The following is a 54,413-nucleotide window of genomic DNA, read 5'->3' on the forward strand; positions in this document are numbered from 1 at the left end:
TCTGGGATGTGGATGTTACTGACTAGGTCATCATTTATCGCCCATCCATAATTGCCCAGAGGAGTTAAGAGTCAACTACATTGTTTTGGCTAAGGAGTCACAAGTAGACCAGACCACGTAAGGATGGCAGATTTCCTTCCCAAAAGGACTTTGCTAAGCCAGATGGAATTTTATAATGGTTGTTAGGCTCACTTTTTGTTCCAGGCTTTTATGCAATTCAAATTTCACAATTTGCTAGGGTGGAATTTGAACTCATGTTCCTGGAACATTAGCCAGGAGCTTTGGATTACAGGTCCATTGATGTTACTACTATCCCACCCACTGCCTCTCCATTTGAGAGAAGAAATCCCTGTTTGCCTCTACCAAAATAGAAAAATATGGATAAACACCAGCTGAGTTATGGAACAGATCTGCTAAAAATCACAAAGAAATAGTATAGCCATTTATAGTAGCTCACAGCAAATATATATTCTGGCCCAAATTTATGGGCCCTAATCCTAAACTAGGATAGCTAACTTGAATCTGTTTCTCTTTGCACAGATGTTGCCTAACCTGAGTATTTTCTGGCATTTTCTGTTTCTCTTCCAAATTTCAAATATTTGCAATCAAAACTGTTCTGCTGTTGACAAAATATATAGCAGACCCAAACATATTAATATTGGATCAGCAATAACATCTCTTAATTTTACGTTTGTTCGTTAGTAGATGATGCATTCGGGGATGGCAGCCAAGGCCATGGAATGCACAAGAAATGAGAGTTTGCCAGGTAGTGTGGAGGGATCTTGAACTGCATATTCATTCACAGATCCTTCAAGTTAGTAGGAAAAGTGGATAAGGTGGCCAACAGGAAAAATTAGTTGTAATATCTATCTTTATTAGCCAAAACATTATTTAAGAATTTATGCAAGAACAGTTTAAATGCTTTTTGGGTCCCAGCCAGAATACCATACAAGGTTGTGGACACCACATTACAGATAAGATGTGATCTCACTAGAAAAGGAACAGAGTAAATTTGCAAACATGTTGCCAGCAATAAAGAATTTTAACTTGGAGGAATGATTGTATCAGCTGGTTTGTTTACTTTGTAGCTGAGGAGGCTGAGGGAAGGCATAGTTCGAGTCCATGAAATTATAAAAGACTGGTTAGCATAGGTATGAAGTATCTATTTCTATTAGCAGAGAGGTAAGTAACCAGAGGCACTGATTTAAAGTAAGGATTTATGGATGCTAAAGGATCAAAGATGAGTTAAGGAGAAGGGTCATCTGGGCTAAGAACACTGTCTGAAAGGTTGGTAAAGGTAGAAACCCTTAACAAATTTAAAAATATACTCATATACAATTAAAAGTGCCATAATCCACTGGGATACAGACTGGGAGCTGAAAAGTAAACTGCATGGCTCTTTCTCTGTTGTCATGGGCATGACTTCATTGTATGGCATAAGTTTTCATTGTTTCCATAATTTCTCTTCAGATGTCCAGCATCCACAAATTTTTACTCAAATTTACTATCGCCGGATTACTACCAGACAGTTAGAAAATCAACATAAAACAATGAGACTAAAAGAAAATAATGTATGACTGAGAGACTGATTTGTGGGGTACTAGCACCAGTTTCTTGGTAAAGCGAGATCTGTACTGTTGGAATGGTCTGCACTGGAGCCATGCTGGGGCAACTATTTTTTGAAAAGTGGCATATTTAAGGAAGTGGAGAGGGCTTTAAACTTGAGACTGATGTTAGGGATCATGCTTTGTTTGATGTAACAAATAAAGGTGCAGAAGCAAGAAAGGAAAGTTGTTAAATGAAAAATGATGGTCAGAGAATGGCAGGAAGGGACAAAGAATTGGAAAAACCATAAGAAACTGATGCAATCCTTAATTTTCCACTGAGATATCACTGTTTTTTCATGGATCTTCCACTTTGTGGTTATTTATTAAATCTTCCTTTTACACATGACCAAATCCATAATAGCTTGATCCCTGGTTTGACCCAAAATAAATTATTCTCGGAAACTACTGCAAATGTATTCTTATTAATTCTTCCATGTGGCTACTGCCAATCCAAATGTAGATTAAAGTCACCTTGATTAATGACCTGCCTTTTTTACATGCTCTCATGATCTCCTGATTTAATCTCTGTCCAGTAATATAGCTACTGTTGAGGGTGTATAGACTAGTCCTTCAAGTGTTGTCATCCCTGTATAATTTCTGACCTCCACCCCTATGGATTCTACGTCTTCTGATGAAGATGTAAGATTTTTTCTTACTATCATACTTATCACATCCCGCATTAATAAAGCTATTCCACCAGCCTTTTCTAAAGAACAGGCAAGAAGTAAAAGCAGGTATCCCTGTTTACTTAGTTTCTTTCTTTGTTCTCATGACCATACACATTAACCTCTCTTTATGATACAAGTTCAATTGTTTTGATCCAAATACCACATGCATTCAAGTAAAAAGTTATCAATTTCACCTTTTTAAAAAATAATATTTCCCCTTTTGACCCCATTTAGAACAAAGAATAATACAGCACAGGAACAGGGCCTTCGGCCCACCAAGCCTGCGCCGATTCCTAGCCCTTATTTAGATCTGCTACTTATTGCCCACTTGCAGTTTCTATCCCTCTGTTCATCTCCTGTTTATGTGTCTATCAAGATTCGCCTTAACCTGATTTGCCGATGTGCCTGCATCCACCATTTCCTTTGGTAGTACCTCCCAGGCACCCAACATCCTCCGTGAGAAAACATTTCCCCTAAATTTTCCCCCCTCACCTTGAACCTGTGCTCTCTTGTAATTGACCTTTTATACCCTGGGAAAAAGCTCTATTGACTCTATCTGACATTGAATCATAGAATCCCTACAGTGTGGAAATAGGCCATTTGGCTCATCGAGTCTACACAAACCCTCCGAGGAGCATCCCACCCAGACCACTACCACAAACACCCATCCCTGTAGCACTGCATTTCCTGTGCACCTAACCTACACATCCCTGGACACTGGCCAATTTATTATGTCCAATCCTAACCTGCACATCCTGTCATAATTTTCTAGACCTCTATCGGGTCTCCCCTTAGCTACTGTCTTTCAGTGAAAACAATCTGAGTTTTATCCAACCTGTCCTCATACCCAAAACCCTCTAGATCAGGCAACCTCCTGGTAAACCTCCTCTGCACCTTCTCCAAAGCATCCACATTCTTCCAGTAGTGTGGCGACCAGAACTGCATGCAGTATTCCAAATTTGGCCATCTAAAGTTTCATACGGCTGTAACATAACTTGCCAACTTTTATATTTGATGCCCCAGCCAATGAAAGCAAGCATGTTTATATGCCTTCTTGACCACTTTATCCACCTGTGTTGCCACTTTCAGGGCTCTGTGGATCTGTATGTCCAGATCCCTCTATGTCAATGTTCCTAAAGATTCTGCTGTTTATTGTATAACTTGCACCTGAATTTGAACTTCCAAAATGCATCACCTCGCTTTGTCCTGTTTAAACTCCATCTGCCATTTCTCTGCCCAAATCTGCAATCTATTTCTATCCCACCGTATCCTTTGACAATCTTCCTCACTGTCTGCAACTCTGCCAATTTTGGTGTCATCCACAAATTTACTAACCAGACCACCTACATTTTCCTCCAGATCATTTATATATATTACAAGCAACTAAGGTCCCAAACACTGATCCCTGCGAAGCATCACTACTTACTGATCACCATTCCAAAAAGCACCCTCCACCATTAGTTTCAGTCTTCTGTCACCAAGCCAGTTTTATACCCATCTAGCCAGCCCACCCCTGATCCCATGAAACTCTACCTTTTGTACCAGCCTGCCATGAGGTACCTTATCAAATGCCTTACTAATAACGCCCGTGCATCCACTGCCCTTCCCTCATCAATCATTCTTGTCTCCTCCTCAAAAAACTCAATCAAGACATGACCTTCCCCGCACAAACTCATGTTGCCTATCACTAACGAGGCCATTAGCTTCCAAATGTGAGTAAACCCTGTCTCTCTATATCTTCTCCAGCAACGTCAGGCTCCTTTAGTTACCTGGATTATCTGTTTCCCTTCTTAAACAAAGGAACAACATTGGTCATTCTCCAGTCCTCTAGAACCTTGCCTGAGGGCCAAAGAGGATGCAATGATAATCTGTTAAGGCCGCAGCTGTTTTCTCCCTTGCCCCTACAGCAGAGAAGTAGATACCAGCGGGTCCTGGAGATTTGTCTACCTTAACGTATATCAGGGCACCTAATACTTTCTCCTTCATTATGTCGACCTGCCCAAGAGTATTCACACACTTTTCTGTAGCCTCAACGTTCCTCATATCCCTCTCTTTGGGGAATATCTGATGTAAAGTACCCATTAAGGATCTCACCCATAACCTTCCCTCCTTTATTCTTGAGTGGGCCTACTCTTCCCTTAGCTATCCTCTTACTCCTAATATATGTATAAAATGCCTTGGGATTCTCCTTAACCATGCTGGCCAAGGACATTGCATGGCCCCTTTTTGCCCATCTGACTCCATGTTTGAGCTCCTTCCTACTTTCTGTATATTCTTCAAGGACTTTGTTTTTAGTTGCCTAGACCTTACTTATGCTTAATGTAGGTATGATTTTTGCGTTTGTACACCCTGCCACTCTGGGTATCCTTATCCAAATACAGCTTTTTATTCACTAGCACCAATTGGACTAGGAGTGTGCCAGTTGATCAAATATTCCGGGTAACCTAGAGGTAAGCATAACTGCAGTAAGCCCTGATCAAGTGAAGCTTCGAGACATCAACATCCCTCAAAAAAATCTATGTAAAAGCATCAACGCATCTCTGAAAATCAGTGTAAAAAGACACAGTAAGTAATAGAAACATAATGCAGGGGTATACACATCACTGTTATACTTCATTAATGGCATAAATACTCAGACATTGTGGTATTTGATTGTATATCATTTTTGTCGGTTTATCGACTGCTGGTTGAAAAGGTGCCAGTTAAAACAAAGTGTGCCATAGCTGTCCTGAAATGCTGCCATATCCTTTTGTTTTGTATATCCCCACCCCATTAATGCCCACCCCGACCCAATAGTTTGAAGCCCTTGTTTATATGATTTCACCAAAACGCTGGTCCCAGCGTGGTTCAGGTGAACTATGTCCAACCAGAGCAGCTCCCTTCTACCCCAATAATGGTGCCAGAGTTCCATCAACTGATACCCATTACACTTTCAAACTTTTGAGACAGACATTTAACTCCTTGAATTTATTTACCCAATGCTAGTTTGCAGGTCACTTTCCCCTTCCCTGAAGTGGCGCAATGTCTGCAACTCTGACTCCAGCTCTTCAACACTGATCCAAAGTCCCTCAAGCTGCAGTACTTGCTACAGATGGTCCACGTGCTGTAGCAGCAACGTGTCACCAATCCTACCATCACTATTGTGTTGTTCAATTTATAAATTAATTACTCTAGATTGCCTGGTCTTTACACTTTATTGTAATAATATTTTATATAAAAGAAACTCACCAGTGTCAATCTTGTACTTAACCAGCTATTTTTTGAGAGAAAAAAAGCACTGGAGGCTAAAGACATTCACTTTAAAGATTAAAAACGTTCACTAAAATAACTCCCCAATCAGCTGCTTTACCTGCATTTGCATTGCACTAAGGTTTGCATTTGACTGGTCTCATTGCAGGTAGATTTCATGAGCTACACCTTTTTATCCTCTCTTGTTTAGCTGTCATTCTGGAATGTTCATCTTTGGAGTAAACCTTTTAGTTAAAACACCTTTGTCACCGTTTGCATCAAATCCCCACTGGAACCAAATTTCCAATTAATTCACTTGACCTTAGTTTCACTTAGCTGCAGTTGGCTTCGTGCTCACTGCACCTTATTAAAAAAAAAATCCAAGGTGCGAAGGGATGTGGAGAGGGTGATCCGGTCAGCCTGCAGAGAGAAATTAAATGAGGAGACAAAAACTTAACATATGGAACATGTGAGAAAATGAGATATCATGCACTTTGGCAGGAATAATGGGCAGTTTTGGTGATCTCATCTGAGGAAGTGTGTAAATACTTTGGAGACAGTTCGGAGGGTGTTTATTTTATTGATACCTGTAATAAGTTGGTTATTTTATGAGGAAAAGTTGAACAGTCTGGAATTCAGTGGAGCAAGTAGTGGTATGATTGAGCCATATAAAATCTTGAATAGTTTTCACAAGGTGGATGTGATAAAGACATTCCCTCCTGTGAGGGAGTCCAAAACTGAGGGATATTGTCCTAAAAGGATGATCCCTAATTTTAAATCGGAGCTGAAAATTTTTTTCTGAAGATTGTTAATTTGGAACACTCTGCCTCAGAAAGCAGTGAAAAGTAGTGTCATTTAATATTTTTAAGGTGGAGAGAGGTAGAATCTTGTTAGGCGAGGGAATCAAAGGCTATTGGGATAGTTTGGAATGTGGAAGTCGAAACACTCACAGTTCAGCCATGTTATTCAATGGCAGAGCAGACCACAGCCATTATTGCTTATGTGTGTCCTGCTCAATTTTATGTTATAAACATTTTTCTTCATTCAGTTGAAATGCCATTGGAATCCTGCCACTTTCTTCCTTGCCCTTGGTTCTTTTACATATCATGTTCTTCAAGTGATTGTGGTTCATCAAGCCAGATCATAAACAAAGATCTGGCTTATCCAGTATTCTCAGAAACTGTGATCATAAAACTGTTGTAGGTTGCACTGACATGGTTTCGTCTGGAGATAACAAAGATATAGGTTACCACTTCAGCATATAAACTAAAGTATGGTGGAGTCAGTCAGTGTTCGAGGTTGAAACAATTGGTCTGACATGCATATCCATGCTGAGGCTCCTCTTCTAGTCACATACAGTGTCAAGATTATGATTAATCCGGTTCACCTTTTGTACAGTTGCCAGAGAAGGGATGGATTAGATGGCCAGGGATTAAAGTTGTGACAGGGCCAAGAAAATGGCTGTGGTCTTTGTAATATTTAGTTAGACTTTCTGCTGATCGGAATGTCAGACAAGCAGTGTGATAGGTTGAAACAGTGGTGTGTACGGGAGACTTGGCGGTGTGTGTGTCGATATTTCCGCGTCTTCAGGTGATGTAAAAGCACATGGGATCCAGGGTAACTTGGCAAGTTGGATCAAAACTTGGCTTAGTGGTATGATACATACTAATGATATAGATGAGAATGTAGAGAGTTTGGACAAGTCAGTTTGTAGATGACAACATAAGACCATAAAAGAAACAGGAGAAGGCCATTTGGGCCTTCAGTCCTGCTCCGCCATTCAATAAGATCATGGCTGATCCGACATTCCTCACACCCACTTTCCTTCCTTTGCCCCGTAAACATTGATTCCCCTACTGATCAAGAACCTATCTCTGCCGCCTACAGCACTTTGTGGCATGGAGTTTCAAAGGTACTCAACCCTTTGAGAAGAAATTCCTCTTTATCTCAGTTCTAAATTGTCCCCCCTTTATTCTGAGGCTATGACCTCTGGTCCTAGACACACTCATGAGAGGAAATATCCTCTCAGCATTTACCCTACCAACCCCCTTAAGAATCCTAAATGTTTCAATGAGATCACCTCTCATTCTTCTAAACTCCAGTGAGTAGAGCCCCAACATGTTTACTCTTTGTTCATAAGACAGTCCCTCCTATACCAAGGATCACTCTAGTGAACGTTTTCTGAATTGACTCCTATGAAATGATCTTTTTCCCTAAATAAGGGAACCAAAACTGCTGTCAGCACTCTGACCAGCAGCTTTATGCAATTGCAGTCAGATGTCTCTACTCCCATACTCCAACCCCTTTGAAATATGGGCCAGCATTCCATTAGCCTTCCTGATTACCTGCTGCACCTTTATGCTAGCTTTGTGTTTCACGCACAGATATCCCCAAGTCCCAGCTTTCTGCAGTTTTTCTCCATTTAAATAATAATCTGTTGTTTGTTCTCCCTTACAAGATGAACAACTTTGTATTTTCCCACATTATACTCCATTTGCCTACTTCTTGCACACTTAGCCTATTAATAATTATCTATAAACTGTTTGTATCCTTTTTGCAACCTGCCTTTCCACTTGTTTTTTTGTGTCATCTGCAAATTTGGCTACAATGCATTCACTTTCTTCCTCCAAGTCATTAATACATATTGGTTGCCAACCTGGAAAAGACCCCCTTAGCCCCCTCTCACTCAAAAGAGGCTGGGCATGCTTGGTGCTTTCTTTAGAGCAGAGAAGGCAGAGGTGGGACCTAATTGAGCTGGACAAGATTATGAGGGGTATGGACAGTGTGGATAGAAAGCAGTTGTTCCCTTTGTTGATGGGTCAGTAACAAGTGGGTATAATCTTAAGGTGATGGGAGGAGGTTTAGAGGAGATTTGAGTAAAACATTTTTTTCTCCCAGAGGGTACTGGGAGTCTGGAATGTCCTGCCTGGAATGGCTGTTGAGATGGGAACCTCACAGCCTTTAAGAAGTATCTGAATTAGCACTTGAAATGTTATAACATTCAAGGCTATGGGCCAAGTGCACAAAAGTGTAATTAGTGTAGATTGGACAGCATGGACTCCCCAAAGGTCATCTTCAATATCACTGACTTTTGTAGACATACGTGGAGGAAACCGCTCAACCTTTAAAAAGTGCTCGAATAGGCTCTTGAAGTAATGGTAAATTCAAGGTTATGGGGTGCTGGAAAATACTAGAGTGGTTTTTGTCAGTGCAGGCTTGATGGCAGAACACTAGGCATGTATTTTCTGGACAAGGCCGATTAAGAAGATATCTCTGTGATCACCATCGAATTAGGTGAGCTGAGGAGTCAGAAGAGCCAGTAAAACTGAGATGAAGCATGCTTGCACCTTTCTTTCTGGCAGCAGTGGGAGTGCAGTTCCAGTTACGAGGACATAGGGTAAATGATGCTGACAGTTACAGAAGGCTTTTATTTGACCTGATCTCTCTCAGTAGCAGCATATCGCTTGCTTGATTGGTGATGAAAAGGGAGGGCACTGCCCATCCAATCTTTCATGCATGCCTGGATTCTCTGCACCACCTTACGCAGCCCTTGGAGTGACTGCAGTGATGAAGAGAGCATCATGCTTCTCCATCTGGAATGTGCCTTTGCAACGAAGTTCTAGGAAGAGAAACAGTGGGTTTTGTTGAGATTTGTATCAAGCAGCTCTGTGACAGACCTCTACTGTACGGGCAGTTCCCTGGAACGCACACTGAGACAGCATCAGCTATATCTGGAGGGCATTGACTTTATGAACAATCCTGTTTTGGTCAGCCCGAAACACGTTGATCTTCCGGTGCAAAGAATTTCCTTGATTCGCACATTGCAAGATCCAGGACTTTGCCGAGGGATGCACAGTAGCATGGGACAGATTCCGCTAAGGTGCAGTGGAAGAAGACATGTATGCCCTGATATCTCAAGGGTCTGTTAACTTTCAGACACCTTGTGGCTTTTATTCAAATATAAATGGTTTATGGTCATATTTAGCAAACTATTCCAATTTGACGAAGGAACCTAATAATTCAATGAGAAATGTGATCATTTTATTGTATTTTCAATAATCTCTGACTTGAACTATTTTGTAAATATTTGACTTAAACTGTTTTGTAATGTACTTATACTGTATTCAGAAATTATTTATACTTTTGAGAAAATTCCTGTGACAGACTACTGCAATATCAGCTACGAGCCTGAGAATTATCTTTATTTTCAACAGTTAAGGTCAGATTAATGCAAACGTCAAATGACAAGGACCTCCAACTATGCTCACCACCTGTGAACTGCTAGTGCTGGTCAACTCTGAACAGATTAGAAAGTATGGGGAAACTATCTATTAATTACTTCCTTACTACCTTAATTGGCTTCCTGCCATGGGAGTGGGGTTGTCTTCACCGTTTTGAAGTTGCGTATAATAAGTGTTTGAGAAGGAAGCACTGTTTCCTGGAGTAGTTTGTGTCTGTCTATCAAGTACTGGACAAGCTAATTTGAATAACAACAAGTATATGCGTTGCAATGGCTCATTTAGAAAATCAAGATATAAATTGCAAAAACCAATTATGATACAAACCCAAATAACTTTTGCAGTGAGTCAGTATTTAATATAAATTACAAAAGCAAAGTACAGTGGATGTCGAAGTTCTGAAACTAAAACAGAAAATGCTGGAAATACTCCAGGCAGGCAGCATCTGTGGTGTGAGAAAGAGTTGATGATTGAAATTTAATATGATGACGTGCATCTCACCCATCAGTTGCAGTAATTAGAGGAATCCAGTGTCACTTCTCCTTAGGAGGCCTGTGCAATTTCCAGAGAATCAGACACTTTGCATTGACCACCCTGCAATCAAGCTCTGAGCAACCAATTAGAGACCATAGCTCTATTAGTGACTGTGCCACTACTATTGGGGCCTGCCTTGAGGATTGCCTATGGACTCTCAGATAGAGGCGTGTGTAAATTAGCTGTAGGTCAAGGGAAAGGGGTCAGTAGCAGGAGTGGACAGGGAAGGGTATTAATAGGAAGAATGGGAATTGTTGGTTTCCTGTGAGGACTACCCTTCTGATGTCAGGTCCCTCATACGAGCAGAGTGTGCCTTTAACCAAGGAAGATTCTTCCTGTCCCAAAGGCAGGCTGCAGGAACACCCACTGAGTGGCCACTCCGTATGGCATGTTCTCTGTCCACTATTGTTAAATACTGTTGGAGGGATGAGGACCTTAAGGGTCTCGATTTGCTTTCCAGGCGGAAATCTCTTGGGCAGCCCTGCAGCTCCGGACTTGATTGATGGGAGGGAAGCAGGGTCACCATTCACCCCATCTCACAAACCCCACCGCTTCATCCCAACTGTCTCTGGAGTTGCTTTCAGAGTTGGATTATGGTTGAGTGTGTATTATATTCTGCCCATAATTTCAAGTCTATAACATTTCCTCATAAGTGAATATTATTGGCATTTTCTGTTTATATTTACCATTTAAAATGCAGTTTTTCTCAATCAAGCATCCTCGCTTTTGTCCCAGATTGAATTCTTTCTTTAAACAAAGCAAATTTTAATTGTAACAAAAAGATGGAATAAAACTTCTCTAAACAAAACCTTTCATTTCGCTTCAGAACAGAAATAAACCTTTTGGGTCATGGTCTACTCATTTAGGCACGGTGAATTTTAATTCCACTCCATTCGTGGGTTGTCGTTTAATATCCTTTAATACCCTTACCTAACAAAATCTACAATATTAAAAACACAAGGTTAGCTATATTTAGCAGATCAGGCAGCATTTATGGCAAGAGCAAACAATGTTAATAGCCCAGAGTTTCTGGTGGCTTGATTGCCGTTATTCAGGTATAATTGAGAGTTGTGTGTGGGGGCCCTGCGAAATCCTACTGTCTGTCACAGGCTCTGAAGGAATTGTCCTGAAATTGTCCTGCTTAGTAATTCCCCTGTACCTGGAACGTTCTGAAAGTCTCCATTTAAACCTGAAGGTGCAGATAAAATTAAATAAATAATTGCTAGGTTGAAGGTGGGTCAGGGCCAGAGTAGGTGAAGTTGGGGGTGGCAAATACACTTGGTTTTGGAGTAGGGGAAGGGAGGTCATGTCCAGCAGAGCAGGAAATGGGATGAGGTTTAGGTGAAGGTAGGTTTGATGATTAAATGCCTAGTCTAACTCAGCTATTCAACTGAACCTACACTTAGCTCACAGACCTGCACCTACATCTCCCATGGACCACTTAACCTCCCAGACTGTTACCTTTCTTCACCACACCCCAGATCCCAACCTTCTCATCATACCCATGGGAGCTGATGCCTGATCTGTCTCCACTGTCCCCCACCCCGCTGGCACCCAACACTCACTGCCTCACCGGACCTGACACCCATCCTACCCTGTACCCCAACTGATCTGATTTCTGCAACCCACCCTGATTCACCCTAAGCATTGCACAACCTAATGCCCACTTATTACCTTGCACTCTGGCACACTACCTTCCCAGTACTCTCTCAGTGACTTTATGTATTTACCTTTTGACAGCAGTTATCAAAGTGGACCTTTAAATTTCAGAACAGCTGACTACAGTGAAAAAGAGACTTGGTCTACGCTATATGACAACTGCCTGAATAGAAATATGGCTCCACATTTCTCAAGGAAATCTGATTGGAAACTCCTTTTAGAAATGTAGAGCATTTTTCTGTCGTGAAAAGAAAGGGTGGAGCCACTCTTCAGAATAAGTGTCTTCATGTTTCAGATTGATGACCATTCGTTAGAGCTAGAATTCTATAGAAATGTAATTGTCTTTGGTCAGAGATGATCAGAAGAAAAATGTCTTGTGTTTTGGTGTAGAGCAGAAGTGAGTAAATGTCAGCGGGCTGATGATGCAAAACACAGTAGATCAAGTAAAGTCTCGAGAGGAACTATAACTGGCAATAGAAGAACCAATATCAATGCCTATCTTAAAACAAAGTAGTTGTTCTCTTTGAAATTATTAAACCCAATGCTGACAGAATTTATAAGGTGCCTAATTGAGGACTTGCAGTCTCTTGAGATGAGCCATGATTTTATTTTTGTTTAAATATTCATTCACTGGTTGTGGGCATCACTGTTGAGGGAAGCTTTTATTGTCTGATCTCTGGCTCAGAGAGACAGCCACATGCTGGGGGTCTGGATTCATGTGTAGGCTACAGCAGGTAAGGAAGGCAAATTTCCTTCCCCAAAGAACATTAGAGAATCAGATGTTTTTTATGGCAATTGACAGCGGTTATGTGGTTGCCATTTGGCTAGCTTTTTATTCCAGATTTTTTTATTGAATCCAGATTTAACTGTCTGCATGGTGCAATTCGAACCCTTGTCCCCAGAACATTAACCTGGAGTTCTGGATTACTGGTCCAGTGACATTAACAATCTGCTGTCTCCTCCCTGTGTTGAATACTGGAGCAGGCTCGGGGGGGCTGAATAATCTACTACTGCTCCTATTTCGTATGTTTGAGATTCCAATGGGTTTTACAGAAAAAAGTATGCATGTACATATCCACCCTTAAAATTCATGGGTTATAAACCCAAATTTCATAAACACAAAGTGGTTATGAATGAAGTGAGCGCCCTGCAAGCTGTAGACTGTCTGGATTCTCCCCTTTTGTTGTTTGAGTTTCACCAGTAGGTGAAAGAACAGAGAATTAGTAATAACTTTTGCATTACTTAAGTGTGCCTTTTCTATCTTTTTGTACATGAACAAGGAGAAAGTATAGACCATTCAGACCCTTGAACCTGCTCTGCCTTTTAACGATCTTTAACCACATTTTTGCACAACCAAAGTTCAGTGCTTTAAGTAGGTGAATTGTGCTGTCGATCAATCATGAGGTCCTTGGTCCTGTGATTTTTATCTTGTCATTTCAAAATTAGAGCATTTTAAATGTATTCAATCATAGGTTTTCTAATTGTCAGTTGGGGTATGAAATAAATCAGCTTTTTCTTTCTTGCTGAAATATTCGTGTTTTCAAAAGTATTAAATACAAGTATCTTGATTTGTAGACAGACTTTATGGTTTGATGTATAATCTGTAATCCAATTTCTAGTTCCTGAATACTGGTGTTCAATTGCTTACTTCGAGATGGATGTGCAAGTTGGAGAAACATTCAAAGTGCCATCCAGCTGTCCTGTGGTTACTGTTGATGGATATGTGGATCCTTCTGGGGGTGACCGCTTTTGTCTTGGCCAACTTTCCAATGTTCATAGAACAGAAGCTATTGAAAGAGCCAGGTAAAATGAAATGTTCGGGGAAGCAATGGAAGAATGTCTTGAATGCAATTTATTGGACTTGAGTATTACATTTCAATAAAATATTGTGGTGTAATGCTGTTGAAACCTCGTGTCATAGTATAGAGTCATAGAGCAGAGAAACAGACCCTTCACTGCCCCTCCCCCTACCCTGTCCATGCCAACCTGGTTTCCTAAACTGAAATAGTCCCAGCTGCTTGCAAATGGCCCATATCCCTCTAAACCTTTCCTATCCATGTACCTGTCCAAATGTCTTGTAAATGTTGTAATTGTACTCACCTCTACCACTTCATCGGGCAGCTTCTTTATAAACTGTACCCTCTGTGCTAAGAAGTTGCCCCTCAGGTCCCTTTAAATCTTTCCCTTCTCACCTTAAACCTATATCCTCTAGTTTTGGACTCCCTACCTTGACTATTCATCTTAACTATGCTCCTCATAATTTTATAAACCTCTATAAGGTCACCCCTCAGCCTTCTAGGTCCATATCTAATATCTTTTAATTCAGAAAAATTTCAGCAACACTAAAGGAAATCTTGCTTGTTGTCCAGTATTATATATCTTCGATAAAAACCAAAAGAACTGCGGATGCTGTAAATCAGGAGCAAAAACAAAGTTGCTGGAAAAACTCAGCAGGTCTGGCAGCATCTGTGGAGGAGAAAACAGAGTTAACGTTTCGGGTTCGGTGACCGTTCCTCAGAACTGTTCTGAGGAAGGGTCACCGAACCCGAAATGTTAACTCTGTTTTCTCCTCCACAGATGTTGCCAGACCTGCTGAGCATTTCCAGCAACTTTGTTTTTGTTCATTATATATCTTAGTTCCTGCTACTTTTAGTGGGAAGGAAGAGTGAAACTTGCAATATTGAAATGTCTCTGAACACACATGCATTTGTAGTCTTATGAGAGGAATTCCTAGAAATTACTACTTTGATCACCACCTGTGCAACTGATCTGTGTTAATGAGGCCTCCGGATCTGGACTGACCGACTGCATGTAATTTTGACAGGTTTCTTTATTAAGCAGTAACATATTTGAGTAACTTCATGACCTTCGCCTTGTCATTTTCTTTTGCCTTTAGTTCTACAATGTCACCTGCCCCCAGTGCACTTCTTACTAAGACTTCTTATGGACATTTCCCCATCCATTACCTACTAATAATAGCCTCACCCTCGTATGCCCGTAGCACTTGAATTCCCTGTCTTAAACCCTTCCACTTTACTCTCAACAATATGGTCCTTAGGATCCATGTATTTGACTATTTTGCTCACACCAGCTAATACAGCAGATATGTGAAACATCTACTTATTCATTTGCATTACATAATTTCTGGGCACAAAACTTAAGTTGCGCAATTTTGTTTATTGTAAATGGGTGTATTAGACTTCAGTGCTCAATCAGATTATGTGCCCAAAAACAACGAAGATTCCTAGAATTTAATGAGGCTGACACCAGTTGCCTGATTGAAGCAGTGAAACTAATGTGTTTTAGCCAGATTGCATGTCCCAGTGGGATGTACAAAGCAAACCTGCTGGAAGTAGGATGTGCGTTCTCTGACTGTTGGCAGTACACTTGGTTTCTTCACTTCCAACCAGCATTGTTTTGACTATTTTTCTTAACTTGAGATTTCCCATTTGTGGTTGGTTCACAGCCAGTACATTTGTAATGTCATGGGAAACCAGTTCATTTTCAAGTCATTTAACAAACTATATCACAGTTGTAAAGTTTTCATTTTTTGACTGCATTATGTTTTTGATAAATAGGAAGATGTTTAAAGCTACACAGCAATGTAGAAAAGAATGGCTGTTCAACAGTGCTGGATTTCCATTGTTTTTAAAATTTGTGCAAATGATATGATTTTTGGCGTCTGAGAGGGGTAGTTGTAAATGAAATGTATGGAAGTTGGATGGGGATGTTCTGAAATCTTTCAAGACTGATCATATTTCAACGTGAGATTTTAATTCAATCTTTTCATTCTCTTTTTCTTTTGCTGTCAGGTTGCATATTGGAAAAGGTGTGCAGCTAGAGTGCAAAGGGGAAGGTGATGTCTGGGTACGGTGTTTGAGTGATCATGCTGTCTTTGTGCAGAGCTACTATTTGGATCGAGAAGCTGGACGTGCTCCCGGTGATGCAGTTCACAAGATTTATCCAAGTGCATACATTAAGGTTTGTTAAATCTTCTTTTGCATTCTTGTATGCTTGGATATATTTTAAAAATGCTTTTAAGTACTTAATACAGATACACTCTGCCTAAAATATTATTCACAGTTTTGTTCTTCCTTCTGTTTTTCTTGCCTGTGTAAAGACCACATCTTCTTATTTTTCTGCATTTTTGATTGTGGACTGAAATGGGGAAAGGACTATTCTGAAATCAAGGACTGTGCAGGAACTGCTGCACTTCTGAAAATAAGTTACTGGAACTCATTGAATGTTGTGTTTAAATTGCTGCTTTCCAGGCAATAGGGGATAAGATGCCACCTGGGTGTATACACATTGAGATCCAGCCAGCAACTGGTAGTTGGTTAATTTTTGCAATTATGAACAGTTGTGAATGCTATAGACCATCAGCCTGAGAACAACTCTCTGTTTTGTCCTTGGGCAGCTGAACAGCTATGTGTGAACGATACACTGGGAGAAGGCTTCGGACTGTTAGAAGAGCAGGTTCTGTGTCTCTATGTAAAAGAATCTGAAGAAAGCTACTCCCCCATTCTCTACCCCGACAACCCCACCTCTCTCCCCCCCACCCCCCCCCCCCCCCCCCCCCCCACCCCCCACACGCGCACACACACAAAACAGTTGCTGTAGGCAGCAACAAAGTGACTTTGTACTGAGTGTACCAGTTGTCATAAGCTTCCTGCAAAGAAATGAAAGAACCTGGAAAAAGGTGTTTGAAGAGAACAGTCTTGGGAAGCAAAAGGAACGTTTCATTGAACCCACTGGACTAGCGCTATTGAGCTGTATTTTCCGTCCTTTTTTCCTCTTTACCTGTAATACCAGTATTCTTATCTGTTTGTCTGTGCCTGTCTGTATGTGTGTGCAGGAGTTTAAAATAGCATTAGAGTTTTAACTAGTAAAGTTATATGTTGGTACTCCATAGTTATGTATCTGTGCTTAGAATTTACTTATTTGTAATGAATAGTTAAATACAAAAACCTGGTCAGCATTTTCTGTTAACCTGAGTCCATCAGGCAGGTAAATTATGGAACTTGAGTACTTTGAATCTTTAATTTTGTGATAACCCTGGGATTGGTAGACTTAGGAATCAGTGCATTTTCCCAAGTAGTTGGAATACCTACCTTCAACTTTGCCTTCCCTGTTCACGGATTAACTATGTCTATCACATTGACATCTCTGTTTTCTGCCTCCTGCAGTGAAGATCAAAGCAAATTGAAGGCAGATAATCTCAAGGATGTCAGGAACTTCATAACCTTCTAGACTTAACATTGGGTTCAACAATTTCAGACCATTATCTATTACCCCTTTTTGTTTCTTTTTCTTTGTAATTTTTTGATTTAGTTGCGTTTTTTCCTTCACTTCTGCGTGGAGCTGTTCGCTATTTTGTTGTTCACAGTTCTTCTGGGCACACTTTTTGTTTCTTTACTTGTTGCTTTGGCACTGTACCATCACTCTTTCTGTTCCCAGTCTCTCAACCTATCTCACATGTTACATTTTTTGTTCTTTTTCCCCTCCCTCCCTTCTTTCATTTGACTAAAATGTGTTACATTTTTAATTGTACTTAGTTCCAGTGAAAATTCATCAAACTGAAATGTTACCTCTGTTTGCCTCACCACAACTGCTGTATAAACTGCTGAATATCTCCAGCATTTTCTCATTTTATTTTGCATTTTGAGCACCTGCAATATTTTATGTTTGTTTTGTAGCTTAATTTTGCATACTTGTAAGAGATTAGATGGCTCTTTGCAAGGCGATGAGTTACGTCCCATCCATCCTGCCATACAAATGGCACTGGGAAGTAGCTGCTTAGTTTTCTTCTGTATAGCCTGCAGGGTTGTAATTCCCTTATTTCTTGCTGACCAGAACTGGATGAAGTGTCAAAAGAATAATTTGATCACAGCAGTAAATATATAATTGTCATTTTCTTGACATCACTTGCCTCTCTCCCAACCTTAGCTCACCTGCTGCTAAAGCTCTCTTCCATGCTATTGAAACCTGCAGATCTGGTTATCTCAATATTTGCTTTGCCTGGCCCCCAAATTCTCCATCCATAAACTTCATATCATCCAGAACTCTTTCTGGTACAATACTTTTCTTCCCCAATTTTTGTGTTTTACAAATGGCCTCTTGTGCATCCTGCCTTTTTTCCCTTACTACACAATTGATGCCTTCAATTAATTAAGCTTGCCCTCTGGTTTCCCTGCTCAAATCCCTTTGCTACATGATGTCCTCCTTCTCTAAACCTACTTTGTTCTTTGGTTGGTGGATTTTTTGAATGATCATACCTCCATGGAACCTTAGGGCAATTTTCCTATATTTTAGTTGCTATTGAGTTGGGAAATCAAATGTGAGCAAAACTTTTTAAAAAGAAATGTCACAATGCAAAGCAAACAGTGGTGGTTGGACATTGTGGTTTATGAGGTTAGCTTTAACTTAGCTTCAATTTGTAGATAGACTGAAAATGTATGCACTTTACGGATGAGCACCTTGATAATTGGAACAAATGTGATGAACAGTGACGGCAATAACAGTCTTCAGCGGAATATAGGCTAGAGAAGTGGGCAGACATGTGTCTGACGCAATTTAACATGCATATATATGTGAGATGAGTGTTTTAGTAGGGATAATGGGAAACTGAATTGTTATGCTGTGTTGTTAACTGAATCACGTCTGCTTTATATTTAATATTAAACGATTATGGATAAAAAGAACTTCACTTCAAGTTTGAGGAAGGAAGAGAATTTTTTAGCAGGTACATAGGAACAGGAGTAGGCCATTCAGCCCTTGAGCCTGTTCTTCATTTAGTGAGCTCATGTCTGATTTGTGGCTTAACTCCATGTACCTACCGTTTTCCAATATCCCTTAATACTTCTGATTAACAAAACTTTATTCATCTCAGAAATAAAATTAACAACTGATCCTGCATCCACTGCCATTTGCGGAAGAGAGTTCCAAACATTTACCACCCTTTGGGCAAAGTGCTTCCTAATATCTCTCCTGAAGAGTACAAAGGAAGCAAATCAATGGAGGCCCTGGTGGAATATAGAAATTGCAGGACAGATCTTAAGAAAGCAATTAAGAGAGCAAAGAGGGGACATGAGAAAACACTGAGGTAAAATTAGAGAGAATCCCGAGGTATTATACAAGTGTAAGGGAAAATGGATAACTGGGGAAAGAGCAGGGCCGTTTAGGGATCAAGGTGGGGAGCAGTCTGTGTGTGGAACTGGAGAACATTGGTAGACTATTAAGCAAGTAGTTCACGTCTGACTTTACTCAGGAGGAGGAGGAGGATGGAGGTACAGAATTCGGGAAGGGGGTGATGAGGTTCTTGAGTAGATTAACATGGGAGTGAGGAGGTATTGGAAGTTTTGGTGGGCTTGAAAATGTACAAACCACAGGTCTGGATGAGTTGCAATCCAAGCTGCTGTGGGAGGTGAGGAAGATAATTATAAGGTTCTAACCTAAATGTTTGGTTCCCTTGGCCATGGGTAGAGTCAGAGAACTGGACACAGCCATTGTGGTTCCATTTTTCAAAAAGGTGGTAGAGAAAACCAGGGAATTACAGACCAATGAGTCTCGGGTCAATGGTAGGAAAACTAAAAATTCTGAAGGAGGGAATTAATGTATACTCGAAGAGGCAGTGTTTGATCAGGGATATAGTCAGGATGGCTTTGTCGGAAGGAAGTCATACCTAACAAATTAGTTTGATTTTTTTATTGAAGTGGTGATCAGGTGTGTCAGTGAATGTAGTGCTGTAGTTTATATGGATTTTAGTAAAGCCTTTAATGAGTTCCCACATGGGAGACTGATGAAGAAGGTAAAAGCACATGAAATACAAAGTCATGTTAAAATTGGCTTCATGGTTGAAGAGTGCTTTTGTAACTGGAGGCCAGTGTCCAGTGGCATTCCACAGGGAACAGTGCTGTGTCTCTTATTGTTCATGATATATATAAACATTATAGATGTGAATGTGGGACGGTGGTGATAAGTAAGTTTGCAGATGAGACAAATTGGCCAGGTGGTTGACAGTGTGGAACAATGTCTTGGGTTGCAGAAGAATATAGATTGATTAGTCAGATGGGCAGATCAGGGGCAGATGGAATTTAACCCTGAAAAGTGTGACATAATGCCTTTTGGAAGAAATAACAAGACAAGGGAAGACTGAATGAATGGCAGGAGACAGAAGCTCAGAGGGATCTTGGGGTGCTTGTACACAGATCCTTGAAGACATAGTGTGGTTAAAAATACATTTGGAGCTCTCGCTTTTGTCAGTGGTGGCTAAGTTTATAACAGCAGGGATGTTATATTGGGGTTGCATAAAAAAACTTTGGTAGGCTTCAGCTGGAATACTCTGCAGTTCTGGTCATCATATTTTAGGAAGGAGATGACTGCACTTGAGGCCGTGCAAAGAAGATTCACCAGGATGTTGTCTGGGTCAGAGCATTTTAGCAATGAAGAGATAAGCTCGAGTTGTTTTCTTTAAAGCAGAGAAGACTGATTGGCAACCTGATACGGGATTATGAGGAGCATGGATGAGGTGGATAGAAGGTAGCTATTCCTCTCAGTTGAATGGTCAGTAATGAGGGGCAAGAGGTTGAGGGAATTTGAGGAAAATCATTTTCACCTAGAGGGTGATGAGAAGTTGGATTGTACTGCTTGGGAGGGTGGTTGAGGTGGGCATCTTCACTGCCTTTAAAAAATATGTGGGTGAGCACTTGAAAAATTGATAGCATTCAAGGCTATGGACCAAGTGCTGGAAAGTGGGATTAGTGTTGGTAGCTCAGTGCAGACTTGATGAGCCAAAGGGCCTCTAAGCTGTATGACTCTGACTTTTGTATACATAGCTGGAATGGTTTCTTTAAAAATGTTTCCTGAAACTTGCTAGATCCTGAAGCACTTTGAGAGGGGAGATATGGAGAGGATGCTTCCTCTTAGGGGAGAATCTAAAACGAGGATCATTGTTTAAAAATTAAAGGTTGCCTATTTGCAACACATTGGGCGAAATATTTCTCTGAGGATTATGAGTCTTTGAAATTCTCCTGCAAAGGTGGTAGAGGCAGTGTGCTTGAATAACTTTAAGGCAGGAGTAAATAGATTTTTGTTGAGCATGCTGTTGAAATGTCATTGGGGTAGGCGGGAATGTAGATTTAAGACTACCATCTGGCATGATCTTATTGAATGACAGAGTAGGCTTGAGGTCTAATGACCTACTCCTGCTTCTGGTTCATAACACAAGTGTAAAGAGGAAAGCCTGCTAAGAACAAGTTCTACATCAATTCAGGGTTCTTTTGAAAGAGCATCTCAATATTGTATTTCTTGAGCAAGCAGTGTCCTCAAAATGACAGACAACTGGCTCCCCTTCTTTATTCACTAACCTTCTGTCAATTGGTTAATTTGAAAAGAATCCCTTACCTTTCTCCCAGGCGCAAATGAACTTGTGTTTTAATAGGTGCTAAGTTAGATGTGGACTTTCTTGAATTAAACAGGAAATTAAGGAAATCAGTTTACATTGTTGAAGAGAAAAAAATATATGTCTCACTTTAAGAAAGGAGCAGGGTAATAGGACTATTTGAGTTGGTGGAGGCCATTGGACTGAATGGCCACCTTCAGTATTGAATTGCTGTACAAGCATAGACTGAGGAAAAAGGATGACAAATGGCAATAAATTACCTCCGAATGACAAAGAGGAAGAACCACTAGCCTGGTAGCTATCATCCAGCTTGTTTAAAAAAAATTCTTTTCCATCAACAGCTTTGCACAGCTGCTTGACTAGGTTTTAATAGTTTAACTTGGCACCAGCAACTTAACTGTAGATGTGGGCCAAATAATTGATATTGTACCCCTCACATCCAACCTTCAACTCCATTAGTGCATTAGTTAGTTTGCAGATTCGCTTTTAAATGTTTACTACCAGTCCTAGTTTTCTTCTAAAACTTGGACAACGCTATTCGTCCCTAATGTGCAATATCTGTTAATCTGTTAATCTGTATCAATTGGTAATCAACAATAGATCATAAAAAATCGTTTATGTATCAGTGGTTAGTGCCTAAAGAACTGACCAACCTGTTGTTACTTTGCACGTTCTGCTTGCTAAGCACCAGAATAGCGTTATGGATGAACACAGCTACAACTTTGCAGAGAAGAAGTGATACTGATGCACCTAACAGACTGCTACTGCTAGCTGTTGTCAATGTTACACTGAACCCAGTGCCTCAAGTTCTTGTGTATGACTGTTGACGGGTGTAAAGACTGTATCTTTTTACTTTTCTGTATTTTTGATTATGGAGACTGAAATTGGTAAGAACGTGGATGAAGAAAGTGAATATACTATAACCAAATTTTGTGGCTGACACACGCCTGTTGGCAAGTGCTGAGGATGACAGAGTTTGCAGCGGGATATAGACAGGCTACGCGAATGGGTAAAAGCATGGCACATGGAATATAATGTGAGATTGTGTACTTAATCAGCTTTTCTATTCTTCCTGTTATTATTTAAATGAGGAAAGACTGTAGAAACCCACAGCACAGTGAGATTTGCAGTTTTTGCACATAAATCACAAAAAAACTAGTATATAGCTTCAGCTATTTGGGAAGGCTAGTGTAATGTTGGATTTTATTTTGAAGGGAATGGAGTAAAAACTAGTGAGGCCTCGCTAAAACTATGTAAGACACTAGTCAGATCACAGCTGGAATACTGTGAACAATTTTGTGCCTCTTCTGTTAGGAAATGTATACTGCCATTGGAAGCACTCCAGAGAAGGTTCAGTAGACTGTTTCCCAGGTATGGAAAGACTGTCTTATGAGGTGAGGTTGTTTCAGTTGGGCATGGAATCATTGGAGTTTAGGAGAATGAGAGTTGACCTTTTTGAAACATACAAGTTTCTTAGGGCACTTAACAGGGTAGATGTGGAAAAATTGGTTCCACTTGTGGAAGATTCTAGGATGAGAGAGCATCATCTCACAGTAAGAGGTCATCCAATTAAAACAGATGTGAAGGAATTACTATTATCAGAGCAATGATTCTGTGGAATTTTTAACCTAGAAAGTTGTAGAGGCTTGGTCATTGAGAATAATCAAGGCTGAAAGAATTTTAATTAGCAACAGATTCAGGGATTATGAGGAGAAGGTAGGAAAGTGAGTTGAGGATTTTCAGATCAGCCATGGTCTCATTGAATGGCAGAGCAGGCTTGATAAGTTACTGACCAACTTCTGCTCCTATGTCTTATGGGGAAAGGACTGATTTAGAAACCAAGGATTGTATAGGGGATTGCATTTAAAAACAAGTTACCACAACGTATTGTAAGTGTTGTTTATGCTTGTTTGTTCAACTTGCAGCGTAAGATTGGTTACAGGTAAACTCGAATCGGGGGTATGAGAACAGTGGCTGGCAGCAAGTAATCCATTGATCTGTGAAATGGTGGCTAGTTGTCGATGACAAAGGCTTTCTTCCTACCAAAAACTCTGACTCCCAGACAATTGGACAGCTCATAAGTGGGAACCGCATTGCCTGGAAGTTTTCAGACCCCAAGAAGTGGAGTGGTTTCCTTTTGCTTTTAGTAAAAACACCTAACGGTGTACAAAAACCAGTTTGTTCTGTCACCACTTGCTTTAAGCTGGAGTTTTTAACCAACAAGCCAGAGACCTTTTATAGTTTGTGAATTAACCACTCCTGCAAAGAAGTGAAACCACCTGAAAGAAGCGAGAGGTTGATGAACAATAAGTCCTGACAAGCAAAAGGATCATCCTAGTGAACCTTGTGAACAGGGGCCATTTAACTGCCTTTCCGGGTTTGCCTTTCACCCATAACAACAATTTTTTTGTGTCTATCTATAATGTGTTTGTTGCAGAGTTCGTAAGGGGTTTGAGTTTTAACCCGTCGTTACGTTGACGGTTCATACTTATTTCCTTGTAGCTAGAATCTATTTATATGTAATAAATTTTGTCAAGTACAGAAATCTGTTCTGTGCTTTCTGTCAGCCTCAGTCTAAAAAGGCAGGCAAGTTGAGGAATTTTGTGTACTTCGGTAAGATCTTCAACTTTTGTGATGATCCTGGGATTAGCGGGGCCTTGATTTCTAGCACGCTACCCTAGCAAGGCATAACAATCGTGCAAAATTGCGATCTAACGGAAGATTCTTTGAAAATGATCTTTTAATATCGTATCCTGTAGTAAATGGATTTCTCATTTTTATTGTTTTGAAAAATGTGGCATTCTGCCACATAGCTGGTGTCACATCACCTGACATTTGGCACCGAAACATGACATTGTCAGTTTATTTGCAAGTCACCCGGCCTTCCCTCACACAAAAAAAAACACACTAACACTTTGTCCCAAGCCTCAGAACTGCTTAAGTTTAAAAACTAGATATACATTATAGAACTGAGCTATGGTACATGGTTTACTCACTTGGTTCCCCGTTTCGTAAATTCTGGGTGAACACCAAGAGTTTTTCCACCGGCTCAGGGGCATGAGGGGTGGTGTTGCTTTATTTTTCCAATTTGCAACTGTGCTGTTAGATTCATGAGCACATTTATAGAGGTCTTGGATGGTGTTTGACAGCAGGTACTGATAATTTGGATTTGTGAGCTTCTTCTCTAAATAAGTGTTGACCTGTTTAGAATCTGTTATTTTTGTTTATGTTTCAGGTGTTTGATTTGCGTCAGTGTCACCGTCAAATGCAACAACAAGCTGCAACTGCTCAGGCTGCAGCCGCTGCTCAAGCAGCAGCTGTTGCTGGAAATATCCCTGGACCGGGTTCAGTTGGAGGTATCGCTCCAGCTATTAGTAAGTTACCATGCCAGTAGCATTCACTATTTTGCATGATATGTAAAGTTGACAGTGTAAACACTCAACCATACTTGTCTCAAACATGCTTGGGAGCGAAGAATATTGTTCCAACATATAAACAAACAAACTCAGTTGCATGTCAATGTTTTACCTATCAAAGCCTATTCCTTTGATTCCCTAACTTTTATCATTCTGGACCCACATCCTCAGCATGACTGCTAGAGTTCAACTGCTTTAATCAATGTTTTGGGGAGGATCTATATGGATTTTTTTGTTCAGTTATCGTTTGACATGTGTTGCTTTAGCCCATGAAGTACTGCTATTTGGTCAGTACAAACATTGACATGCAACTGAGTTTGTTTGTTTATATGTTGGAACAATATTCTTCACTCCCAAGCATGTTTGAGACAAGTATGGTTGAGTGTTTACACTGTCAAGTGTTTTCTTTATCACTTAATGAAGTTCTTAGATGTTGCTTTGTATTTTAGTTTCGTTCTTCCACTCCTTGTTACTCAAGCATGGATGGCTTGCCATCACCAATCATTCTCAAATGGTTTATATCTCCTTGGTACCACCTTTTGCAATGCTGGATGATTCTAGTTTGCACATGAAATCTTGTGTCCTTTGCTGCTGAAAATCTCACCCTTGAGGGCTCAAAGCCCAAGGTTGTGGGGCCTTTTACTGATTCTCATTCTGACCCCTGTGTGTGTTTGTGATCTTTGCTCTTTGAATGTGATTTTTGTTTTATTTCCAGACACTCACTTTTTGGGTTTTTTTCTACCATACATATTCTACAATCTCTAGGCAAGCTGCCTAAGATTTGACATTTGACATTTAACAACCAGGCTTTATTTAAATATTAAACCAGACAGGTTGACACTGATCGAGGTGTTGCTCTGAGATGTGAACCAGTGAATTGCCATAACCCATTCTGTTGAGTTGAAACAGGCCCAGTGAATGTTTAGTGGGTAGGTGGTGGCCTAGTGATATTATTGCTAGATTATTAATCTAGAGACCTAGGTAGTGTTCTGGGGACCTGGGTTCAAATTCTGCCATAGCAGATTGTAGAATTTGAATTCAATCAGAATCTGGAATTAAGAGTTTAATGATGACTATGAAACCATTACTGATTGTCAGGAAAAACCCATCAGTTTCACTAGTATCCTTAGAAGGTAATCTGTCACCCTTGCCTGGTCTGGCCTGGATGTGACTCCAGATCCAACAGCAATTTGATTCTTAACTATTCTCTGAGCAATAAATGCTGGCCAAGCTGGTGACACCAACATCCCGTGAATCAATTTTTTTAAAAAAGGTACTTTGTCTGCAAATACTTCTGGTGTATTAATATATGTAACTTCCAATACATACCGTTATACTACACTGTGTGCCTGACTAACAATCCTGAATTGGTTGTCAGTGTAATTCCTCGCACACTTGGGGTTATGAAACATTTGCAGAAAAACGTCTAATGTTAGACACTAGCAAGTTTTGCATGTAAGCTTTGGTTGAGTACGGTTAGTACTTTGTTTGTTGGGAACAACCAAAGGAAAACATTAAAAACAATATGCAGTTGATGTTGGAGATATGAAACAAAAGCAAAGTTCTAGAGAAACTCAGCTTTCGTAGCATTTGTGGGGAAAGATTTAAAATTTCATGTCTAATATGACCAGAGTTCCGAGAAGAATCAAATTTATTTCTGTGCTGCAGTCCTCTGGTAATAAAAATCAATATACCATTTGCCTTTCTACTTATCTGCTGCACCTGCATTCTAACATGCAAAGACTTTATGAACCAGGCCACCCAGGTCCTTTGTACATCAGCACTTCCTAATGTCTCACCATTTAAGAAATGCACCACCTCTCTTCCTCCTACTGAGGTGGAAAACCTCACATTACATTCCATCTGCCATATTCTTACCCACTCAGCCTGCCAAAATTGTTTTTGAAACTTCTTTGCATCAACTTCCCAGCATTTAGTTCTGTGCCATCTCAAGCTTTGAAATATTGCATTTGCTTCCCGTATCCGAATTATCGATTAAGGTTATGAGTAGCTGGTTCATTTTACTCTACTCTGCTAGTAACCTGAAAAAAGAATGAACAGGTTTACCAGACAGGATTTCCCCTTCATATATCTGTGTTGACTTCAGCAAACAGATCATTATTTATTATCAGATCAGTTTTTGCTTCCATTATACTATTTTATAGTATACACTATAGTATAGTCTAGTGTTTTCCCCACAGTTGATGTCAGGATAATAGGCTTCATGATCTCTGTATTCTCCCTCCCTACTTCCCTAAGTAGTGGGGTTACATTGCCTCCTTGCAATTTGTAGGCACCCATACGAGCAGGTGTGTGCATGATGGGCTGAATGACCTCCTCCTGTGCTGTAACACTTATGTGATTCTGTGATTCATTCCAAAATCTAGAGAATTCTGAAGATGACCACCAGTGTATCCACTATCTCTACAACGACTTTGTTTGTCTTCCTCCACGGAGATACAGTAGATACAAAGCAATTATTTAACTTCTTTGCTATGTCCCTATTTCCTGTTATAAAATCTCCTGTTTCTGTTTGTCATAGACCGGCATTTGTCTTTGGTAATGTTCTTTTTATCTACCTATAGAGGCATTTGTAACTTAGGTAAAGTTATGTGGCGAAGCTGCCAGTGCAGATGAGCATGCGATGCATTTCCTCCCATAGTAAAAAAGAAGTTCAATTGACAAAGAAGGCTACAACTTAGATCAAATTTTCAGTCTGGATGAGACAGGTTTATACTGGAAATGAATACCATCAAGAATCTACATTTCTATGAATGAAGCACGTGCTCCAGATTTTAAGGTTGCCAATGATTGTATGACTGTGCTGCTGGTTGGGTCAATACTAGTGGAGGCTTAAAGCTTAAGCCTGTGGTGGTGTACCACTCTGCCAAACCACGAGCCTTAAAAGGTTACCTTAGGTTGACTCTAGGTGTTTACTTTAGGTCAAGCAAAAGAGGTTGGCCGACGGTGCAAAGTTTTTCTGACCTTATTGTTAATGTTCTGGAAGATGTTTTTAGGAAGTATTGGAAGAAAAAAAGTTTGGATTTCAAGATTTTCCTTATCCTAGATAATGTGCCAAGCCATCCTCCCTCCATTGGTGAACTTTCTGAAAACATCAAAGTGCTATTTCTACCCCCAAACACAACTTCTCTCCTTATTCCCCTTAGTGCCTGATTACAGCCAGTGAGGGAATAAGAACAGTGTTCTTCAATTTTGGAAGAGCTTTAACATCAAGAGTGCAATTGACATTATTGTGGAGGCCTGGGCTGACGTCAGTAAGGACTGCTTGCATGCAGTTTGGCCCTAACCCCACTTTTCTCATAGACCCCGTTATTTCTATAGTGTAATTTTCTATAATGCAGTGTTGTGCAGGATCACAACTATCGTGTTATAGCAGAACCCCTGTAGATTTGAAGCAGTTATTTAACTTCTTTGCTATTTCCCTATTTCCCATTATAAAATCTCCTGTTTCTGTCTGTCATAGATCCACATTTGTCTTTGGTAATGTACTTTTTACATATCTGTAGAGGCATTTATAGTTCATTTTTATGTTTTGTGTTAGTTTACAATCATTTTCTGTCTGTCAGTTTCTTGGTCCTCTTTTACTGAATTGTAAAATGCACCCAATTCTCAGGCTTACTACTTTTTTCATAGGAACTTCACAAGCCTTCTCCTTTGATCTAATACACAGTCTTTAACTTTGTTAGATATTTTATCTTTCATGCTGAGCCCCAGGCTAAGAGTGGGGGGGAGCGGTAGCAGCAAGGGTTCGGGAGGGGTGGTTGAAGGTGGGCGGGATGGAGTGGAGTAGTCAAGGGATATGTTCAGAGAGAGAAATCAAAAGTGCGAGGCAGCAGAGAAGGGAAGTGGCAAGTGAGGGAAGGGAGCAGTCTGATGAAAGATTGAGTATGCATAGTTACATCACGATTCCATATGCATGTAGAGGGTTGGCAATGCAGAGTGACAGCAACAGCGTGGGTTCAATTCCAGCACTAGTTGTCATGAAACACTTTTTTTTTTCATAACCTCTCGACTGCGGTGTGGTGATCCCCTTGGTTAAACCATCAGTTATTTCTTTCTATGGCAAATTTTTTAATGCACATGTACACTAAATCGAAATAGAGGCAGCTGTATTTGACGACTTCCCTGATTTACAAACCATATTAAAATACAAATGAGATCTTGCTGGCAGAATAAATTTTAAATGGGTGATGCCTTCCTTTCTTGCTCACAAAGCATCAGGTTGTAACCTTGCACTGTGGCCCATTACAAAGTAGTATCCTGGAGTCCGTTAAACCTCTGATCAGTGATTGAGAATCAGATGGGTTTTTATACGACAATTAGCAATCAACATGGGCACCGTTATTCCTGATTTTTAATCATGTCCCCAGATTGTTAACCTGGTGTTCTGGATTGCTAGACAACAAGGTGCAGAGCTGGATGAACACAGCAGGCCAAGCAGCATCATAGGAGCAGAAAGGCTGACGTTTCAGGCCTAGACCCTTCATCAGAAATGGGGGAGGGGAAGGGGGTTCTGAAATAAATAGGGAGAGAGGAGGAGGCGGATAGAACATGGATAGAGGAGAGGATAGGTGGAGAGGAAACACAGGTCGAGGAGGCGGGGATGGAGCCAGTAAAGGTGATCTGGTTCCGTAGGTGATGTGGCTGTAGTACCTGGTTTGCTTCAGGACATGGTCGAGCAGTTTCAAGGCCGAAGAGATTACGAGAGAGTTGCAGTGGGAGAGAGATCCCCTGAGGTTTGTCCGGAGGGAGGAGGGTAACTTCTTCAGGGTAAGCATCCTTAGAAGAGGCTTCACAGTGGGGTTAAAACTGAATCAGAGATAGTAGGAACTGCAGATGCTGGAGAATCAGAGACAAGGAGGTTCTGGATTGCTAGCCCAGTGACATTACCATTATGTCACCACCTCCCCTACATCAAAGTAGCTTCTCCTACCTAACTACACAGTTGTGAACTTTTATCTAGCCGATTTGTTTCTGATGTTTTATGCTCTCATATAGCTGTTACTTTCATTGCTCCTTCGTTCAATCTTAAAATAATCCTTCATTAAAGGTTTATCAGTCAAGATATTTGATTTCTGAGTGTTCTCAGTCACTCTAATGGTATTCATACGATAAAGATCTTTGTCATCTCCTGTCAGTTGGGTGGTTCCCATATTCTTCCTCCGATGTTAGCATTCTTCTGAAGAGGTCTGGAGTACAAGAGCAGAGATGCTGAATCTGTATAAGGCTCTGGTCAGACCGCATTTGGAAGATTGTGGGAGTTTTGAAGAGGAAAGATGTGCTGGCATTGGAGGGGGTGAGAGGAGGTTTACAAGAATGACCCTGGCAATGTAGGGCTTGACATATGAGGAGTGGTTGAGGACTCTGGGTCTGTACTTGGACTTTAGAAGAGTGAGGGGAGAATCTCATTGAAATTTACAGAATATTGAGACGCCTAGATAGAACAGAAGTGGAGGAAATATTTCTACAAGTAGGACAGACTAGGATCTGAGGGCACAGCCTCGGAGTAAAGAGACGACCCTTTAGAACTGAGATGAGGAATTTCTTTAGCCAGAGGGTGGTGAATCTTTGGAAGTCATTGCTGCAGAAGGTTGAGGAGGCTGAGTCACTGAGCATATTTAAGACAGATATAGAAGGTTCCTTGATTAGTAAAGGGATTGAGTTACAGGGACAAGGCAGGAGAATGGGGTTGAGAAACGTATCAGCCACGGTTGATTGGCAGAGCAGTCTCAGTGGGCCGAATGACTTAATTCTGCTTCTAAATCTTATGGTCTCATGGTCTTATTTTAATGCCTTCCTGTGATATTACCATGTTTCTTTCCAGGTCTCCTTTCATGGAGTAAAGAGGATTATACCTCTTTCTCTGTGCTAAGTACTCCTCTGTTGATTAATAGTCTGTGTGTGTCATCTCCATGTCCCCTTCTAGGTATATCCTAATTTCAAAGTGTGCCTTTCTGGCTTTTACAGTTAGTTACAGTGGTGTATTTTAAATCTTTAAATAGTTTTATTATTTGTGTATCCTACCTAATTAGTCGTACAGCATAAAAACAGACCCTTTGGCTCTCAACGTCTATGACAAACACCAAACTACACTAATCCCATTTACCTGTACTTGGTCTGTAGCCTACTAAACGCTGGCATTTTAAGTGCTCATCCAGATGCTTAAATATTGCCTCCACCATCCTCTCAGGCAGCATGTTCCCCATTTCTACCACTCTCGAGGTGAAAACAATTTTCCTCATTCCTTCTAAACCAATTGCTCCTCACCTTAAACATCTGCCCTCTGGTCTTAGGTGCATCTGCCATAGGGAAAGATTCTCATGATCTACCCTGTTTCTGCCTCTCAATTTTTTATACCTCAGTAGATTGCCCTGTCAGCCTCCTCTGCTCTGGAGAAGACAAACCCAGCCTATCCAGTCTCTCCTCATAACTGAGACTTTTCATCCCACGCAATATCCTGGTGAATCTCCTGCATACCGTCTCCCATACAGTCACATCCTTCTGATAGCATGGTGACCAGAACTGTACACGGTATTCCACCTGTGATCTAATCAATGTTTTATGAAGTTGTAATAAGACTTCCTTGCTCCCATACTCTACACCCTGGCTAATGAAGACAAGCATATCACCACCCTGTCTACCTATGCTGACACCCTCAGGGATCTATATATTTGTACACCAAGGTCACTTTGTTCCTCAGAACTCCCTAGGGACCTACCATTCATTGTGTATGTCCTTCCCTTATTAGAGCTCCCAAAATGCATCATCTCACATTCATTGGGATTAAATTCCATCTGCCATTGCTTTGCCCAATTTACTAGCTGATCAGTATCAGTCTGTAGCCTGGGACCATCCTTGTCACTGTCAACAACGCCATCTATTTTCATGTCTTCTGCCAACGTAGATTTATATTCAAATCGTTAAGGTACATAACAAACAGCAAGGGTACTGGCACCGATCCCTGTGGTACACCACTGGTCACAGGGTTCCAACCACAAAAGCAGCCTTCCACCGTCACCTTTTGCCTCCTATAGGCAAGCCAATCTTGGATCCAATTTGCCAACTTGTCTTGGATCCTATAGGCTCTTGTGTTTTGGACCAGCCTTCCATGTGGAACCTTGTCAAAGGCCTTACTGAAGTCCATGTAAATCACATCAACTGCATACCCTCATCAATATGTTTAGTCACCTTTTCAAAAATCTCAAGTAAATTAGGCAGATAGCATCTTCCTCTAAAACAAAAAAATTCATGCTGACTATTCTTGATAGCCCCGTGTGTTGATCAATTGCGTATATCAGACCCCTTTCCAATAAAACCCCCAACACTGATATCAGATCAAACTGATCTATAATTACTTGGCCTATCCTTTCTCCCCTTTTGAACAAAGTGTCACCTGACACTTCACCTGTGGCCAGCACAGTTTTAAATATCCCTACCAGGGTCCTAGCAATCTCCTCCGTTGCCTCCCACAACCTGGATACACCTCATCAGGCTGTAGGGATTTATGTGTCTTTATGCCTACTAAAACATCTAATACCTCGTCCTTATTAATCTTAACGTGCTGTCAAACCTCACCATCCCAACTTGAAGTCTGCAGCTACAATACCTTTCTCCTTTGAATACAGATGAGAAATATTCATTTAAGACCTCAACCGTGTCCTCTGGCCGTATGCACAGATGACCCCTTTGTCTCATATTAAATCACAGCTATATTTCTAACCAACTATTTTCTTGTTCCTTAACTTATCTATATCCCTTTATACTTGTGCTCTTTTCACAACTTGTGTACCTTTGTGTTATCAGCAAATTTGACAACTATACTTTCATCTGTGCCATTTTCATAAATTGTAAACAGTTCAAGTTCCAGCACCAATCCTGTAGGACATCACTTGTTACATCTTGGCAATCTGAAAAAGAGCCATTTATGTCTACTAACCAGCTGATCTGTTTTCCATGCCAACATGCTTCCTGCAACACTAAGTTTTCATTTGCTGCAATGGCCTTTGATGTTGCACTTTATCAACCAAGTACAGTAGAACTCCCTTTATCCACATTACATGTTATAGAGTTATACAACACGGAAACAGACCCTTCGGTCCAACTCATCTGAGGCCAGCAGAATTAAACTAATCTAGTCCCATTTGCCAGCATTTGGCCCATATCCCCCTCAACGTTTCCCATTCACACACCCTTCCAGATACCTTTTAAATGTTGTATTTGCAACCACTTTCACCACCAACTCTGGCAGCTCGTTCCATAGACGCACCACCCTCTGCATGAAAATGTTGCCCTCCGGTCCCTATTAAATCTTTTCCCTCTCACCTTAAACCTATGCCCTTTGTTGCCTCAAAGAACTCCATAGATTGGTTAAACATATTTCCCCTTCATAAATCCAAATTAATTCTGCCTGATTACCTTGAACTTATCCATGTATCCTGCTATAATTTCTTTAATAATGCCTTGTAACATTTTTTTCTATGACGCATGTTAAGGTAACTGCCTGTAGTTTCCTGGTTATTGTCCCCCTCACTTTTTCATACAAATTATGTTCACTGAAAGCCAATCTCATAGGCCTGTCCCTGAATCAAGGGCATTTTGGAAAATTAAAACCAATGCATTAACTATCTCACTAACCACTTCTTTCAAGACCCTAGGACGTCAGGGACAAGATACTTATTAAATTGCAGCTCCAAAATTTACTTTTCCAATCGACTTTGTTTTTGGTTTCCTCATTCCTTTCCATTTCCCAATTTATAGCTGTTTCTGGGGTGTTACTTCTATCCTCAATAGTGGAGAACGGTAAAAAATACCTCTTCAGTTCATTTGCTGCCATCTTATTTTCCATATCAATTCTCTCGACTCACTTTTGATAGGATCGGCATCACTTTAGCTCTTCTATTTTCAAATGCTTATAGAAACTCCTGTTCTCTGTTTTTATATTTCTAGGTCGCTTTTTAGTCAGTCTAATTGATTTTTTCAGCCAGAAATCACTTCAGCCAGAGAGAAAAGGTCTTTAAAAATAGAGGTACTGTTAGTTTAGCAGTCTCCAAAACAGTTAAAGCAGAAGGGGAGAAGTCCTGCATTGCTGAAAAGAAAAAGCCAGAAGCCAAAGTCTTTTGAGGTGTCAAAGGGGAAGGTATCAGCTAGGAAGGCGTATTAAATAATAAGTGAGCTGAATGGCCTACTTTTCTAACCCTTTATGGTTTGCAGCGTAATTAAGGATCTTAGTTAGAGACATTAACTAAAGAAAATTGTGCGACGTGAATGTTGAAACCTTATTGAAAAAGAAACTGATCACAGCCATGCCAGCTGAACTGGAAGCTGTCGTGTGGATATGGATGACCCTTCACTCATGTTTAAGTTTCTGTAAAGATTTCCAACTAGTTCTTGGATAATGTTTTCTGTGTGTAATAAACTTTGTTCTTTTCTCAAATGTACATTGGCAGCCTGTCGTGAATATTTTCAGTGTCTGAAAACTGTGGTAAACAAGAGGTTTTACTCTGGGATCTGACTAGTGTTATATTACCATCAGTTGGGTTCAGAACAGAAGGAAAAATTAAGAGGATATTTCAGAGGTTTTCAAACTTTATGGTTCTGGATGGAGCAAAAGTGGAGAAACTGTTTATTTTGGGTAGGGTGTGTGTTGCAGGGGAACTATAGGAAAGAGGTAGGACTAGCTAGGAATGTTACTCTTCTGGCAGCAACATGATTAGCTAAATGACCTCCTTTACTGCTGTAACCATTCTGATTTTGGACACAAAACATGTTTTCTTTTCATGTGTTGCCCAACATGATTTCATTCAAGTTCTGTGTTTTTATTTCCAAGAATCTTAATCCTAATGAATTAAATTTTGTGAAGCCTTTAGTTAAAGCAGTTGCATTAATCTTTGTTTCATTTTCAGGTTTGTCTGCTGCAGCGGGAATCGGAGTCGATGACCTGCGCCGGCTTTGTATTCTCAGGATGAGTTTTGTTAAAGGCTGGGGACCTGACTACCCAAGGCAGAGCATCAAAGAAACCCCATGTTGGATTGAAATTCACCTACATCGTGCCCTTCAGCTGCTGGATGAAGTACTTCACACCATGCCGATTGCAGAACCACAGCCTCTGGACTGAGTTGTTCTGCAACAACCATTGTCTTATTTTGGTGGGGTGGGGAGAAGACTAGAATTCAACCTTGTTAATAAAGTGATGTATTTTACCGTTGTTCAGCATATTCTTTGAGAACATAAACTTTTTGGTCGATATGGGAGGAAAAAAAAGCAAACAGCAAAACTACTGTTTATTTTCTCTTGACAAAAAAAAAACTCAGTATTCAAGCTTGTGTCTTTGTTCATCACTTTGATACTCCACAGTATGATTCACAGCCTGTATTACATAATCGAGACTGTAGTAGTTACCAATAATGGTTATTCTACATTCAAATGCTGTGAAATTGCTTAATTTGGTGCTGCGCAGAGCTATTTAGGTGATTAGCTTAGCCACCTTTCTCCAAGCCCAAAACTGAACTGAAGGGCTGGGTTAAAATGTGGGCAGTGTGAGGGTATCATTGTTTTAAGTTCTGATCAAGTTGCTCGTAATGCATTGAAAACCTTAATAACTAATACCTCCATGCCAGAAAAAGCAGAACTAAGTGGGGGAACATACTTGTTTTGATTTAGAAAAAAAACTGTATTCTGGTTTACATTTTTGAAATTTCCAGAGCAGTCAAACACAGGTTGTAAAATAGATGGATGGCAACCTCATTTTGAAAAATGTACATGCATTACAGCTATGTGGCCTCTCTTTAGCCACACTTTACAGATCCAGGCTTTCTTTATTTGAAAGAACACCTGTATTTGCACTTTATTCAAAAAAAGACTTTCTTTTTATAGTGCACCCTTAAGATAGAGCTCCTCTACAGAGGGGCGTTTGTATTGTACAGTTTGTTCATCACCTTCAATAATGTACTTCGCTTCTTTATTTTTCTTTAAATTTCTTTTTTTGCATGTGGGTCTAGCCATTGTTTACTAACATCGGCTGCTTTGGCCAAAGTTTTCAAATTACGCACAGCTTATGACCAGAGATGGGAGGTTTAAGAAATGCTTGTTTCTGATCTGGAAGAAAAATTTAAAAAGCCGTATATTTTTTTACAGAATTCCAGATCTTATTCATAACACTAAAAGCGTGGAACATTTTCTTATGCTATTCTGGTGCATCTGATGCTGAAACATCTGCTCGTTTCTCTTGGTGTCATTTCTTCCACCCCTCCACACACACACACACACCCCCCCCCAAAAAAAAAAATTTGTGTATACTATGTTAGGGATGATAAAAGGTTTTTTTTGTCATGATATTTCCTGTGAGGAATGCATTTTTTTTGGCATTAGATGACTACATTTTGTTAAGATCAACACCAGTGTTTTGTAGCCAGATCAAATTTTATCTTTACCCTATGTGTTTTTAACACATTCTTAAACTGTAGAAATGGTAGGTTGAGTTTTTTAAAAGACCATCTGCATTGTACTACTTGGTTTATTTAATATATTGAGTACCAAAATGCTTCTTGTATGTCATTATCTGAAATTACTTTCACTATTATTACCATCAGTGTTGCAGAATGCAAATATCTGAGCACATGGAGCCCAAATTAGAATGGTTAAAAATTTGTGGTTGTGCCGTTAAATCTTTTCACAGTACAGGTGGACATTATACAATGGTTTCATATGCTTACCATTATTTGCTGAGATCCGAGTTGGACAAGAGGGAAGATGCACCAAGATTGTGTGCCTGTGAACATTTCAGGTTAATGAAATTCTAGAGACAACTTCTGAGTATTCATTTAGGAGTACTATTGTATTTGCTGCTGTTCAACATATCTGCTGATTGGTTTCTGTGAAATGTATTAATGTCCCAATTCTTGTTGAAACCAAATGTAAATCAAATTGCATCTTTTATGAAACACGTGTTCGTAATTTTTACAGGAGTTAAAAATGCAGATCAGGAGCTACCAATTTTGATTTTTTTTAAATCTGAATAACAAAACCAATTACTATGCCTTTGAAATGCTTGTCTGCCAGATGGAAGGTCTGTAGTGTTGGAACTTTAGGAATCTAGGAATGTAGTGAATCATAACACCAGTACAGATTTTCTTTCTTGCTTGCTCCTCTTCATCTAAGTTGAATCTGGATTAACTTCTGCTTTCTGGTTACTAGCTATTGCTGCAAGTGACATACTATTGTAAAGTTTTTAAGGTGGTTTGCTAAGGTGGCGGGGAGAGGCAGGGAAATTGCTGATAAACTTTTTTTTAGCTCTCCCTTTTGATGTATGTGTGTGCACATTTTGCAAATCTTTATACTATATGCTTCGGCACCATTTGTAGAGACTACTAGGAATGAAGTATTATTAGGATAGTTAAAAACAAAAAGTATATAATAAAAATCTGAAATGCCTATCTAGGAATAGTAAAGACAGCCCTTTTTCTTACAGTAGAGTTGCATTGGATATGCTATTTATTAAAACTAATGTGCAAGAGATCATGCATTGACTTTGCAGGGGTTAGGATAAAATAATGTTGAGGTTAAAATAATTGAGTGCCTGTCTCATGCTACTAAGAAATAGTTTAATTCTTTGAATTGGGGAAAAAAAATACTGATTTGTAAAAATTGTATTATGCATTGTGGATGTTTTGAGAGTTATAAATGTCTTACTCAATCTACATTTAAATTCAAGGATATGTTTTTACTTTAAAAGTTAAAAGCATCCAACTTGAAAATCTGATTTAAAAACAAACTTCCAGTTTGACACATGACACATCTCAGTTTTTACTTCAATCCTGTCAGATTTTTGAGACCTTGTTTCATATTGTCTGAACAAAATAACAAAGTAGGCTTGGAAAACTGACCTTTTAAATTTAAACAATGGAAAAAATATAGCATCTGCAATATAATCCTTTGGAAATGAAAGATTGAATTGTGCAGGAGAGCTATGAGTGACAGCACTTCACTTAAGATCAAAGGGAAAAGATGTGAAAATAGTTACTACATGTAGATGTGAAAAATTTCATCTGTATTAATCAATTAAATGCTATCCAAACAAAGACCAACTAATTGTTTAAATTTATGCTATTGAAGTAGCAAGATGTTAACATGAGACACATTGTGAGTCCGGCAATCTGACATGTTTTTAGCCCCTGTTGGATTGATGATGGGAATGGCATTGACTCTGTGTGACAGCAATGGAAATCTGTTTGGAGTAGAACACTTTTGACAAAATGTCACCAGTTCTGAATGGAGCAAGTAATGTATGCATTTTATCTTTTAAGCAACTAGTATAAATAAAATGTTCGCAAAGTATACTATTTCCTCCTTTATTTTATAGCCTAGCATAGTTCTCTTTTAAAAAGTGTTGTAGTATCTGAAGTCAATAATTCTGTTTAAGTTGAAACATTATAAATCTTTCACGTGAAAAGGCCTGATGCAATTATGTTGTTCAGGTGTAGACTGCAATAAATGCTTTGCAGCTGCATTTTAACTCTTGATTTACTTGATTTGTTTTGGCTGCATTAATAGAGCAAAGTTGCAAGTATTCCCTAATGCTGCTTCATTTTTTATTAGTTTAAATGTACACAAAATACATAAGCAGTTTAAAAGTATGCAGAATAGATTCTGTACACTCGAACTGAAATGTGATTAAGATAATTATCTCATTCAGGTACAGTACTAGAGAAATGTTTTAAGTGAGCAGCAAGTACAGATGGACCTCATTCTGATATACTTTGGAAATGGTGCAAAAAAAGTTCAATAATTGGACTATCATTCTTAATAGGGTTTAAAGCATGATTCAGCAGATGATGGGGGCAAGAAAATCATTTTTAAAAATTTGGCTGTGACAATTTATATTTCAGTGCCTCAGTCATGAGATGTGAACATGTATTTGCATGCTTCATTTCATGAGTTAGTATCTCCACTGAGGAAGGGGGTTGACTAGAGGCTAGATGCATATTTCAGGCCATGCTTTTATTACTAATGATCAATTGTAGAATATTATATGGGAAAGATTGTGAATTGAGTCCTTCTGCTCGATGGAGGATTGCATGTGAGACATAGATTGATACACCCCATCTCTATACAGCTGGAATTTGGGAGGATATTAGTATGGTGCATAAACACTGACATGAATCAGGTGGGCCAAAAGATGTTTCTCTGCTGCAAATACTCTGCAAGGGTGTGGGAAACTGGTTAGTTAGACCTTACATCTTGTGTGTTTAAGTTCAATTTAACCACTTGTTCTTGTGGAACTAGCCATATGAATACAGTGGCTAAAGAGCAGGTCAGAACCTAGGATTACTGCAGCAAGTAACCCCCCATCTGACTTCCCCACTTGCCTGGATGAATGCAGCTCCGACAGCACTCTAGATGTTTAACAACATCCAGGACAAAGTCGCCTGCTTCGTTGGCACCACATTTCACAAATATCCACTAATTTCACTGATTTTCAGTAGCAGCAGTATGCACCATCTACTGGATGCAGTGCATAAATTCATAGAGGCTCCTTAGATAACTCCTTACAAACCCACAACTACTGACATCTAAAAGGATAAGGGCATCAGATACATAAGAAAATCTCCACCTGAAAGTTACCCTTCAAGCATCTCTCAATGGTAACTTGGGAAAAATATCAACATTGTTTCAGTGTCACTGGGTCAAAATCTTGGAATTCCTTCCCTAACAGCGTTGTATGTGGCCCTGCACCAAAATGGATTGCAGCTACTTGAGTAGACAGTTAGGGTTGGGCAATGAATATGTGTCTACATCACTTAAATGGATTCTTAAAAAGTCCATAACCCTGCAAAAAATTCATAGATACAAGTCTAATCTAATCACAGCCTTATACTATGATGTCCTTATTGGGGTAGGTGATAGCTTAACATTTACCTCAGACTATATTCCTGTGTAGTCCATTGATATTATGATTATCTAGAAATCTATTCATTTTTATGTTGAACATATTTGATCACATTGCTTACACAGTCCGCTAGGGTAGAGAATTCCAAAGAGCACCTATCCTATGGATGAAGAAATTATTCCTCAGCTTGTTCCTAATTGACTTGACCCTTATTCTGTATCACTTTCCAGACTCCTACCAATGTCATGGAAAACATCCCTTCTACATCTATCCCGTCTAAACTTTAAGAATGTTGTAAGTTTCAGTGAGATCTTCTCTCTTTCTTCTAAACTCTGCAGATCTAATCTTCTAAATATTTCTTCATATGAGTGTAGTGCCTCCTCAGGAACTAGTCTAGTGAACTTCTGCTGTCCCTCTATGTGAAGTATGCCTTTATTAAGGTAAGATGACCAAAACTCTGTACACTAGTCACGTGTGGTCTCATAGTGTCACAATACAATTGAAGCAAGATGTCCTTACTTTGTACTCATACTCTTGTGATGAAGGCCAACATGCCATTTTCCTACTTAACTGCTGCACCAGCATTAACTTTGAGAGACTAACACTTCCAAATCCCTTTTCGTTTAAGAAATACTGTGCTCCTCTGTTCCTCCTCCTAATGTGGATAACCTCGTATATAGCCGCACTTTCTTCCATCGACCATATTCCTACACACTCAGCTTGTCCAAGCCTTCTTGACATCTGTCTCATGACTGACATTCCCACTTAGTTTTGTGTTATCTGCAAAGTTGGAATTTAGTTACAAATATCTGTCTTTGTCTCCCCCACTCTTAAAAACATTTTTATTTTGGCAACCTTCCAGTCTGTAGGCACCATTCTGGAAAGTTGAGAATTTAGAAAGATGATTATCAATGCATCTTTCAAGCCAACATTGGAATGTAGATCATCAGGTCCTGAAGATTTGATAGCTTTCAACGCTATTAACTTCTTCAAAGCCACTTTCTTTTTATTAAAGCTAATTTCTTTCACTTCCTCATTCTCAATAGTCAATTGAATCTATTACTTTTGGGATGTGACGGTATGTTCCTCTGAAGACATGCAAAAAGCAATTACTTCTCTGTCGTATCAATCAGAGATTCTCCCATCTTTGTAATGGGCCTGCATTTGTCTTTCTGTTTTTAAATATGTTCCAAATCCTTTCATGGATTCCCTACAGAGTGAAAGCAGGCTATTTGGCCCATCAAGTCCACACCAACCCTCCAAAGATCATCCCACATAGACTCGCCCACATCCCACCCCTGTAACCCTGCATTTCCCATGGCTAATCCAACTAGCATGCACATTCCTGAACACTGAGCAATTTAGCATGGCCAATCCACCTAACCTACACATCTTTGAACTGTGGGAGTCAACCCACACAGACATGGGGAGAATGTGCAAGCTCCACACAGACAGTCGCCCTAGGATGGGATTGAACTCCGGTCCCCAGTGCTGTAAGGCAGCAGTGCCAACCACTGAGCCACCATGCTGCCCAAATTAGATTACATTTTTAGTGTTTTGCTAGTTACACTCGCATTATGCTTTTTCTCAGTTTCTTCTTTGAACTTCGAATTCTAAAATGCTTCTGGTCCTTAAGCTTACTACCTTTGTTTTGGCAACTTATAAACTGTCTCCTATTTGATCTAAGATGATCTTTAATTTTCTTTGTTACTTATGGTTGCTCACTTTACCTGTTAGGTGTTTATGGCCTTCAGTCAATGTATGTTTTATTGTAAATCACTTAGTTCTTTAAGTACTGACAATTGCTTGCCTATTATAATATCTTTCAATTATGTTTTCCTAATCCACTAGAGCCACCCGGTACCTCATAATTTCCTTTATTTTTATTTAAGACTGGTTTTGCATGGAACTACGTCACTTTCAAACTTAATCTAAAATTGGTGTATTATGGTCACTGTTCCCTAAATGTTCCTTTTACAGCGAGATTATTAATTACACAATGCGAGGGAGAAATGCCAGAACTAAAATAGCCTGTTCCCAAGTTACCAGTGATTACTGCATTACTCTTATTATGAGAATCTCTAATTTCCTGATTTATCCCATGCCCTACATTACCCTTACTGTTTGCCCTGCTCACCCTTCACCCAAGAGGATGCCGTGCATTAGATTTGTGACATCCTTGACACTGACACTGGAGAGGCAACATATCATCCTTGATTCATGTTTATGTCCACGTAAATGCCTGTCTCCTTTTTCCACAAGCCTCACGAAGCCACTCGTGGTGCCACTGATTTGGCTCTTCGAAGGAATCATTGCCCTTCACAAGTATCCAAAATGAAAAATATGTTAGTGAGGCAGATAGACTCAGGCTCCTATCTCTGGCAATCACGATTCTCTGTCTACATGCTCCTCACCTGCAGTGTGAGCACCTCCTGGAATATGCCTTTCATATGTGCCATAATGGCTCTAGTTGTCATACAAAGTCTGAAACATGGACCTCAAAGATTTTGAAGGTGGTGACACTCTGTACTTGTTCGCCTAAGTCACATAAAGCATCCATGACTCCTCATGCCACTGAATTGGGGTTTCATGTGATCAAGCTGTCTGCCATGCCTTTATTTTACTTTTGAACTATTTACTATAAACTGGAGAGAGGGAAGTAAAGTGACTCAGCCTTTCCCATCAATCAGCTCTTTCTTGTTCCATCTTTCTTCTTTCTTGTAACTTTTTTAAAAATAGTGAATTAATTTAGCTATTTGCATGCAGACCTTTGTAGTAGATACTCTAAATCAATCAATTATGACTTTCTCACCATTCCCTCTTTGTGGTCATTAATAAATTATGGACGTTTTTAAGGAAACAATCAAAATGCTCATCAACAAAATTGCTTTTCTGTGATGTGACGGTTTTCAAGCAAAAGTCTAGACTAAATAGCCCTCTCTTCCCACTTGCACTTTTTGAAGTCTGTGACCTTCTGCCACTCTCACCAGCTACTCTCATGTTATTTCTTTATGGCTAGTTAATTTGCCAGTTGTTTCCTCCATCACTGCACTAAATTCCCTGACCAAGTTCCTAGGCTATCCTTCTGTGTCTAACTACACTCAGTGACAAGCTACTGTCATTGTGCTGCTGACTGTGTGCACTTGGAACAATCACCTGCATTTATGCATTGAAATAATACAGGGATGAAATAGCACTGCTGTTAAAATAACAAGCTACCTAGTTAATTAACTGAAGCTAACTCTTGAGTAGATTGGAAGAAATTTGGCATTTAACCACAATTGAGTTTTAAAGTTCAATGTAGACGCTTGAAAGAGTTAAACGTTAAAACCTTTAAAACAAACTTACCACATTCCCAACCCCTTGCTCTGTGTCTAGCAGCATTCCCTGAGGAGCTGCTGTGCTCCTGATGCTGATTAGTAGTCCACATTAAAAGAGAATGCAGGAGACTGGACAGGTGAGGGCAACAGTGTTGAAAATTAATGATGAAAGAAAGAGTTGTATATTTATCGGTCTCTTCACAACCATAGGATCTTCCAAGGCACTTGATAACCAATGAAGTACTTTTGAACTGTAGTCACTACATCATTTAGGAACTCAGGCAACCAATTTTCACTCGGTAAGCTCCTACAAATGGGTTGGGTGTAACCTGAGTTGATAAAATGTGGAGCTGGAGGTGCACAGCAGGAAAGTTAATGTTTCAGGTCAGAATCCTTCATCAGTCCTGATGACTTTCTTGCTCCTCTGATGCTGTTTGACCTGCTGTGCTCCTCCGTTTATCGACTCTGACTTCCAGCATCTGCAGTGCTTGCTGTCTCCTGTGTGTAACTTGACGCCAATTTGACTTCGTATGAGATGTTTCACCCCTTCAGAAGAAAATTATCTCTGTATTTAGTGACGCATTTTCTTAGTTTCAATTTATTCATCCCTGGTGCTTTTATTTATTTGGGATGTATGGGATGTAGGCATTGCTGGCTAGGCCAGCATCTATTGCCTAGCTCTAATTGTCCAGAAAGCAGTTAAAAGGATTTGCTGTGGATCTGAAGGCAAAACTTAAGTGACACCTAAAGTGAATCCGATTGGATTTTTACAGCAGTCAAGGGTAGTTAATGGTCACCATTATGTTCGCTTTATGTTTCAGGTTTTTATTAAATTCAAATTTTACCAACTGCCTTAGTGGGATTTGAGCCCAGGCTCCGGAGACCAAGTGGAGGCTCGGAGACTGCTTTGTGGAACACCTACATTTGGTTCGCGACAAACGACTGCACCTCCCAGTTGCGAACCACTTCAACTCCCCCTCCCACTCCCTGGACAACATGTCCATTCTGGGCCTTCTCCAGTGTCACAATGATGCCACCCGAAAACTGGAGGTACAGCACCTCATATTCTGCCTTGGGAACCCTACAACCCAATGGTCTCAATGTGGACTTTACAAGCTTCAAAATCTCTCCACCCCCAACCTCATCCCAAGACCAGTCCCTCCTCTCGTCCCCGCCTCCTTGACCTGTCTGTCTTTTCTCCAACCTATCCACACCTCCCACCTTCAACCCCCACCCCCACCCCCCACTCCCTACCTACTAGCCTCGTCCCCGCCTCCTTGACCTGTCCATCTTCTCTCCCACCTATCCGCTCCACTATCCACCTGCTATCACTGCACTCCCCCCCCTCTATTTATTTGAGCCCCCTTCCCTTTCCCCATTTCTGAAGAAGGGTCCACACCCAAAATGTCAGCTTTCCTGCTCCTCTGATGCTGCCTGGCCTGCTGTGTTCCTCCAGCTCCACACCTTGTTGTCTCAGACTCCTGCATCGGCAGTTCCTACTATCTCTGAGTGAGTTGTTCTCCCAGAACATTAGCCTGGATTGCTAGTCTGATAGAAGTACGCCAGTGACTACACCGTACTGCCACCATCTCTCATTTGTGTCACCTTTGGCCAGTTTGTTCTTTTAGTGAACCATATTTCATTCTGTGCATGATTTTACATGAGTTCGATTGCTTTTTTGTTAATTTTTCCAATTTTTTTTTTCTCTGATCCAATTCTGTGTGTAAATTACTGTCTTGAAGTCCTGATGGCAGCACTAATTATCCTTTCTCTGCTAGTTTGGTATCTGGGCAGCCTGTCCCACTGCTACTTTATCTTCCTGTCCCAGTACTCGCACAGCATCCTATGAAGTGGAACCCTCCTTTCTACATCAGTCCTTCAGTGATACAATCCCCTTCGTAATCTGCCATTCCCCTTTTGGCCATTAACGTAGTGTTTGTGTCACAATGACAATGAGCTCAGATGCTCCGCCGAGACTGACAGATAACTTCTAAGAAAAATTGAATCTTGAAAACCAGAGAATTCTCAGTTGGGTATCGTTAAGCAGATGTGTTAACTGAAATATTACTTTAGAATATCATTGTACTTGGAGGTATAGCCTGGATGTTTTGGAATCAACACTTCACACTGCTAAGGCTGCTACAGGAAAATTATTAAGAACACAAACTGCATGACTGAAGTCACTGAATCTAAACTACTTTCAGAGCAAAGTTTTGACCTTGTTTGTGGGTGTGATAAAGTTATTGCATTTGAACACTAACTTGTGAAGAGTGATAGCCTTTACCTTTTTTTGTCTAAAGCTCCTCTTGTCAAAGTTTGAGAGTTGAAACACTGGAAAACTACACAGCTGCAATTGGAAGGTTCTTAAAAGGAGAGGTATATATTGCTGCAACCTGAGACAGCTATGGGGAGAATTCTGAATTAATTCGACTGTCTCCAGATAGAATTCAGCTAGCCCTATCTGACTCAAAGGAAATCCTATACTAACAGCTTTTGGGGCAGTCCAAAAGCTTCTGCTAGTATCGTTCACACCCACAAATTGTTCAGCTACCCAGGAGCCAATTAGCTAGCTGTTCTCAGTCTGATGGCCTTTAGCGTCCACATTCCAATCAGCTACCTGATGCCAGCTGAGTCTCACTTTGCAGATGGGCTAGCCCCAGGAGCTGTGAGCAATCAGCCTCCCCACTGCTTCAACAAAGCAACAGTCTACACATGACCCATGATGAGTTTCAGTGACTTGTGTTTTAAAAGTACAGCAATTCTTTCTTCTGTCTTTTGTTGTGAAAGCCCTTTTCCCAATTCAGTCCACAACCAAAAATAAAGTAAAATAAAATGATGTGGATGTTTACACTTGTTAAATTAACATTTTGTTGTGATCAAAATGTTGAGATGTGGAAAGGAATCAGTTCATGCCTTCCTAACTTGGTTGTTACAGTGCACTAACTGAGAATCTAACTTTAATTACTAATATAGTTATGCATAAACCAGTTTCTAAAAAGTGTGATGAAGATGTAGATCTGGTAAAGAAACTGAATTCAAATCAGTATCTCTTTATGCTCCTATTATAAGTAATGCACGTTAAGCATCCAGTGGCAGCCTTAGTAGCAGTGCTGTTTGCAAGTTAAAACTGTGTGCAATATATTCATCCATCATTCTGTTTAATTATACAACCTGGAAGGTGTGCTGCAGAAACACTGGAAGAGATTTTGTATCTGGGGCACTGACAATCATATCCTTGGCTCCTTAAGGATTCATGATTTATTTAAAGTCTACTGTAATAAGTTTAATTTCTAATTAAGAGGATTTCAAACTTTGCAGTATCATAATGTGAAGTCTTAATTACTATTACCGTGTCAGTATGTACCACAAATAAATTTTGGATGTAGTTTGATTAGATTTTGCTCAATGTGATCAAGTGCTTTCATGTTAACTATGACCTTATTTGACACCATGTTCTTACAAATGCTTTAGGATAACCCTCAACAGTGTCTGTGGTGATACTGTTTGTGTTTCAAGCAGCAGTGTGAGGCAGTAAAACTGATGGTTGTTTAATTTCTAATCTGTTAAGTTTCCTAACGTGGCACTGGCAGCTTGGAGCCAAATGTGTGTCAGGTGTCTCACTACAGAGAGAAACACTGTTTGGGATATTTTGCTGGCTGAGACATTCACACCTTTACATGACTCTGGAAACTAATAAATGTGAAGCATGACCAATGGAAAAAGCTGTCTCTTTCTGAAGCCAACTAAAGATATTAGACATAAAAAGAGCAAATGCTGGAGAAACTCAGCAAGTCTGGCAGCATCTGAGAAGAGAAAAACAGAATTAATGTTTCGAGTCCATCTTGCTGTGGGGCAGCGTGCTACATCAATCTCACACTGCACCACGTAGCAGCTTACACAGCATTGCAGCAAGGAGGCAGCTATGTCTCAAAGTCTACTAACTATGACGAGTCAAAATACAGAAGGGCGATAGAGGGCTTGGTGACGTGGTGCAATGAAACCAATCTGTCTCTCCATGTTGGCAACGCTAAAGAACTGATCATTGACTTCAGAAAGAAAGGAGGAGAACACACACCCCACCCACATCAATGGAACTGAGGTTGAGAGGGTGAAGAGCATCATGTTCCTTGGCGTGATGATAACCGACGACCTGTCGTGGACTTTCCATGTAAATGCAACAGCCAAGAAGGCACAACAACGTATCTTCTTCCTCAGGTGGCTCAGGAAATTTGGCATGTCCGTAAGGTCCCTCATCAACTTCTACAGATGCACCATTGAAAGCGTATTGTCCGGGTGCATAATGGCCTGGTGCGGCAACAGCTCTGCCCAGGACCGTGAGAAACTACAGAAAGTGGTGTGCACAGCCCAGACCATCACAGAAGCCAACCTTCCATCCATGGACTCTATTTACACAGCTTGCTGCCGCAGAAAGACAGACAACATCATCAAAGACCCATCGCACCTGGGAATGACCTCCTACAACCTCTTCCGTCAGGCAGAAGCTACAGAAGCCTGAACATATGCACAAGCAGGTTCAGGTACAGCTTCTTTCCAGCCATTATCAGACTGTTGAATGGACTCTAGCCTAAAATAATGTAACCTGCAATGTAACCTGTAAGCCTCTAAGTCTTTTTGATCTGTACATCCTTTGCTTGCTGTGATGTGCTTGTGGACAAGGCTTTTCACTGTATTTTGGTATACATGACCAACAATCAATTAAAATCAATCAAGTCTCAAGGCAGTTGTCAAAGTTCATTAGGGGCCACTGCACAAAACTCAAGGGCAGCCTCCCATATCAGTCCAAGTCATTGGCCACTGTCAGGGGGTCTGTTACTCATGCAGGACGGGGGCTCCACTCACAGTCAAAAGGCTTCAGGCTGGGGAGTGAAGTCAGTAGAAGACCACACCTGGCATAGCCACCTGGTATGCCAAGTTCTGGGGGCAAGGTGGGCAGGTGCAGTTCATGTGAACTGGTTGGATGGGGACCTGAGGAGGCACAAAGACAATGGAGTTTACAGAAAAGGTGACCAGGAAGGGGATTTGGTTGTTCAGGGTTTCTCCAACATGTAGAGGCAGAGGCTGGAAGGCTTTGGCTGAGGAGCACTCCCTGTTACCTTCCATTGTGCTGGAAATTGAAAGAGTACAAGGGGAAAGGAAACGACTGTGACAACACTGTGAGTGGGCAGGGAACTGATTCAATCTGTGAGGGAAGAGGATGCAGGACCCACGAATGTTAGAGTTTTTAAAAGGAAACAACATTGCACACAGATCCATGCTCTGGACAGGGCACCAAACTGCAGGGAATTCTAATCCCAAGCCATCCTAATGCAATGTGTGGTTCCCTCTAGGAGCACCTTGCAGCCTGAGACAATGCAGACCACCTCATTCACACCGATACTGAGGCCAGGTGAAGAATAGGGATGTTGTAGGATGGGGCGTAATGGTGTCAGCAGTACCCATTGTTCTGTATATACCTTGGTCCTCTTGCTTACAGATATTGCAGAGGCCCTCAATACTAACATTGATCCATGGTACATGCTGTATGAAAGTTAAGCTATGCACATTGCTTTTAATGCTGAACGTGACTATGTTGGCAATCAGTTGTAAGGTCGAAGTAGTACTTTAGTGTAGTAGGTTGGAAACATAACAAATAATGACAATGCATTGTCAGCTGTACCATTATAGTGTCTGCATCAAGTTTTCTTCCTCTTCCTCTGATTATGTCACAGTGTGGTCCCTGGTTCCACAGCTGGGCTGCTTGGGCCTGGAGCCCGTTGGCCTGGGAGGTTTGGTTGGGTAACCCCTGGAGGGCCAGATATCCTGAACTGTCCTCAGTTTGAACTTCCAAACGTTGGAGAGGAGCAGATGGAGTGGAGAGTGCAGACCAGGCACCTCTGGAGTGTTCTGAGTGGAAATTTCTGAGACACTCAAACTTGTTTCTTCCTCTGGCTGGTACCTCCTGAGGAACACGGAATGCTCGCCAAATTTTCATCCTCTGACGCCGTGCCTTCAGTGCTGAAGTGTGTGCACCTTTCCAACACCACCAGAGGGTGCAGGACCTGGTTCTCCACAGCAGTGTGACTCTCTGCACTGCGACAGCTTCTGGACAATGACATTGTGTCCCATATACCTGCCTGCCATTCCTCCATGTAGACCATAGCACCACAGGGTCCTCTCCTGCCTGGAGTTGAGCAGCTGCTTAGGGTTAGGCAGTCCTCCAAGTGCCAGTGGCTGGGAGTATATCTTCCTCAGCCAGTTGTGGAATGGTTGCAGTGAGGGGCTCACCAGACGTTCTACACTGGCATTGCCACTGAGGTGTCTGTATTTGAGCTGGTGGGGGCTACAGGAACCAACCTCGATGAGGGTGCCCATGATGCCTAGGTACTCTCGTCCTCAGAGGTTGAGGTGGTGGCTTCTGAGGCAGCTGGTTGTTTCTCTGTGGAGCTGTTGAATATTCTGATGATTTCCATAAGATATAAGTGTGAGAAGACAACGTGGCCAATGTTGAAGTGTTGTGCAATGAATGATTCTGACAGTGGAGTTGCTGTGAAGAATCACAATAGAATGAGGAGGACTTCATCAGTGAGTGGGACTTTTTTTTTATTCATTTGTGGGATGTGGGCATTGCTGGTGGACCAGCATTTATTGCCCATCCTTAACTGCCCTTGAGAAAGTGATGGTGAGCTGCCTTCTTGAACTGCTGCAGACCATGTGCTGTGGTTTGAGCCTCAATTCTTTTAGGGAGGGGATTTCAGGATTTTGACTCGGCAACAGTGAAGGAATGACGATATATTTCCAAGTCAGGATGGTGAGTGGTTTGAAGGGGTGGTCCTATGTGTCTGCTGCCCTTGTCTTTCTAGATGGAAGTGGTCATGGATTTGGAAGAAGCTGACTAAGGATCTTTGGTGAATTTCTGCAGTGCTTCTTATTGATAGTACACATTGCTGCTACTGAGCATTGGTGGTGGAGGGAGTGGATGTCTGTGGATGTGGTTCCAATAAAGCAGGTTGCTTTGTCCTGGATGGTGTCAAACTTCTTGAGTGTTATTGGAGCTGCACCCATCCAGGGAAGTGGAGAATATTCCACCACACTCCTGACTTGTGCCTTGCATATGTTGGACAAGTTTTGAGGAATCAGGAGGTGAGTTACTTGCCCCAGTATTCCTAGCCTCTGACCTGCTCTTGTAACTACAGTGTTACTGGACCCGAAACGTTAACTCTGATTTTTTCTTCAGATGCTGCCAGACCTGCTGAGCTTTTCCAGCAACTTCTGTTTGTGTATGTGGCTAATTATCTCCCTTAAACCCCTCACTAAATGTGATCACATTTGATGTTCAAATAGTTTGATATGTAAAACCCTTGCAAGGTGCAATTATAACACATTGTTAAATTGTAAGTTGCCTTTTGGCTACATGGTATGTATGAAATGTTGTGAAAGAGTCTTAAATTTGTCTGAGGACTTGGAATGTAATGAAACACTCATCAGTTGCCTTCCCTGTCAAATTGTTAACTTTTAACGTTTTTCGCTATTTTACTAGCTAGACCAAGAACAACAGTAATGCTTTACTTTTAACTTTGTTTCTCTATGTGGCGACTTGTACTGAAGTTTTGTACCAAGGTACCTTCGTACTTAAGATGGTACCGTGTGTGGTGACATTATACACTTTTCACTGTAGTCCTGTACTTGAGTACATGTGACAATAAGCTTACATTAGCTTAAATCAAATGAAAATGTGGTCCATTTGGTAAGATATGGCAAGAAAACATCTGGGCTTCATGGTGAGAATGCCCTTCAAAAAACTCAACGCAACTTATATAGCCGCAAAAACAAAGCGTTAGATTCAGCCCTTTATGTCTGTCTTCATGGAGAAAGATATTAAAAATCTCAGAGAAATAACACTTTCAAGAGACTGGTGAGAATCAGAAAGTGAGTTAAATTAGTATTAGTAAAAATGTCTGTTTGGAGGAATTATAAGGACTGAAAATTGACAAATCTCCAGGACCTGATGATCTACATTCCAGAGTGTTGGCTAGAGAGATAATGGATGCATTGGTGGTCATCTTCAAAGTTTGATTTGATTGGTAAATTGGATATGAGTAAGTTGCCTGATTAAGGTGTGTTTACATAGAAACATAGAAGATAGGAGCAGGAGGAGGCCATTCGGTCCTTCGAGCATCCAACTCAATAACCTAATCCTGCTTTCTTCCCATAACCTTTGATCTCATTCACCCCAAATGCTATATCTAGTCACCCCTTGAATACATTTGATGTTTTGGCACCAACTACTTCCTGTGGCAATGAGTTCCACAGGCTCATTGGGTGAAGAAATGTCTCCCCATCTCCATCCTAAATGGTCTACCCCAAATCCTCATACTGTGACCCCTGGTTCTGGACACACGCACCATTGGTAACATCCTCCCTGCATCTACCTGTTATAATTTTATAAGTCTCTATGAGATCTCCCCTCACTCGTCTGAACTCTAGCGAGAACAATCCCAGCCTAGTCAATCTCTCCTCTTTTGTCAGTCCCACCATCCCCGGAATCAGCCTGGTAAACCTTCGCTGCACTCCCTCGAGAGCAAGAACATCCTTCCTCAGAAAAGGAGACCAAAATTGCACACAATATTCCAAGTGTGGCCCCATCACCCTGTATAACTGCAACAACACGTCCCTGCTCCTGTACTCAAAACCTCTCACAATGAAGGCCAACATACCATTTGCCTTCTTTACCGCCTGCTGCACCTGCATGTTTACCTTCAGCGACTGGTGCACAAGGACACCCAGGTCCCGCTGCACACTCCCCTCTCCCATTTACGGCCATTCAGATAGTAATGTGTTTATTTTTATTAGTTTCTTTTGAGTAAGGAAAGGTACTTTATTATCATAACATTTCTATTAAATTTTTCATTAGACAACATATTAATTATAATTACTGTGGATATTTAAAATCAGGGAACAAATGTACAGGTAATTGAACAAAGTACCTGAGTACTTATTATCATCAAGAAAAATACGGTTTCTCAAGCTGCACTTCAACTTCATCGGCTTTCAGTTGTAGTTTTTATCTCAGAAATTGTTTGCACTCTGCTGCTAGCAATTTGTTGAAGTTAGCTTCAGTCTATTACGAAAAGCATCCTTCCACCGCTACCTCTGTCTCCTATGACTAAGCCAGTTCTGTATCCATCTTGCCAGCTCATCCCAATACCAGGTGACTTCATCTTTTGTACCAGTCTTCCATGAAGGGCCTTGTCAAAGGCTTTACTGAAGTCCATGTAGACAACATCAACTGCTTTCCCCTCATCAATCATCTTCATTACCTCCTGAAAAAACTGAATCAACTTAGTGAGACATGACCTCCTCTGTACAAAACCAAGTTGGCTATCACTAATAAGTAAATCCATTTGCTTCTAAATGTGCACAGATCTTGTCCCTGAGAATCTTTTCCAATATTTCCCTCCCACCGACATGAGACTCTCAGGCCTGTAATTTCCAGGATTATCCCTGCTACCCTTAAACAATGGGGCTGGTACTTCACCTGTGATCAAAGAGGATAGAGATGTCTGTCAGTGCTCCAGGAATTTGTTCTCTTGCCTTCCTCAATATTCTGGGATAGATCCTATCAGGACCTGGGGACTTATCTATCTTAATACTTTTTAAGACACACAACACCTCTTCCTTTTTAACAGCAACTTGGCTCAGAAACTCAGCACTCCCTTCTCTGAGATCATCGTTCATCAATTCCTTCGCATTGATGAATATCAATGCAAAGTATTCATTTAGGACCTCACCTACCTCTTCTGGCTCCACATGTAGATTCCCTCCTTTGTCTTTGAGTGGGCTAACCCTTTCTCTGGCTGCCCTCTTGCTTTTTATATATGTATAAAAATACTTGGGAGTCTCCTTAATCCTGTTTGCTAACAATTTTTTTCATGACCCCTTATAGCCCTTCTAATTCTTTGTTTAAATTCTTTCCTACTTTCCTTGTATACTTCAAGGGCTTCATCAGTTCTCATCCTCCCAGACCTTAGGTATGCTTCATTTTCATTTCTTACCAAAGTCATAACATCCCTGGTCATCTAAGGTTCACATAACTTGCCATACCCATCCTTCATTCTTGCAGGAATGTGCCACTCTTGAGCTACCATTTGAAATACTCCTAGATGTCTGATGTAGATTTACCCTCAAACAGCCGCCTTCAATCAAAATTCTCCAGTTCCTGCCTAATAATATTGTCGTTCACCTTCACCCAGTTTACCACCTTCACTTGAGGACTGCTGTTATCCCTATCCACGTGCAACTTGAAACTCGCAGTACTATGGACACTACTCCTGAAATGCTGAAACTTCACTCAGCCGGCTGGGCTAATTTCCCAAAACCAGGTCCAGTATAACCCTTTGCCTGGTTGGACTGTTTACATATTGTGTCAATAATCTCTCCTGAAAGGTGCTTATGAGTTTGCACCATCCAAGCCTTGGGCACATAGTGACTCCCAGTCAATTTTGGGGGGGGGGGGGGGGGGAGTTAAAATCACCCACCACAATAACCCTGCTGTTGTTACATCTTTCCAAAAATCTGTTTACATATTCTCTCCTCTATCACGTGCTGGCTGTTGGGAGGCCTGTCATATACCCCAAGCATTGTGATTTCACCTTTCCAATAACAGGCTATTAACCTCTGTGATATAATTTCTATCACTGAGACATGTTGTGGTGGGGGAGGGGGGGTGCGCACAAGTTGGGACAGGATTGGCAGCTCAATAGTTTAGGATACAGTGTCTTCAGGCAAACCAAGGAAGGAGATATCAAAATTTTGATCAGTGAATCTATTACAACAGTAAGAGGGATGACATTTTAAAAGGCTCCTCAAATTAAGCTGAGTAGAACTTAAAAACCAAAAAGAAGCAATCACATTGCACGTAGTCCCCTAATATCTTGAGAGAAGAGCAGGTATGTAGGCAAAATTTAGGGAAGTGTAAAAATTATAGGGTAGTGGTTGTAGGGGATTTCAACTTCCCCACCATTAATTGGGTAGTCATCGTATGAAAGGTTTAAGAGGGTGTGGAATTCTTAAACCGTATCCAAGAAGCTTTTAAACCAATACGTGGAAGTCCTTACAAGAGCATGGACAGTCCCAGGCAAGTGGTCGAAATATCAGTGGAGTAGCATTTGCAGAGTGATCATAGCTCCATAAGATTCAAGATTATTAATGGAAAAGGACAGAGAATGAACCTGAATCAAAGTTCTCAACTGGGAGAAAGCCGATCTTAGTACGATCAGATATGATTTGGCCAGAGTGGACTGGGTGCAGATACTTTCAAATAAATATGTCTCAGAACAGTGGGATGCATTCAAGGAGAAAAATAAAGAAAAAGGGTGGAACCATCAAATCCTATAAAACTTACATAGAGAGATATGCAGCATTGGATTTTGGGGGGGGGG

The 54,413-nt window shown here is 40.6% G+C and overlaps 1 protein-coding gene across 1 annotated transcript; it reads left to right on the forward strand.

Moving 5' to 3' along the window:
- Positions 1–13,523: 13,523 nt before the first annotated feature.
- Positions 13,524–38,103, forward strand: LOC109922540 (mothers against decapentaplegic homolog 4). Its single transcript, XM_048604041.1, has 4 exons — positions 13,524–13,737; positions 15,747–15,915; positions 24,570–24,708; positions 34,674–38,103. Exons 1-4 carry the CDS (start codon positions 13,589–13,591, stop codon positions 34,883–34,885), a joined length of 669 nt encoding a protein of 222 aa, XP_048459998.1. The 5' UTR covers positions 13,524–13,588; the 3' UTR covers positions 34,886–38,103.
- The last annotated feature ends 16,310 nt before the right edge of the window (positions 38,104–54,413 follow it).

Source organism: Rhincodon typus, chromosome 1 (assembly GCF_021869965.1).
Source record: "Rhincodon typus isolate 14 chromosome 1, sRhiTyp1.1, whole genome shotgun sequence".
In the NCBI taxonomy this organism is placed as follows: Eukaryota; Metazoa; Chordata; class Chondrichthyes; order Orectolobiformes; family Rhincodontidae; genus Rhincodon; species Rhincodon typus.

Bases quoted from the DNA above. Each gene is read 5' to 3' on its own strand.
- LOC109922540 (XM_048604041.1), top strand. From the start codon at position 13,589: ATGGATGTGCAAGTTGGAGAAACATTCAAAGTGCCATCCAGCTGTCCT. The intron at 13,738-15,746 runs GTAAAATGAAAT...TTTTGCTGTCAG, and splicing joins GAAGCTATTGAAAGAGCCAG to GTTGCATATTGGAAAAGGTG. The intron at 15,916-24,569 runs GTTTGTTAAATC...TTTATGTTTCAG, and splicing joins ATCCAAGTGCATACATTAAG to GTGTTTGATTTGCGTCAGTG.